General features: G+C 40.7%; 1 long non-coding RNA gene and 1 pseudogene across 1 annotated transcript; one reads left to right on the top strand and one right to left on the bottom strand.

Annotated features, from left to right (window-relative positions):
- Nucleotides 1–947: 947 nt before the first annotated feature.
- Nucleotides 948–47,105, top strand: LOC148110043 (uncharacterized). Its single transcript, XR_015724316.1, has 4 exons — nucleotides 948–1,296; nucleotides 11,574–11,720; nucleotides 45,889–46,071; nucleotides 46,526–47,105. It is a non-coding gene; the product is annotated as an uncharacterized LOC148110043 (long non-coding RNA).
- Nucleotides 27,299–32,872, bottom strand: LOC123791565 (large ribosomal subunit protein eL13 pseudogene; annotated as a pseudogene).
- Nucleotides 47,106–55,612: the final 8,507 nt, after the last annotated feature.

Here is a 55,612-nt window from a genome sequence, read left to right on the forward strand (position 1 = left end):
GGGCTGCGGCTCTGCAGCAAATTTCCCTTGTTTTCTTCTGAGAAGGTTTTCAGCTACCTATTAATTTTCCTCAGCCTCCTCTGGGTGATCTTGTTTGGGTTGGTTTCCTCTTGTGCAAGGCTGTGGGTCTCATCATTAACTCGTGGTCCACCTGCTTCTGGTCTTCATAGACTAGCTCCTCCCACTGAGGCGGGCCATGGGCGGTGAAGGAAATCCGTCTTTAAAGAGAGCCGAAGAAAAAATGAAATGAACGGATTTGAATTCAGCTCTTTAAAAGTAAGAGAACACAACGGTCTAGCGTTTGCTACTTAAATGCAGGGCTCTACATTATAAAGGTAGCCAGTACTGGACTGAATACCTCGGACAAATGATAAATGTCAGCACTGTATTTTGGCCAGTGGAAGGAAAGAGAAGGTAGAGGGAATGTTTATATAGGAAAATGAAGAACTTAGAAAAGAGGCAGATCCAACGTGAATGTTTTCCCAAGTCCTGAAGAACAAGTTCTGCATGGCAAGCCCATGTGTGGAGCTCTGGAATGCCACATGGCTGCAGAAAGAGCCCAGCTTTGTGACCTGTGAGCCTGGGTTCAGCTCCAGGGCTTCTGGGTGGTCATGAGCCAATGACTTAGCTACTTTCTGCCTCAGGTGCTTCATTTGGTTACAAACAAGCAGTAAAAATAACGTGCAGAGAGAATTTGGTACAGAGCAGGCACCAAATAAATGTTAAAACCCGCCTAGCTAGAGACCCCATTTCCTGCCTCCCTTGCAGCTAAGTGTGTCTCCGTGATTACGTTTTGCCTGTGAGGGGAAATGATTTGTGCCATCACTGCCTGGCTTGCTGACAAATTGATTCACACTGAACTTCCCGTTTCCTGTTCCTCTGGGGTGGAAACAGATTTGAAGGTAACCCCACTTTGAGCCGGCAGATGAGGACAATGGTCAGGCAAGAGAGTCAGCAGGGGAGGAGTCTGGGCTGATGAATGGTCAGAACAGCCCCATCAGCTGAGGTGGGTGGACTGTAATGACAGAGAGAGCAAAAGTTCCATCTCACTGTTAGAAAGGAGCTCTCATAGGGGCTTACTTTTACTTTAATGAACACAGAGGTATTTCAGACATTTTTTTGGTGGGATAGTCACCAGGTTCCAGACAGCTTCTGCAAACAGGCATTGAGGATGTCCAGAACTGCACTTGTGAGACACAAGCTCCTGGGAGACACAGGTATTGCCTCTTCTTGAAGATTCCCAGCCTTGGCCTGCAAGCTTTCATGAAAGCCACCCCCACAAGCCCTCCTCATCAGGTGAGTCAGTGCCAGCTCACTGTGCTGGGGTACTCATGGGGGCCGCTCCATCACAAAGATGTGAGTGGGAGAATCTGGTCTAGTCATTGGGGGTGGGTAAGTGGCCCTCTTCAGGGGTGCATATCTCTGTGGGATTCATGTTTAAGAGAGGAGCCAGAGTTGGGTGTCCCTTGAGACTTAGATTGCTTTGAAGGGAGCCTCACAACTCTTGCTGTCAAAATGATGCTGTGTAATAGTTGATGGTAGGCAGGATAGTGGCTCCCCCAAAATGATTGGGTCCTAATTCAAAGAACATGTGAGTATGTTAAGTTATAAGACAAAGGGAAGTCGGGACTGCAGATGAAATTAATGTAGCTAATGACCTGACCTTAGGGTGGAAGGATAACCCTGTGATATCCAGGTGAACCCAATGTAATCACGTGCATCCTTAAGAGTGGAAGACGATGTGGGACTAGACGACCAAGCGAGGTTGCGGCTCAAAAAGAACTTTTTTGTTCTGAGCTTCGAAGATGGAGGAAGGGGGCCATAAGCCAAGGAAGGTGAGGGGCCTCTCAGAGTTTGTTGGTGGCTGAATGTGTCCTCTCAAAATCATATATTCAATCGTAATGGCTGATGTGATGTAGTTAGGAGGTAAGCCTTTGGGAGGTTATTAGGTCATGAGGGTGGAGCCCTCATAAATGGGATTAGCACTTTCATAAAGGAGACTCCACAGATTTCCCTCAGCTCTTCCACCATGTGAGGGTTTGACAGGGAGTCAATGACCCAAAGAGAACCCTCGCCCAACCGTGTTGGTCCTCTGATGTTGGACTTTCAGCCTCCAGAGCTGTGAGAAATAAATTTCTGTGGTGTATAGTCTCTCCTGTCTGTGGGATTTTGTCAGAGCAGCCTGAGCAGACTAAGATAGAGCTGGAAGAGGCAAGGAAATAGATTCTCCCTACAGCTTCCAGAAGGAACACAGCTCTGCTGACACCTTAATTTTAGCCCAGTGAGTCTCATTTTGGACTTCTGACTCCCAGAACTATGAGATAATACATCTGTGTTGTTTTAAGCCACTACATTTGTGGTAATTTGTGGCAGTTGTCACTGAAGACAGATTCACTGCCCTAATAATGAACAGAGGTGCTTATCAATATTTGGGGACTTAGTTCTCGGACTTAGATAATTTTCCAATGGCCAGTGTGGGGGAGAGTTCAGAACAGAACCTCACGAACGGACAGGTAGTGACAGGTAGACACCTGAAGCAGTAGGCTCGAAGCTCTGTTCACTTGATGGCAAAGAAAGCTGTTTTCCTGACCCCCAACTTCTTATTTAGGCTTTCTGTTTGGTCTTTGTCTGCTTGAAAGGGAGTCATAAGCCTTTCGTAGAAAGGTGTGACCTTTACGTACACCCATTTATTAAACTGTGGTGGGTCGAGCAGCACTAAAATATCGTAGAAAACAAAAATCCGCATGATTTAGGATTAGTGCAGCAAGGGTCAATAAACCAAATAAAATTGAAATCGGTCAATTATTGCAATAATATGAAAACCAAAGGGATTTTCCCATGGTAGCTTAACCTTCAAACACAACCATTTAAGCATATTTGTGTCGTTTAAAATTATACATGGTGAAGTATGCAAAACTATAAAGCTACCAATTTGAATATCTAATTTGAATGTCCACATTATAGGGTAGAGTCTATTCCTAATTTAGGAGTGTACATTGTAACTATTTAAACGCAATGCCTGGTAATCTTAAATGCGAAAATAGATGTTGGAATCAAAGGACTGCTTCCATTAACCAAGGTTGTTATTAAGTTTTTAAACCTTAGGCTTTGAACTAATGAATCATCGAACTTTACATTGGAAACCAGGGATGTACTGTATGGTGACTAACATAATATAATAAAAAAACATAAAAAAAAAAACACCTTAGGCTTTGATAGAAGCATAAGAAATGGAAGAGCAGTGCTTGTTTTTCTAAGTTCCAGACCTTCTAGTAACTAGAAATTAACTAATACTGTTTAAGGAAGCACATGAGAGAAGTAAGAAGAGCTGATTCGTAATATCTTGGAAGTGAAGCTCAGAGTTTCAGTCAGAGATGTGTGTTCAAGAAAAATGCTAGTAGAAAACCAGCCCTGTCTCCCCAACATGTGCAGCAGCTTAATACAGAAAGCTATTTTTATTGTATAAAGTGAAACATAATTGTTTTGAGCATTTTCTTAGAGACTCTAACTAAAGAAAAATAGAGTACAATGTGCTGTGTTTAGTGACATAGACACATCTTTAGGTCTGCTTGGATTTGGAGTCTCTCCATCTCTGCACACGTGTCAGGGGACACAATAGAGAGAGAAATGACGAGTGTAGATTTTGAAGAGAGGGAATTTAGGGAATTAGAAATGACAATAGCTAATGTCAAAAGGTGCCGAGGAAACTGCCTGTACCAGTTAAAAACATACTGCCTTTTAGAGAACTAGAGAAAGTGAAAGCAGTAAGACCAGAAATCCTCCTATGTCAATTCTGTAATTGTTTTATTTAAAAGCCCATCTTCGAAACTTTCACAGTTCTCTCATGCTCTTTGTAATATTTATTGAGTTAAATCTCTTTGTTCATCTTGGGGAATGTGTACGCTTCCAGGTCACGGAGGCAATGATTCCCTCTCTGATGCTCTGAAGTCTGAAAAGCTAAACCTGCTTCCAGTGTTCATTTGATCTTTGTTACTCTACTTAATCTGGAGTTTATGGAGGGATCCGAAGTGCCACCGCCACCATCCCAAGGTTGTTTTAATTTTCCCTGGCAGATTTGACTGCATTTTTCCCTTACATCTGAGGCTGATGGTGCTATTGCATTGAACATTCTAGTTTTCGAGACAGAACTTATACAGTGGGAGACCCTCGATTACCTACTCCAACAATGTGTTTCTTCTGCATTCTATGTATAAAGGGGGGATAAAGAGAAATCTTCCCCAGAGTCAGTTAAGGTAGATGGAATAATTTAAATTTTATTTTATTTTTTAAAAAGATTTTATTTATGAGAGAGAGAGTGAGGGAGGGAGCAAGTGAGCTAGAGAAGGAGCAGGGGGAGGGGCAGAGAGAGAGGGAGAAGCGGACTCCCCACTGAGCAGGGAGCCTGAAATGGGGCTTGATCCTGGGACTCCAGGATCACCACCTGAGCCGAAGCCAGACGCTTAACTAACAGAGCCACCCAGGCGCCCCTCACTTTTAAAAGAATATCTTTGCAAATTTGGGTCCTCAAACTCATTTGGACCTCATTATTTTCACATCAGTAAATACAATTTTATTTTTAATTAATATTGAAATTTAGCAGTAGTTTGTTTTTCAGACTTATTCCCCCCCAGACAGCACATTTTCCAGATGGTGCCTCTGACCATTGTAATCACTGACACCAAGCTTTCTTGAACACTATCAGAGTGTATTCTGATTTCGTTCCTTCGCTATGGAAACTCCCGGTTTTGGTCTTCTGCTGCCTCCGATGTCTTCCAGGCTGACTGAGCGTCTCTACCTGGATATGACCATAGTATCCAAACTGAATTTGTTCAGAATCGAACTCCACTATCTTACTCCTTATCCCCAGCCCCCAAATCGGTTCCTCTTGCTGTTACTAATTTACATCACTCTCTACTCATTTAGCCATTCTGGAAGCCTGGGAGTCCTCCTCACATCCTCCACACAGTTACAAAGCCCAGTGGATTCCAACTGCTTACCTCCTGCTGCATTCCCTCTGCTCCTCCCTCAGCTTCTTTGCGGCTGTCCTAAAGGCAAGCCAGCAGCCGTGCCTGCCTTACTTTATTGGTCTGCTACTTCCCTAGTTTCAGCCCCTTCCATTCTCTCACCCACCTGCAGGTTGGACAGATCTATCGGAAATGCAAATCAAATCCCAGTACTCCTATTTCAAATTCCTCAGTGCCTCCTCATTGCTTGTCGGACTCTGCTCAAATTCCTTTATGGAGTAAATAAGGCTCTTTAGGATTTGATCTCCATTTATTTTTCCAGCTTAGTTTCCATTACTATTCCTGCCCCCATACATTGAGATGGTCACCCCTATGGTACTGCTAACAAGTCCCTGGAATTACCTGCCAATACACACCCCTGAGTCTTGGCAGTCACTAGTTCCTCTGCTTGGAATAAATGCTCCCTTCCCACCCTCCCCCTTGGAGATCTCCCCCTTTATGTCAACATTGGACTTAATTAATACATTGTATTCAAAGTATTTATTTTCTGTCTTCTCCACAGTTGACTATCTTTCAGAAGTTTTATCATTTTTGACTTTATCCCTCAAGTCTTTAATCTACTTGGAATTCATTTTTGTGTATTGTGTATCTAGAAGTTCAACTCCATTTTTTTCTGCGTATAGAGAAGCAGTTGTCTGGATGACACTTACTGAGACGTTTCCTCTCTGATCTACACTGTTACTGCTTCACAACTCCTATTTATATGTAAGTGTGTATCTGTAGATTCCATATTCCATTACTTTATTTTTCTTTCTTATGGTCTGGTTCCACACTACCTTAATTCACCTAACTTTATAATATTTTTTGATATCAGATAAGACAGGTCACTCATTCTGTTTTTTTTTTTAATTGAACATAATTAAGAATGTTTTACTAAAAAGGAAAAAAAAGATTTTATTTATTTATTTTAGAGAAAGCACACAAGCATGTGATTGGGGGAGGGGCCAGGGAGAGGGAGAGAGAGAATCTTAGGCAGACTCCCTGCTGAGTGCAGAGCCTGGGTCCAGGCTCCCTGTCATGAACTTCAGATCATGACCTGAGCTGAAACCAAGAGTCAGACGTTCAACCAACTGAGCCACCCAGGCCCCCTGACCCATCCGGTTTTTTGTCAGAAGATAGACTTGTTATTTTTAACCCTTGATCTTCCATGCAAAGTTTAGAATTGGCGTGTTGAGTTTCACCAAAAACCTTGGGAATTTGATTAGAATTGACTTTAGTCTACACATAAATTTGAGGAGAATTGGCACCTTTATAGTATTCAGTCATTCTGTCCATGAACACGGCATATCTGTCAACTCTTTTAGATCTTTTATGTTTTCCAATCAAGTTTTATAATTTTCTTCATAAGACTATTACAAACTTTAATTTATCATTAAGTCTGGGTTTTCTATATATATTATTGTATTATCTAAGAATCCTGATAGTTTTCTTGCTTCCTGTCAAATCCTTTTTATTTATTTATTTATTTATTTATTTATTTATTTAGTTAGTTAGTTAGTTATTTAATTTTTTTCTAAGACCTTTGATACAGCATTAAGCAGAAGTTGTCATAGTGGGAAGCTTTATCTTATTCTTCATCTACTGGCTTCTATCAAGATTTTCTCTTTGTCCTTGGTTTTGTGTAATTTGAATATAGCATGCCTAGATGGTTTGCAGTTGCTGCTGTTTTTGATATTTAAAAAAATCTTGCTGAGTGTTTTTAAGATTCTTGGGTCGGTGGTTTGGTATCTGTCTGTCATTAATATGGAAAGTGGTCGGCCATTGTCAGTTCAAATATTTCTTCTTCCTTCTCTTACTTCTTCTGATATTACAATTTTTAGTTTGTTATACCTTTTGAAGTTGTCCCACTGTGCTTGGATGATCTGTTCTGTTTCATTCTGTTTTCTCTTTGCATCTCAGTTTGAGAAGTTTCCACTGGCCTCTTTTCTCAAGTTTGCTCCTGCTTTTTCTAACTGTGTCAAGTCTACTGATCAGCTTATCAAGACCATCCATCATTTCTTTTACTGTGTCTGTAATTTGTTGAATTTCCTTTTTGTTCTTCCTTAAGGTTTCCGCCTCTTCACTTAACATTACCCATCTGAATTTGCGTATTGTCTACTCTTTCCATTAGAGCACTTGACATATTAATCGTAGTTACTTCAAATTCCCTGTTTGATAATTCCATTAGCTCTGCCCTGTCCGAATCTGGTTCTGATGACTGCTTTATCTCTTCAGAATGTTGCTTTTTTCCCCTGCCTTTTGGCATCCTTGTAATGTTTTCATTGTTGTAAGCAGAATCTATTGTATCATAGAACAGGAACTAATTTAGTAGGTCTTTAGTGTGTGGATTTATGCTACTCTCACTAAGAGTTGGCCCTTGTTTAATGTTTGTTGTAGTTACGGTTCTGGAGCCTTCACATTACTCCAGCATCCTTGTTTTTGTCTACTCTATCTGCTTTGGGGCTTCCCTATGTACTGCTTCTCAGAGAGAGCTTGTGTCTCCAAGCTCTTATGGCTAAAAGCCACTATTATTGTACTGTACTGTATTGTATTGTACTGATGTGGTGGTGGGGGAGAGGGAACATACTATAATTTTTTTTTTTAAAGTAATCTCTCCTCTCAACATGGGCTTTGAACTCATGACCCCGAGATCAAGAGTCACATGCTATACTGACTGAACCAGCCAGGCGCCCCAGTAAGCTTTATGTAATCTTCTGATGAACTCTCAGTCTTTTAGTGGGCCTGTGTTCAGGGGCTGTGGTCTTTATACTTACTTCTCTTTCTCCTCCAGTGTTGCTTTTTATTTTCCCTGCTCCCTACTCCCTTCCCCATAGGGAGTAGTATTTTGAGTCTATTTCTTGAAGCCTGTCCCTGTTCACTGTTGTTTTAATTTTTTCCCCTTGAGTGGGACAAGAAGGCTGCAGGGGGGCTGGAATGGGGAGGACTTCTTTCTCTTATCTGGGATAAGTTTTCAAAATTGTGCTAAGGCAAAGTCCTTTGCCTTGGAGAGTAGCCCTATTTAATGAAGATGTTTCTGAATATATTTCATAAGGATCCTCTTCCCCTCCCTCCCCTTGCCATAGCCACAGGGGAATCTTTCTCCAATTCTCAGATCCTCAAGTAAGACCTGTTGGTGTTCCTGTAGAGAAAGCCCATTAAAATCCAGGGGGACCATTCAAAGACTGTCCCCAGCAGAAACTCCCCTCGGAGTTTCTCATTCTCACTTAGTCCACACTTCTCTTCCACCGATTGTCAACATTACCATTTTATTGTTCCTATCGGTTTGTGGCTCCAGCAGCTTCTACCATATCTTTCTGGATGTGCCTCCCTGTAGGGATTGGGGTGGCATTTTGTCTTGCAACCTCTGTTATCTGATAGATCCAAGAAAAGGTTTTGATTTTCAGTTGGTCCAGCTTTTTCTTCTTGTAATGATGGAAGTAACAACTTCCAAGCTCCTTACTTCTTGAAGCTGAAACAAGTGTCAACTTTGTATTCTCGTTAGAAATTGAGTTGATGATAGTATATTTTCTATGGTGCAATTAAGTTTATTAATATTTTATTTGGGATTTTTGAGTCTGTGTGCATGAGTGCGATTGGCCTGTAATTTTCCTTTCTCTTACTGTCTTTATTTGCTTATAGTATCAGGGTTTTATAAAATCACGTAAAATGAATTGTCCCTTCTGGGCTGCTTTTTTTTATTCTCTGGAATTGTTTGTGTAAGATTGGAATTATTCCCTGAAAATTGTGTAGAAATTTTCTGTAAAATTTGTGTGGGCCTATTGTTTTCTTTGTGGGAAAAATTTAAACTCTACATCAATGTCCTTTATGGTTATGGGACAACTTGGTTTGTTAATACTTTTCGAGTACGTTTAGTTAAGTTACTGTTTTCTGGAAACTTGTTCATGTAGTCTAAGTTATCAAATTTATGGGCATAAAATTATTCATTACATTTTCCTATTAATGTACCTACTGTTTTCTCTTCTGGTGTCTTGGCCCAGTAGGAGGATGGTAATTGGGCTGGAGGTAATTTTCTTTAGGAAACTTCTCTGGTAATTCAATATGTGATTAGGTCACAGCTGAGTTTTAGAAAATGAGTAAAAATGAGTTTTTACATCCTGCCAGTCTCTGATCAGGGTCATCTGTTACCAACTCTAAGAGTTGTATCAGCCTCCAAATGTTTTCTGTCATTCTGTGGGATATGTTGGGCCTTAGCCTAGACTATGTGTGGGCCTATAGATTGAAAATGTCTTTAATAATTGGATCTTTTTGATATCTTAACATTTGATGAAGATCTCTGCAACCAATTTGGCTAGATTCTGCATGAGGCAGTCCAATTCAGAGGCTGCATTTAGACACAGCCTGTGAATCCAAAGTAACATGAGCAAAGTTCTAGTCACGCCATAGTTTGTGGCTGCCAAAGTGTGGACACGGAAGCAGTTATTTTAAAACTTGATAAGCAACACAGCATTTTGGAGGGCTGTAGAATAAAATGAATACTTCTAGTTGCCCAACTGGAAAAGCATTTGCATGATTATTTACATCCTTATCATTGAATGCCCTTTATCTGATCATAGGATGTATGTTTTGGGTAAGAGTTCTCTTTAAAAACATAATTTATATTTTAAGGTAATTTCTTCAAGCAAGATTTACGTTCTAGGGATTTTTCTATGTTTAGTATTTTATTCGGGTGGGATTTAGTAATCTTTTTGTTAAAAAATGAGGATATGTTTAATTTTTATCCCCTTTAAAATATAATCCATACACAAATACAGACTATCTATCTATCTACATCTATTTAGATACCTAGATGCCTTAATATAATATTCTTGTATTACATTTTTTGAGGGGGGGTATAATTTATACACAAGTTAAATTGGGAAGTTGGAAACTTCTTCAGTGTTCATGTAATGTTTAATTTAAATTATTTCCAACCACAGCCTAAGTCTCATGCTGCTATGGACAATCTGTGTTTCTTGGTATATGTTCCAACATTTTATTTAACAAAATAGAAATAGAAGAACAAATATAAAGGCACCAAATGTGAAGTATAGCTCGAAGGCTTTGACAGACATAACAGCAAAGCTACTTCATCTTTACAGCATTTGATTCAGTGACACTGTAACTCTGAAGATTTCATCTTTGAGCATTTAATTCTGTAATTTAAAGAACGACTCAATACGACGTAAAAAGGAGAAATGTCCAGTTCAATCCTCATGCACACAAATCGAAAAGCATGAAGTGACATCCACGCTAGCAAATTCAATCTTGATCTGATTCTGATTATTTCAGAAGAACTTCCTCTTGACGCTCCAACCAACTTCCTCATTTCATCGAATTCAAGAATATTAAGTCTAAGTCAGCTTGGATAAATAATTACTAACAATTAAAAAATATATGCTACTTTGATAAAATGTGGTATCTTGAGATCTTCAAGACCCACACTTATAAGCACAGCAAACCACATGAAGAGCTAACATTGCCCTCAAATTAGTGGATAAACCAGAGACCTTAAACATTAGAGAAAAAAAAGAACCTGTCAGATAATAAAAAAAACTTGAGCAAGGCAAATAGTTTATTTTACACTCTCTTTATGTAGATTCCTCAGAAAACAAAAGATAAATGCTAATGGTTTATTGGATGGTGCCATCTCAGGGAAGCAAGAGTGAAAGCAAGCAAGAAAAGCAGGTCCAGTGTGGTGCATTGTGGAACTCCAGAGAAGGAGACAGATAACAGTTGTTAGGTCATGGAGAATGTCTCCAGAGAGGCTAGATGGAAGAGTGGACTGGAGAGATACAGCCATTCGTCTGACAGCTCTTTCCCACCTGCTGTTATCTTATTGGTTTAAATCAAACTAGAATTAACTCCTGTGAACTTCAAGGACTGCTGGGAAAGCTGGGGTTCCTCCTTGTCCATTGGTGATGTGTATGGAGTTTCTGTTGGCTTTTTCTACCACGGAAGACCTATATCTTTGCTAAGGTAGCTCCTGGAAGAAAGCCAGAGAATCTGTTTTATCCTACTCAATTCTGGTGGCTGGACAGAGAAGGCAGGATTCGGGATGGTGCCTAAGTTGGCTTTGTTATTAGTACACCTGTGAAAAGAGTATGTGTGTTTGGATGTGCATTTGTGCAAGTGACAAATTTAAGGATATTCACAGGTATATCCAAGAAAGCTTAAGAGTAAATGTAAGAGTTGGAGGCAGACTGTCACCGTAGAAGAGCTTGTTACAGAGCATAAAGGAAGAACCCAAATCATGCCAAAGTTAAGAAGCCTTTAGATATTTCATTGGGAGCAAAGGTGATTTCAGTGTAAGGCCAAAGTTTCTGGGTGGCACTGTGTTGGCACAAACCTAGAAGGAGTGTAGCTGGCAGAGGGTGGTACTGAGGTCTTTGGGCGTACTTGGCCAGGAGGCTGACTTGTGGTGACAGTCTGAGAAGATGTGACCAAAGGAGAATGCACATAGGTATTGAGGCCGTCCCCACGTCTCTCCCCGTGGCCTCAGTGACAGCTGAATAGGCACACTCCCACCTAGTCTGTTTTCCACTCATTTCTGATGATTGGTTTCCTAACCAGGCATATATTCTTCTTCACCTTATCTGTGGAAATTGGAATCTTCTCGGCCGTAAAGAACTGGAAGAATTTCCGCAGGCCCATAGATCAAGAAAAACAAAGTCTCCATCAAAGCCAATACACAGAGGTGCCAGGAGAGAGGAAAATCAGGTATGGCAAATGATCAGTGTGGTACGATTAGAAAGGCAAACTGCCAACTGACCAAATCAAGATAGTCTCATTTTTTGTCTACCTGATTTCTGTCACGTAGACCTATTTTTTGCCAGGGATGTCATTTGGAATTACCGTTGTAAATGGAAGGACCCTTTGTATTCAGCACATTATTAATTTTAGGACGATTTTGGAAAATTTCTCTTATTTTATATCTGGCTGTCTGCTTTCCACTTTAAGAGGATGTGACCAACCAGGTGGATGATGAGACTAAGTTTAGTCATTGTATGAGCAAAGTAGCCTTCTTATGTGCCATTTTTGAATGATCTCTTTAGGGTTTCTTTCTATTTTTAGCATGTGTTAGATGATTTCTAGACCATCATTATTATGTAAAACTGCTTCCTAATTGTTCATCTATAACATGTTGAGGATCTATTTTATCCTACTCAATTATAGATCTGCTTATGGAAGATAATTTAGAATATAGTTTTGTTCCTGTGCTCACTGGTAAATTGAATGCGGTCTATCAAATAATTAAAAAAATGTAAATGAGACTTTTTCAATAAGAGTCAACGTTAAAATGTTTTAGTGCAAATTTTTTAGGGGTATTTATTTATATTGTTGCAAAAACACTTTATAAATTCAAGAAAAAGATTTTTGTGGTTGAGTATGGAGATGTTCTCATCAACTGCCTCCGTAACTGTGAGATGGAGGGTTTAGAAGTGCAACCTTGGGTCACGTGAATGAAGCACCATTTTCCAGGGGAAACATTTCGAGCATCCTGACATTACCAAATTACTGACATTTCCATTTTGAACTTCGGAGAATACTTTTGGATTAGGAAGGCAATTATTTGTGGAAATAACAGGAGTTCATAGGAGGCATGGTGAACTTGAAAAGTGCTCCCCTGTCCCTTTGCTCATTCAAACCTGTTCTGAGTAGATCTTCTCTGTCCTTTGGATGAAATATGGGTCAAGCCCATGATGTTCCCGTTTCCTCCCAGAAAATCAAAAGAGTTTTAGCCCCTTTAGTCATAAAACCAATTCTCTTTTCAAGTTCCATATCATAGGAAAAACTTTATACTTTATATCAGATTAAGGCTTCTCCCCTCCCCCAGCTTGGACCTGTTCTGGTTGAGGGTCTGCAGTGGCAGGCAGTTTTGGAGAACAACTTTTTCATCTTCTATTTCTTCTCTCTGTACCCACCCCACTTGGCTACCTTGTTCCTCCATGGTTATGAGGGGGATGGAAGAGAGGGAATATTCAGGAAATCCCTTGGTCTGATATTGGGGTTCTCTGTTCTTAGTGGTTGTTTGAAGCTGATTTTTTCTTGAAGGGGAACTTTTATGGATCTCTTTGAAATTCATCCCATTGGCCATACCTGAGTGAACTTCCTGTGACATAGGCAGTGAGTCTTCTGTCTACCAGCTGGCTATTTTTAATTTTTCCCTTAGCCTCAGGTTATGTAATAGTCCATCATCTTCATCCCTGGGAGAATCATATCACCTTTTCAAGCAGTCCTTTTGGACAATACTTAATATGGTTCAGCCTGATTCTTTCATCATGGCCAACGTCTGATTTGTGCAAAATGCTTACACATTCCTACATCTACTCCCATGTTTGTCATCCCAATTTCCTTTCAATAAAGCTTGCTTTCTTGGCTGCCATCGGCCACTTCAGCCAATTTCTCCCTTGTAGGCTTTTTTCCCCCCTGAGTGATTCAATGATCAGTTTATTGGGTCCCTAGACTCCAGGGGAGAATGACAATCTCCTCCCACCTGACTCGAGGTGAGGGGAAAGCAGCTTCTTTCCTTCCCCTGCTAAGGTAGTGGGAAGGAAATGCCGTAGCATCCAACACCGTCTCCAAAGACGTTTTCTTTAATGGCCTCTTAAATCTCAAACTTTTTCTACCTTCAGTGGGTGGGCTAAGGGTCACAAAATTGGCTTTAGCCAATGACCTTTTTTTTTGCACATCAAAATGTATACTGCTTACATGCATAAGTAATTCAACACTTCACTCTGGAAACTGGGACTATCTGTGATCAATGTTCTCTGATCCATACCAGAAACTACAATAGAAATGGTCCATTTTTAACATCCTAGTACATCAAGTAGACCCAGGCTAAGAAATTTATAGTCATATTCATATTTTCTTCTCATTATGTAAGGATTTAGTAAAAATCGTGTTAAGAAATATTAAAACACATTAACAGAACAAGAAACCAAGTAGGGTGCCCTAAGACTGTATTTGTATGTCTTACTTTATCAACAATTCAGGTTACATATTTAAAAATAATAACCCCAAATAAAAAATGGCTAAATAAAAAACTGGTTTTTAAAATTAGTTACATTTATTTTTGCATTAGCAAACATTTCTAAAACTCCAGTATGGACCAGACACAATGCAAGGGATAGAAACAGATAGGAGCGAGAGAGTGCTTATCATTGTGGGGGGGTAGGCGGGGATGCAGAGGCAGGAAGATGGAAGCCTGTGAGTATCTAGACTGAGAAGCGACTGTAGAATTCAATATGATTCCGGAAAACAGAAGAAAGATTGGGCTTAGACTTACATAGCCGGACTAACCGAATGATGATCTTTGAGAGGAAAAGCTAAAAGCAACAAATTAAAATGTTTCCTTGCCTTTTCTTAGAATGACCTACATAGGCGGGACCTAAGTGGAAAGCAGGTTGGAACTGATAGTGTGTTTTCCTTGGAAATAACTAAGGGTAGATTCTTAAGCCACTTGCAGCATAAAAATGACTCCATATAACTTTTTCTAAGTAATTTTTAGAATAAGAAAACTCACTTGAGTTCTAATTTAGAATTCCAAAAACTCTCTCCCTTTGCCCTGGCTGCAAAATTGGGACTGGTTATTGTTCATGGAAAGCTTGCATTCCTGAGGAGTTGGGTGAATTAGATATACCTTGGAACTAGTAACTAGTTATACCTCAACATTTGTATGAGCGAAGATGTCTTTCTGGGTCAGTCTGCCCTCAATTTTTAGTTGAGGGAAATGTAGCCCCCACTTGGAGAGAGCAGAACAGCCAAGGCTGGTGGAACTGTGGGGGTTGGCGTACATGGCGCCCTTGGGTACCACCATATACACTAGAAGTTTATTGTTCTTTCGTCTCCCTAAACACTCTGAGAATTTTTGAAGTGGATGTTTTTTTCTTTTTTCCACAAATGAACATATATAGGTTTTGTGTAAAGTTTCATAGGGCTTCTGGACCTCTTGAATCTTGAAGCCCACGTATGGACCTCCTTTTTCATACTACAAAAACAAAGCATTCAGTATGTGCTCATAAAAGAAAGCTTATATAACTTTGTCCAAGGGAAAAGTATAATTGAATTGCAAAGGATAAGATTTTAAATACATACGTATATATATAATATGTCTAAGCCCGACAAATAAAAGCATGGAAAAATTAGAATGGCTTCTAGAAAAAAGGATAGAGAGAAAAGATAGATCCACAGAAGTCAGCATATCAATTTAAAAAGGATGCTGTAGAGAAAAATTAATCTACTTATAAATGAAGGATATACAATGAATGGAATAACTGCTTTGAAAAATTTTGTATCTCTAACAAGAAAAATAAAGAATCAGAATTTAGTCACCTAGGAAGTACAGGAGACATTACAAGAATAGCCATTTCCTGTGGGTGAATAAGGAAAGAATTTTTAAAAACCATTAAGAACTCTAAATCGATAGATCTGAATAATGGATTATTAAAGGAATGGCCATTATTCTTACAGAACCACTAATTATTTTTGAAAATGAATTTTTGAGGCCAGATGATCAAGATGTATGCAAAATAATTATATTTTATGTTGATACATATGTACATACCAAAAAAATATGTCCATACCATTTTTATGTTCTCCAAGGGCCTCAGTTTTCATTTATTAGTGCTTCCTCCTAGAAAACCCTTCGAGATATAATTGTCATTGATACTGAAAATAGCTAGGCCCTGGCAGTATGGTACTGTGTACATTCTTACTTTATACTGTGTAGCCCTAATGGATATGGAAGGTGTTATGTGGCATTGGAAAGAGGCTCTTGAGGAGGTCACTGTCTAGCTCTGAATTTAAAGACATCAGACATATTCAGAAGCAACATTAAAATGTGATCACCTTGGATGAGAAACATAAACAAATGTACCTAGCATCTCTGGAAGATAATTTCACTTTATCAAAATACAGATATTTAGGGGCGCTTGGGCAGTTCAGTTGGTTAAGCATCTGCCTTTGACTCAGGTCATGATCCCAGAGTCCTGGGATCGAGCCCTGCATCAGGCTTCTTGCTCAGTCAGGAGCCTGTTTCTCCCTCTGCCCCTCCCCCTGCTAGTGCTTTTTCTCTCTTTCTCTCTCTCTCAAAAAAAAAAAAAAAAAAAAAAGAAAAGAAATACAGATATTTATTAAAAGATAAGTATAACATTGAAATGTTGGAGTAATTCTGGAAGAGGACATTTGACAGGCATTTCTATTATAAGTAATTCATCCCATTGGTGTGGATGGTTTTGGGATCTGGACATTTCAGGGAAATGTTTCCGCATGAAACAGTCACCTTGGGGGGGGTGGTGTGGTAGTAGTTTTTATTAAGCAAGACACTTAGGTGTGGCTAGATGGTACAGTCCGTGGGGAAGAAATATTGCCGAGAAGACAATGACAGGACTGATACTAAATGGGGATGAACTTGGGGGTAAATCTGATATCTATTAATATGTTGCTTATGAAGCGGAATGAACAAATGTGTTTCTAGTCTTGATGTGAACTAAAGATCTAGTCATCCTTCTGAAAATTCCTAAATACTAGAATTTGGTGTTTAAAGCAACATATCTTAGGATTTGTCAAGCAAGATGAGATGGATTATGAATATTTATCTCTAGTGCCAACTGTCCAAACTGAAACTAGAAACATCTGTCAAATGATTTTCATTCTACTTTTTAATGCTTTTTTCTTCTGTTTTAGTTTTTTCAAACACAGTATGACAGAATGTCAATAAGAAAATCCTCAATAAAACACCAAGAACACTGGACTTCTTGAGGTGGCTCTAGGTCTTGGAATAAACTATTTTTGGATTCAGATACTATGATTAGGGAGTTCCAGACAGTAATCTTTCTCTAAACATCCTCAACTATCTCCATAAAATTTTATGGTTGTGAAGTTTATCAAGTTGACCTTGAAATAAATATATTGACTCAGCAAATTATTACACCTGACAGTTCTTGGTAAATTGAAGTATTTCCTTTATTTAATCTTAAGCATAGCTGTCAAAAGAAAATAATGACTCTCAACACCTTGAAAAAAGATGTTTGATAATCATTTTATATTTAATATAAAATGCTTACCACTCCAGATAGCAATTGAACATGCTAGGGTTTTTTTTAATCTTGACATGTTAAGTAAACTTTTGTTGGATTTAAAAAAATGCAACGGTGTGATGAGACTGTTCCAAGCTTTTCTTGAGCTGAAACAGTCCTGACCCAAATATCGCTGAAATCAATCTAAATGATATTGAAAGACCCATGCAGTTTAAGTTGAAGTACTACTTGTCAAACATAAAAAGTGAAAAAAATCCAATATATCCTAACTGGCAAATAGGGTTTTTTTTGTTGTTGTTGTTGTTTCAAACTTTTGCTTTAGGGAAGTAGAGAATCAGAACAAACATGCACAAAATTCCAGGAAAAGCAAAAAGCAAAATGTAGTTCTTCAGAGGGAATACGAAAACCCGATTGCCCACTGTGTGCTGGTCACCTCCTCTCTTTTCCCCCTTGTGTTTCCAGCCAGTGACTGTCCTAACGGAGGCTTAAAAATACGGTAGACTTAAAGTTGTACAAAGAGTCAAAATATTAATAGAAGATCCTGCGAGTCAGTCTTGGACCCACTGGTGTGAAGTGGCAACTCGAGCTGCAGGCTAACTTGTTGCTGATTCTGACCCTTCAGTAATGAAAATGGGAACTTTTAAACCCTCTTGCAGTTAAGCATCTACATAGTTTCCAGCATATATGAATCCAATCTGTTCTGAGTGCCCCTCAAAGTAAAGAATGTTCTTTCCTTTATAACTATGAGTCTGTTTTTTTCTTTCTTAAGGAGAAGAGAAAGATTACTGAGCAAGGTTATTAAAAAAATGAAAATTCTTTTCATGGAGTTATTTTTGTACCTTAGGAGTAACAGGAGGTGGTTAATTCTGAACATTTATCTGAAACTTTACACCAGCTTTGCCCTGGGCAAGTTTGTAAATCTTCTTTCCTGCCATTGGGTCCGGCTGAGAAACTTCCATTTGCAGAATCATTTGTGCAGGATCTGGTCCTTGGGGTCACCCTGGAAACCGCATAGTCCCCTCCTTCCAAGCCACACTTGTGTTTTGCTAACGAGAGGGACAAAATGGAGGATCCCAATCTGATGCTGAGAAGGAAGAAGGAAAATGGGAGAAAAATTTGAAATCGAGTGAGCTGATTGTATACCCCTCCAAAAGGGCGTCTGTTAAAATGTGGGTGATCTAATCAGAAACGGAATAGTTGTTCACTATTCCAGAACTAGAATAATAGAATGTTGTGCCGTAGTGGTTTTGTGATGAGAGGTTAAATTGAGAAATGCAGGTGTGAAAGGTTCAGAGTAAACAGCAGATCCAGTTTAGGAATCCTAACTATCCTTGTTTTAAAGGAACTGTTGTCCGGGAATAGCACGAGTGTTTCAATCCAGGAAAGTATTGTGAAAGATGCCTGAAGAGAGAGTTCTCAATTTTGCATGCCACTCCCATGATATTTGTCCTCTTGCCTGATCTGTGTCTCTGTTTTCTTTCTCTTTTTCACTTGGCGAGTGAAGCAACAATTACCTGAAGGACAACATTTCGAAGTTTAAGGGAAAAATCTTAAAACGTATACAAAAATAAAATTATTTTCTCTTTCTTGATTATAATAGGGACAAAGAGGACATACATTTTGGTGCTGAGGGCAGTTTTTCCTTCCACTTTCATGTTTTGCCCTGTTAATACAAAATAGCACCCTTGGAGGACCTATTCCTAATTCAGAGTTCCGTTAATCACTGAGTGGGAGCCATTCTTTCAGTCTAAGGATGACAGACAGTTGGTATTCCTGATTTTACACAGAGAAGGACATCTTTTATAGACTCTAAAAGATCCCTTGCATCCAAAAGGAAAAAAAAAATAGAAGGAACTCTGAGAGTCTGTGAGCCTAGTCAAACAGCAGTCTAAAAATTTATGTCAGCATTAGAGTTTAAGGCATATGCAATCAGAATTAGAGCTGTTGGTCAAATGTTTATTTTCAAAGAGAATGACCTAAAATATTTGTATCTACCCAGATGTAGGCTCTGTTCTTTGCATTACCAGAAGGGCCAGCAGTCTTCTGTCACCAGGGTATTTGAAAACACTTGGGATCAGTTGTTAATGTTGAGTCATGTTTCAACATTACTGATATGGGCGGTAATGTTAATGATAACAAATTGAGTTTGAGAAGGTTGTATTTCAGTGACTTTTGTTCTGGTTGAAATGCCAGGAAGAGGTAACTGTCCCCCTCCCCCCGCCCCCCACATGAAATTGTGATTTAAACTTTGGAAGTGAAGGTGTGTTTATGTTTATGTGTGCAGGGGCAGAAATCGAGTCCCCACCCGATCTAATCACATCTTCCCATTCTCACCTCATCCCCTGCCTTTCAGTCTTGGCTAGTGGTAAGAGATGGTAAAAGAAAACTAGGACAAAAGAAGGATTTGGAAAGATGAGGGGAAAGGGGCAGCAGAGGCAACAGCAGGTTTGGGTGGACGGGAGAAGTCAGGGAAGGGAATGCAGACTGCCCTACCCTCACTACCTCTTTCTTACCACCCACCACCCCAGACAATACCAGTCAGATTGGACGAGTCAGGGAAACAACAACACAAAACCAAACCAAAACAACAACAACAACAACAAAAAACCCACAAAAAAACCCCCAAACCTTGGAAAGGTCACAGAATGCTGTGTGGCTTATGTGTATTAAGAATGACCTGAATTTTGGTTTCTATTCAAGTCAGAAAATCTCCTATAACCCACAATTCTTTACATAAAATTCCTTGGCAGTTGCCACTGCAAATCTTCTGGTCTTTTCCTGTCTCTGAGAAACAATACTATAAATGCAACTGCTGTCAATCATGGAAGCCTGCCTCAAGGTTATGCCAGGTCAGATCTGGAAACCCGAGGATCAGCGAGTGAGGTGTTGATGGCAGGGTGGGTGGCAAATGTGAATGGAAAGAGCTTGAAATTTACAAGCTGCTGTCACAGGAAGATTAGGGCAAAAAGAAGGCCTAAGTTTGAAAGAGCCAAATCAGAATGCAGGAAGATGAGGAAGTCGAGGACTAAAGGAAAACTGTGTCGTGGTTTTATTACAGAGAGCCTCAGCTAGAAGAGATTGAAATTTACAGCAGACACGGTCGTTCCTTATAACATGACCAAATAATATTCCATCTTCCCATAATTCCTCCTTTCTTGCATGCAATCTGCCCATTTCACGGACATCCTGTCGTTTCTCAGCATTGCCCAGGGTCTGCTCTGTCTCAGTGGTTCCTCACTCAGCTGTTTGGAATTAAATCTCCTGTTCATCAGAACAAATTACTATTATTAAAAAGGCCCGAAATACATACTTTGACAGGGAAAAATGAACTAGGATATAAACACAAGAAGAGAAAGGAGAAGTGAGGCAGTGACATCTCGCGGGCTTCCCGCTCTCTTTCCTCGGTCCTTCCACAGCCCTTCCTGACTCCCGAAGGACGGCTCGCAAGGCCAGCAAATCATCAGCTGCCAAAAATGCTCCTCTCACAACCTGTTTTTAAGTCGTCAGCGTATTCTGACAAATTAATGTTTGTACTGAACCCTCTTAATAAACTTTACCTGAGTAAGAGGATTCTTATGCTCTGTAATTTACAAATCCCAAGCTTTGACTCTTTTTTCAAATAGTGAAAAATATTTTTAGTAACTAAAAGAAGAGGTATTTATCATCTCTCTTTCTTCTCTAGGAAACAGCCATCAGGGTTATTCAATGGCAGTTGAGAATGGGTGTGTATAATTGATGCAGTTTGATACTTCTATTTTTAGTATAGAATACACCTCAACAAAATGTCTTAATGTTCAGTAACTTAATGGCAGAATTGTCAACCAGACTGTTCCCTATCCAGCTACTACAGTGCCTCTCTTTCAGAAAAGATTTGAAGGCATCAAAGATTCAATTTATATAACTAAACCTAATCAGCCATCCTTTGGGACTGAAACAGATAAAATAACATTGACAGTAGAATGGGAAAGTCTAAAATCTATATAAAACGTCATTGATAGTTTTTCTTTAGTCTCATATAAGTAACATTATGATCAATCTATTTGAAATATGCAACAGATTATTTCTCTCCTGTTACTGAAATTAAATGGGACTATGAAAATAGAAAGTCTAGAACTGATTGACGAATTTTTTTAAGTTTACTGAATGAGTATCAGTGGCCACAAAAGCTGCAAGGATCACACACTGAGGAACAGAAGTATTTCCTAAAGCCGAACATTCTCTTGAGTCGCCCCACAAATGTCACTCATGTAATAATAAAATGTTTTAAGTCTGTGGAACCCTGTGAATTCTGAGCATGAGGCATTTTTTTTTTTTTTTTTTTTTTTTACTGGAACAGAAGGAAATTATAGCCTGTTGTGATGGTTCCTGCAAAACAGTCTCACAGATCTTTCTTCTGAGTTCCCTTCCCTGGGCTTCTGTGACTACATATCCTGTGACTTTTCCAGCTGCCTTTCTGGCAGTGGCTTCTCAGCATCATTCCTGAGTTCCCGTCTCTCTCTGGCCTTCCATGATGGTGCTAGCTGTTTTCGGCTTTACATCTGTGTCCTGGGGCGTGTTCACCCCCAGCTTTGGTTTCTGTATGCAGACTGGGAATTCACACATCAGTGTCTCTAGTGCCGCTCTCACTCCTGACGGTGGGGGGTGAAGGCCTGCGGGACCATCCTGCCTGGTGCGCCCTGGGCCACCTAGAGTCAGTGTGCCGCTAACGGACCTCAGGGGCTTCGGGCCCCCCACTCGCTGGGTTTGTGTTGCCTCTCTTCACATGGCACTATCACTCGTCCTGTGGCCAAGGGACAGAGCAGACTCATCCCAATTCTGCCTTCCCTCTCCGTGCCTGCAGCCAATTCACTACCAGTTTCTCTCCGTCCTCTCTGTCTAACATCACTCCATTCCGCCTGCTCCCCCCATCACCATCACTCCTTATTTAGGCTGCTGTTAGCTTTCCCGTGGACTTGTGCAAAAATGTCCTAATGGATCTTCCTGCCTCAGGTCTTGAATCCCTTCAATCCATTTTTCAAACCACCCTTAGAGTGATTTTCTGAAAAGTGAATCTGGCCTTACCATTTCTCTGTTGAAACTCTTTAATGGCTCCCCAGTGCCTTCAGGTTAAGGCCAGTTTCCTTAATGGCCCTTCCTGATCTGACCCCTGACTGCATCTCCAGTCCCCTCTCTCCTCCTCTTACTACGTTTGTGCTCTTTGCTGAGCCTTGTGGAATTTCTAATTTCAACTCCTCAAATGGAACATGTTTTCTTACCCCCTCTGGGTTTTGCTCGTGTTACTCCCTTTTTTTTTTTTCTTCTGGAAGGCTCTTTTGTGTGGTTAGTTAAGAGCACAGGCTCTGAAATGAGACTGCCTGGATTGGAATCCTGGCTCCCCATTTCCCAGTCCTTCGCTTTCCTGGGCCTTGATGGTGAGGATGATGACAGGGGTGATGTTAGTGACGGTATCTCCTTTCAGGGGATTTTATGAAGACTAAATGAGTGGGAGCTAGAACCACGTGTGGGTTCTAGTGAACACTCAGTAAATATTAGTGATCTATTGCTTCTCACCTAATTAGATGTTTGTCTAAGAATCCTTGCCTGGGTCTCTTCCTCTGAGTAAGGACACTTTTTGTGTTTGCACAGTACCCTGCATACCCTTGTGGTGGCCGCTATCACCCACACTTTGGTAACTGCTTCTCTTTTCGCCTCTCTCCCCGATTGGTTATGTATTTCTTGAGGTCAGAATTTTGTTTTGCTCACCAAGCCTCTAAAACAGCGTCTGGCTGGTAATACGTGCTCGAGAGGCAACTCGATTTCCACACAGAAAATCTTTGCTTTTCAAGAACTAAGATTTCAGTAAAAAGAGGAGATTCAACATCCGTATTTTGCATGTTCGATCATGGCAAGGTATTTTAAGGAAGTATTTATATTTGACTGGGATGTCAAGTTGAACTAAGGAGATGTATAGCTGGTTGGATTTCTCTCCTGTAAACAAACAAACAAAAAAACCAATAAGGAGATAATTATAAATCACTTCCCTAGTAAAATCAAAGTCTGCCTCAGGTTATTGCTGCGTGACGAGTACCATCAAGGGTTTCCACTCCTCCAAAGGTCTTAATAGACAAGAGAAATGGAAAGAGAAAAAGATAATGCTCTTCTTAAAATGTGAGAGTGCTGTAAAGACCCCGGGCTCGGTAAGGGGAAAGGAGTGGGTTAGGAGGAACCAGGAAAAGCCTCTCCAATATAAATCAGATTCCCCTTCTTGTTCCCTCTTGCTTTCTCAAGACCACTGTGCGCTCTGTCATCCTCTCAGTCTTTATTTCTGTTTCCATTTGTCTTCCTGCGCTTGCTGCTGCTACTCCTCCTACTGACATCTGTCTTCAAAGCTATTGGTTGGAAGGTGGTAGATGCAAGATCATTTCTACTGTGGATCTACTCTAAATCTGTAAGATAAAAATGTTCCTGAAAATGACATATTTAATTCCTTACTTTTTTTTTTTCCCCTATCTGGATCCGAGTCAGGAAGAGCATGTCTAGAAACAAGTAACACTAGTTTTGTATGGAACTGAACAACGTTTTTTTCAATGGAAGAGATAATACCAAGAGAAATTTTTGCCATGAATGGAGGGGCAAAAAGAGGAGACATTTTTAACTTATAATTCATATTCCCTTTGTTTATCACCTTCTAAAAAATTTGGTTGCATGGACCTCATAATCAGTAGGACCTCTGTTTTATGGGAGGGGAAAACGTATCAAAATTGGTTAGTAGAAATAATGTAAGCGACTAGTAAATTTGGGGAAAGTGAACAGGTAAGCTGAGACTAGTGGAGAAACACAAAACAAAGAAGAAAAGACAACAAATGTCTGTCCTCTTGTGACTACAGTTGGAAGCAAGCCAAGTGACCAAGGAGAGAGTCAAGATCTTGGTGAAGCATTAACTGTCCCTGCATCACTTCTAGTTACAGATCTTCTTCGACTTACAATGGGGTTATGACCCAATAAACCCATCATAAATGGAAAATATTGTGTCAAGAATGCGTTTAATACACCGAACCTACCAACATTAATCTACCGAACATCATAGCTTAGCCTTGCTTACTTTAATGTACTCAGAACACTTCTGTTAGCCTACAGTTGGGCAAAATCATCAAAAATAATTTTATAAGAAATTACTGAATATTCAATGTAATTTATTGAACACCGTACTGAAAGTGAAAAACAGAATGGCTGTGTGGGTACAGAATGCTTGTACATATATTGGTTGTTAACCCTTGCGATCCTGTGGTTTAATGGGAGCTGCGGCTCACTGCTGCTGCCCAGCATCAGGGGAGGGACTCACGCTGCAGATCGCTAGCCTGAGAAAACAGCAAAATTCAAAGGGTAACTTCTACTGAATGAGTATTGCTTTTATGCCATGTAAAGTCAAAAATTCGTAAGTCGAACCATAGTAAGTCAAGGACCATCTCTACTTTAGAATGTTTCCTCACAACTGTTCTCTTTTACTTTTTCATTTTTTAAAATTTCAAGTATAAAGAAAAGCAGAAAGGATAGTATAATGAACATCTATATTTAAGCAGTTAGGGTCCTGGCAAGAAAGGTATGGCGTGCTCAAACAGGAGAATTTGAGGAGAGTTTAAGAAAGGGACTGTTGGGGCGCCTGGGTGGCACAGCGGTTGAGCGTCTGCCTTCGGCTCAGGGCGTGATCCCGGCGTTGTGGGATCGAGCCCCACATCAGGCTCCTCCGCTATGAGCCTTCTTCTTCCTCTCCCACTCCCCCTGCTTGTGTTCCCTCTCTCGCTGGCTGTCTCTATCTCTGTCAAATAAATAAATAAATAAAATCTTTAAAAAAAAAAAAAAAGAAAGAAAGGGACTGTTTATGAAGGAGAGGGCAGGGTTTGGGGACCCACCAAGGGATGGTATAGGCTTGGGAAGCAACTAATAACGGGGTTTATCTTCACAGGCCTGAAGACACAAGAGCAAGCACCAGTTATTTAAACCTAGAGAGGCTGCCTATGAGGAGTGGCAGGGAGGGAGCTGGGGTCATACAGGTTCCATCTTCTCTTTCCTCCAACTCTTGTGCAGATGTGTCTCTTGGCCAAACCCAACAGGAAGTCAGAGGTCACGGGAGTCCACTAATGTGGTTCACAAAGGTCAGCCTCCTAGGGAATATGGTAGGGTGGAGAAGAGTGAAGGATATATACACAGGACAGAGAGACGATATTCAGCACAGTATGTGTAAGGGAAAGAGCTCCTATCTAGAGGTGGAGAAACATAGGGTGTAGCTTGTTTTTCAAGCTTTAGGTTGCAATCCATTAGTCAGTTGTAAAAACAGTTTAGCAGATGGTCACCAGCATTTTAAAAGAAAAACAGAGTAGAAAATATTAGGGTGAATTTGATGCAGCAAGGGTGTGTGTTTGTGTCCATGCCCCGGGCCTAAGTCCACACTGGCTGGACATATATTTCTTACTGTTGGTCATAGTAAAAAGAATATTTAGGGGCGCCTGGGTGGCACAGTGGTTAAGCGTCTGCCTTCGGCTCAGGGCGTGATCCTGGCGTTCTGGGATCGAGTCCCACATCAGGCTCCTCCGCTATGAGCCTGCTTCTTCCTCTCCTACTCCCCCTGCTTGTGTTCCCTCTCTCGCTGGCCGTCTCTATCTCTGTCAAATAAATAAAATCTTAAAAAAAAAAAAAAAGGATATTTAGCCTGATTCAGAAAGGGCAAAGGACTGGAAGAGGCATTTTTCCAAAGAAGATATACAAATGGCAAACAAGCACAAGCAAAGATGCCCAACATCATTAATTATTAGGGGACTGCAAATCTAGCACCCGTTAGAATAGTTACTGTAAAACAAACAAACAAACCCAAAACAAAAACCAAACAAACAGAAAAGAATGATCAGTAAGGATGTGGAAAAATTGGCGGTGCTTGTGCTCTATTGGTGGGAACGTAAAATGGTGTCACCACTATGGAAAACATATGGTGGTTCCTCAAAAACTCAAACACAGAATTTCCATAAGATCTAGATATTCCGGTTCTGAGTAGATAGCCAAAGGAATTGAAAGCAGGATCTTGATGAGATAGTTGTGCACCCATATTCATAGCAGTGTTCTTCACGATAGCCAAGAGGTGGAGACAACCCAGGTGTCCACTGACTGATAAATGAGTACACGAAATGCGGTATGTACATAGAGTGGAATATTATTCAGCCATAAAAAGAAAGAAATGCTTAGGATGGCTTGTGCTGGCCGCCGTGCCGTATTCTTGCTGGAGATGAACTGTAGCACCGAAGCCCATCCTTCCTTGTCAGTCTTGACCCAAAGATGTCACCATTCCTAGTTACTTGTCACCACATAATTGGTGTGGATTGGAAAGTTTTCCTGAAACGGGGCAGAACTGCTTGGTTGTCTTTTCCATGTAACTTAAGCATAGTAATATAAATAAAGTAATAGTTGGGAAAAAAAGTATCTCAGAATGTGACTGTATTTGGAGATAGGGCCTTTAAAGAGATAATTAAGTTAAAATGAAACCCTTAGAGTAGCCCCAATCCGAACTGACTAGTATCCTTATGAGGAAATTTGGACACAGAAAGATTTCAGAGATGTGTGCACATAGAACAGAGACCATGTGAGGAAGAAAGTGACCAGAAGGTGTTCATCTGCAAGCCAAGAAGAGAGACCTCAGGAGAAGTAAAATCTGCCGACACCTTGACCTTGGACTCCCCAACTTCCACAGCTGTGATAAAATATTTCTAGTGTGGCAGCCCTCCGGTCTGGGCTATTTGTTATGGCAGCCCTAGAAAACTAATACAGATGGTAAATTTTATGTTATGTGTATTTTTATCACAATTAAAAAAAGGTGGAAAACAGTGGTCTAGCTAGCTTCATCGTGGAAGCAATCTGGAAAGAAGTTTGTGAAGCAATAAAGGGTGAGATCACAAAGAAAATAATTTGTATTCTGTGTAAAGAGATTTGACTGGGACGGTGTGTTGAGATACATGTTGAGAACTGTAGGCCTGTTCTCTAAGTTTGAATGAGGTTAGGATAGGTATAAACTAAACGTTGGTGGGCTTTACTTGCTTTGTTTAATATAACCATTTCTTGGAAGGAAGCTCTTGGAGGAAGCACTTCGGGTTCTTGAAACTTCCCCAGTAGTACAAGTATCAAACAATCATGACAGTTATTAAATTTAATACGAAACTTTTCTGTGCTTAGCGTAGTGGTGGAAGGATATTGATTATACAAGTTAAATATTATTATTCCCATTTTTTAAAAATTTCAAGTTGCCAGTGGCACTTTATGTCTTTTCGGCATGCTGTTCTGCAGTTTTCTTGGGCTTTTGGCCCAGATGCCAAAGAGCCTGACACTGGCACGGGTCATGCAAAGACTGGCAACACCTTGAAGTTCTCTTCTGTAACAACTCTGGCTTTCTCATTCTTATAGACATTCGGTCTGGGCATGACCAGTCCTGTCAGCTGGGTAGCCAATTTGAGTTCTTTAGCAGAGATGTCTCCCTTCTTGGGGGCTGAGGGCTTCCTGGGAAAGAGGATAAGCTTAGAGCAGTACTCCTACAGGTGTGGCATGTTGGTTTGTGGGGACTCCTTGGACTGGTTCTGCCTTCTTGGATTCACTGAGATCCCCATGGTCCATGCCACGTTCTTGTGAATGCCAGCCCCCTATAGGTCTAACAAGCAGAAGCCCTTGCCAGCTGGCACTTTGGTGTGATGCCTCATTGTGGGGCACCTCACTATGGGCCTGGTGGGTCCACTCGGCAGTGAGGCGTGCTTGGGTTTGCCAGGCCTTGTGTCCGTGGATCTTCTGCGCCAGCTGGTTGAACCATGTGGCCACGTGCTGCTGCCACTTCTCATGGAAATGGGGTTTCAGGATCATGCCATTCGAGCTGGGCACCTTGGCTGCTGCCTATAGGCCTCCTCTACAGGAGAACGGCCAACGGAAGACAACTGGTGCTGCCAAGCATCCTGAGATGGTCTATTTCCATTTTACCGATGAGGAAATTAAGGATCAAAGATGTTAAGTTGTTTACGTACCTATACCTCATAACACACATAATTCACATGTAACGGTATTTGAAGAAGGGAAGAACACGTATAGCTTTAAGCTGTAGCTGGTGCAGTATCTGAGAGAGACATCTTACAGGAAACAATCGTGTGGTAAAGGCCTTTTAAGTAATAGGAAGAAAATATTTTCTGTACCACACATATTGGAAGTCTTTCTATTCCTGTGGGAAGTCTGGAGATCCATAAAACCTTTTGAAACTTGCTTGTGGTTAGGCTTTTGGGTTTGTTCACAGCAATCTTTCAAATCAACTTTATTGAAGTATAATTGACATAGGATAAATGCATGCATTTTATGTGAAGAGTTCATTGACTTTTGACAAATATATACACCGATAAGCCATTACCAAAATCAAGACAAAGAACTTCTCCATCACTCCCCAAGTTTCCCAAAGTCCCTTGTCAGTTAGCCTCCCTGCTGCACACTCCTGTCTCCCCCTCCCCCCATTCCTCTACCCCTACCATCCCTGCTCCAGGAAAGTACGGATTTGTTTTCTATTACTATAAATGAGATTTTTCCCCACTCTGGAATTTCATGTAAATGAAATTTTACACTATCTAGGTTTTGTTTGTTTGTCTTCTTTGTCCTGGCTTCTCTCAGTCAGCAAAATGTTTTTGAGATTCATTCATGATGTCTACGTATCAATACTTTATTCCTTTTATTCTTTTATATCTGGGTAGTGTTTCATTGTATGAATATACCACAATTGGTTTAGCCATTTACCTACTGAAGGACATGTGAGTTTTTTCTTCCGGTGTTTGGCTATCATGAATAAAGCAGCTGTGAACACTCAAGTACAATTGTTTGCATAGGCATATGCTTTCGTCTCTCCCGGCCAATTACCTAAGAGACGTATTGCTGAGTTGTAGGTGCGTGTTTAACCTTTAAAGAACCTGTCAGACTGTTTTCCAAGGATGTACCACTTCTCATGCCCATCAGTAACGCCCAAGCGTTCCAGTTGCTCCACATTCTCACTAGCACCTGGTATTGTTGGTTTGTTAACTATTAGCCATTCTGGTGGGAATGGAGTAGTTTCTCATTGTGGTTTTAATTTGCATTTCTCTGATGACTAAAGATGTCAAAAACATTTTCATATGCTTGTTGGCCATTTGTTTGTCTTCTTTTGTGAAGTGTCTATCTACATTTTTTGTCCACTTTTAATTGGGTTATTTGTCTAGTTGTTGAGTTGTCGGAATTATCTGCATGCTCTGGCTCCAAGTACTTTGTTGGATGTGTGTTTTGTAAATGTTTTTCTCCGACCCTGTGGCTTGCTTTCCCATTTTCTCAGTGGTGTCTTCTGAAGAGTTTTATATTTTGATGAAGTCTAGTTTATTAACTTTTTTCTTTTATGGTTACTGATTTTTGTGTCCATTGGAGAAATTATTGCCTGTCTCAAAGTCACGAACTTTCCTTCTCTCTCAGAAATTTTGAAGCAAGTGTTTTGTAATAGACATTTACTCTGGAGCAGGGTTATGTTAACGTAAAAATTAATAAATAGCAAAAGTAATAATCAGATATAGAATCAGCTCATGGTTATAGGCTGAAGGTAGTGATTTAAGCAATTTTAGTATTGGAGAGAGAAATGACCAAAATTAGTCTATTACCTTTGCAAAATGAAACTCCTAGCTGGTCATTGCATGGTGTGGGCCATTATGGGAACTGAACTTGTGAAGGTTGCACATGTGCATGGCAGAGAACTAAATGAAAATAGAGGCAAACCAGAACTAGAATCGAGGCAGATATGGCACCGATCTGACCAAGGGTTCTGCTATTAGGGGAGTGGTTAAGGACTGTTACAAGCAGGTGTATATTATTCATAAGTATATTATTCATAATATATGTGTGTGTGTGTGTGTGTATTTAAGTTAACTTTAGTAAATTGTATATACTTTATTTCAAAACATCATTTTTTTCCTAATGAAAATTCTTCAATAATTTATCTGCTCAAAGCTTGATATAGAGATACCTGAATTGAGAATACCAACCAACATTCTAACACATAAGCAAAAGCCCTTTACAGAGGCATATGAGGTCTTTATTTGCTTCTAACATGGAACTTAGAATAGATACCTTTAAAGGCAGAGAGAAAATCATGGTATTTCTTTGCCACCTAGGGTTCCGATGAGGTGAATAAAAGAAGAACCACTTGTCCATTTGAGAGCTAAACTTGAATTGAACATTTCTTTACCTTCTGAAATGTTCAGTTAAGTGCTTTTACACTTCAATTTTCCAGCCTGGGCCAAGACCAGAAATGCCAAAATGATATGAGAAAGGCTGTTCTTACTGTTTTTCTGGCTGGGATTGGAAGAGAAAGTGCCAGCAATCTTGTAAGAAAGCCTGTTCTCGAAAGATCTGCAACCCAGTTTGCAGAATCAAGGGGTTTGGATAGTTCAGATGAGTTTGGCTGAGTGTCCTGGTGTGTTCATCCGAATAACACCCTGCAGAAAGCATTTTGTCTTATCAAAGTCAACCACAGAATACTTTGTGTACTTCTTCAGACATCTTAACCATCATGTGTGCCCATCCAGATAAACCGCTAAAGGCTAGCTGAACACTGCCAAATTGAAATGTTTGAGTATGATCCCTACAACTAGGATTCAGATTTCAACTCGAAATAATGAAAATAGTAATCACAGCGATAATTTTATAAAATGTTTATAGAATTGGCTCCAAAGTGCATCAGAGTCTTTAAACTACAGAAGGCATTAGAGATAACTTAGCCTAACCTCTCATTTTACACTTTAGAAACTTAAAGTTCAGAGAGATGAGGTTATTTGCCCAAAATCATGTAGCAAGTTAGAGGCAGCGTCCAGCCTGGAAAATAGGATCCTTTCTTTCTTATAATGCATCGTGAAGTAGGCTGAGTGATTTGTTCTTTATCATACACGAGCCCCAAAAGAGAAAAACTACCTGTAAAGTTATTATGTGATCATAGTATGGCAAGAAGAAAGGAAATTCATTAGAGATACTGGGATGGGAGATTATTATTTCGGTGTGCAGGGCTGGAGTGCCAAACGATATATTCAGATCCATTAAAACCCCTCATTGATATGCTGGTTTTAGTATATGTTAATTATTTAGCAACATTATATGCTAGAAGACGTTCTTTCTAAAAAATCTTTTTGTTTTGAAAGCATCTTGCTAGGAGGGTAGTTAATGCCTTGAGAGCCTGAGTTGGGGATTCTCGTTCACACGTATCTCTTTGAGACACAGTGGTGGAAGCAATCATTCCTCATGACCATCCCACATGGACTGTGGGAAGGACAAGGCAGCCTGGCTGAAGACCGAAGGGCGTGGAAGCAGACGCCGTGGGTCGGTGGGTGGGTCCACAGGGAGAATCAGGGTCTCTGGTCCTGAGTAAAAACCGTGGCCCAACGGGCAACAAGCAACCCGAGCTGCAGGCCACTTTGCCCGTTCATTGGCTGCTTCCACGAAACAGTGCAAAGGTTGTTCCAGAATTGTTTCTCTTCCTGAAAACCGTTGAAGCCTGCTCATTCCCAAATCTACAAAGCATTGGATATCTCCTGGTTGTTAAAATTCTTATTCTTTCCTTATAGAACACACATTTCTTTTCTTCTCCCCGATGCCTGCAGCAACAGTTGTTCTATTATTATTATTATTATTATTATTATTATTATTATTATTATATTTTTTTAACAGGCTCTGCTTTGCTGGTTGATTTGATTAAAGAAAGTGTTTGAAATATACATAGAATTTATAAATAATATTATTAACTTAATTTCCTCATTGGTAAAAATTGGGCTCGGTCTCTATAACCTCTAGGTCCCTTCCATCTCTAGCATGTTAGGATTCTATGCGTCTGGGCCCTGTGTTACACACCTTCTGTTTCTCAGCCAGGCAGCCAACCAGCCACTCTGCACCCCATGTATTTGTATAACACATAGTATGGGAACCTGACAGGAACGAAGATAAACACATTTCCAACGTGACTACACCATGGCACTTCAACAATAGGAGAAGTATTTCTGTGGGCACAGCACACGCACTACAGAGTCTCTATAATATGAAACACTTTAAAGTGATGGTAGAATCTGTGCTGAGACAGACATGAAGAACTTTGGCGACCTCGACCCCATCAGCACCATATATTCCTTACTACCAGGTGAAATACCTACCAGCTGGAGGGATAGAAAGAAAGCTGTGCTGTTCACCAGAGCTGACAAGTTGTTCTTAAAGCATTTAAATATAAGTCTAATCCCTCGTGACCGTGGGTTTGGATAGCGTAGACCCAATGACTTTTTCATAATACAACAGAAAGATATATTATTCATAAGACGATAGTAGGACAGTTGATTTTACTCATTTTATTTACTATCATTGGTTTTATTTAGCAGATGTCACCGTGTGAGCGATTTCTATTAATGGGAGTATTGAACAGTTGGAAACGGGGCTTTCAAGTGAAACACCTGGTTCAGAAATGATATATGTACTTCCTATGTGGTGACAAACCTAATCCAAAACACATATTTTTCATAAAATCTTGCCTAATTCTCTACTTTTTAAATAGCTCTCCATTTTAGAGTTTAAAAAACACACAAAACAGTTCTCAAGCACTAGGTCTTACTATGAAACACAGTATTCGTATTTTAGAAGCGTATGAGCCCAGGTATATGAGGAATTTTCAATAGCTAGCCTCACAGAGGCGTAGTTTGGTGCTTGCCGCAGGCTGGGGGAGGAAGAAACGGCGAGGTGTTGGTCCAAGGGACAAAATTTAGTTGTGAGATGAGTAAGTCCCGGCGATCTACTGTACGGCATCGTGCACAGAGTTAACAGTACTTTCTGTAGGTGTAAAAGCTTCCTGCGAGAGTCGATCTTATGTTATTTGTTCTTCTCACACACACGTACACACACATACACACAATGAAGAGGGCAGGAGGAAACTTCTGGAAGTGATGGAGAAGGTTAGGGCATGGGTTGTGGCAATGGCTTAATGTACACTTACCTTCAGACTGATCATGGTAAATACATTAAGCATGCAGAACTTTTTGTATGGAAAGAAAGGAAGGGACGGAGGGACGGGGTCGGGGTGGGGGGACAGAGGGACAGAGGGAGAAAGAGAAACCCATGAGACTAGAGAGGAGCAAGCTCTCTGTTGGATCAACAAGGCCAAGGCTCCTCAATAATCCCGAGTGTTGGCAAAATAGGATCCGTGTGTCAGAGGCAGCAAGAGAGGTCGCTATCCGGGGAACCCAGATGGTTGCCTCCAGCAAGTTTCCAGGCAAATGTGAAGCAGGCTTCTGATTCGTCATCCTCTTGCCTCCCTTTCTTTACCCTTTCTCTCTGCAAGGCCCACCCTGTCCTCTCTCCTCTGGCTGCTGGACTGTCTGCCCATTGCTACCTTCATACAGTCCTTCCCTTTCTACTTCCCTTCTCTTTCCTCCAGTTGGAAACACCCATCCTTCAGCAGATACAGGTTATTCTTGAACAGATTACCAGATGAAATAATGCCGCCGAGCTTCAAGATACTTGTGGGAAATGTACCCTGTATTTGAATTTTACTAACCTTAAACAAATACAAAATTAATGTGGGAATGTTTGCAAGTAGGAAAAGATTTTCTGGTGTTTTTCCCTACTCCCATATATATATATATATAATTTTTTTTTTTTTAAGTTTGAGAGAGAGTGAGAGAGCGAGAGCGAGAGCATGAGCAGGGGTAGGAGCGGAGGGAGAAGCAGGCTCCCCACTGAGCAGGGAGCCTGATGTAGAGCTTGATCTCAGGACCCTGAGATCATGACCTTGAGCCGAAGGCTGACACTTAACTGACTGAGCCACCCAGGGACCCCTCTAATAAATTTTTAAAAATAGTGCTTAAAAGGAATTTTTTTTTTTAAGATTATTTATTTATTTGACAGAGAGAGACAGCCAGCAAGAGAGGGAACACAAGCAGGGGGAGTGGGAGAGGAAGAAGCTAGGAGCCTGACGTGGGGCTCGATCACAGAGCACCGGGATCACGCCTGAGCCTAAGGCAGACGCTTAAGGACTGCGCCACCCAGGCGCCCCGGAATTATTTTTCTTCTAAAACTTTACAGGCCTACAAACTTCTAGTGAGGATAAAGACTTGTGCCTTCAGATGCCAGGAATTGACCAAATCAGATAAATAAGAATACCCTCCTTTTTCTTAATCGTAGCTGTATTTTAATATTTATTTTTAAAAACAGAAATGGATTTGCATAGTTTAAGAATTTAACAAGAGTGAAAATGAACACAAAGTTTTCCTCTCCTCAATCCCCCATCTGGTAATTTCCACCCCTATACCAGAGATAACCTCTGTTATTAGCTTCTTGTGTAGACTTTCAGATATTTAAAAAATGTTTATACAAGTGAATGTTAACACCGATTCCTTTCCCGGCTTAAAAAAAAAAGGAACATACTATGCACACTTTGGTATTTTCCCCCTCACTTAATGTATCTTACGTATCTTTACATACTGGTACTATGGAACATCCCCATTCTTTGAAAAAATTTTTTTTTATTATGGTTGAACGGTATCCCAATATTTGGATGCACCATGATTTATTGAAACAGTTCTCTATTGACAAACTTTTAGATTGTTCCAATCTTCTGCTATTAAAAGAACTGCTGCAGTAAATAACCCTGCACATTCATGATTTTGCCCATGTGTGAATATATCTGTAGAATAAACTCCTAGAATTGGAACTGCTGAGTCAAAGAGTACATGCATTTGTAATTTCAATAAATATTGCCAAATTGCCTTCCAGAATGATTATACCTATTTACACTCCCACCAGCAATGAATCACTGCTCCCATTTCTCTGTATCTTGCCAACCCTAAGGGTTGTCAAATTTTTGGATTTTTACCAACCTGATAGTGAAATATGGTATCTTGATGTAGTTTTAATTTGCATTTTTTCTATGTGGGAGTGATTTGAGCATCGTTTCATATGTTCATGAGTCATTTGTATTTCCTTTTCTGTGAACTATTACTCACTTTTCTAATAGGGTTTTTTTCTTCTTTTAATTCTATGGTTTCTTTCTAGATGAAAGTCTAGCTCCTTGTAAGTATACTCAACTGCAGATGCCTTTCCCTAGTTTGCTGTTTGTCTTTTTACTTAAGAGTTGTTTTAAAGGTTGAATAATGTGGATAATTGCATTAATACTTCATGTCATTTTGTCTGCACCCAAGCTTTGGATGAAGATAGATAGGTAGATAAATAAATAGATTGTGTGTGTATATGCAGATTTTCTAAATGGCCCTCTCTTTTTCTTGGAGTATGAATACGTGAGACTCATGTATTAACCCTTCCTATAGGCAGAGGAGTGCAAGCCTATTACCCAAAAGAGGTTCAAGGAGTTTATTGAGTTTATTTATTTACATGCAAATAAACAAATACAATAGTGGGGAGCCTGGCTGGCTCAGCTGGTTAAGTGTCTGACTCCTGGTTTCAGCTCAGTTCATGATCTCATGGGTCGTGGGATAGAGCTGCCGCCTCTCGTGGGGCTCCGTGTTGAGGAGGGAGTCTGCTTGAGATTCTCTCCCTCCGCCCCTCCCCCCTCAAATAAATGCAAAAATCTTTAAAAAAAAAAAAAAGCAATACAATAGAGTAAGAGATGTAAATATAAACAGGTAAATAAAGAATGAGGCCACAGCGGGAGCAATGGGTAGTTAGCTGTGAGCACCGTGATTTGGGAGTAGGGAGGGAGGACTGAGTGACTGTAAGGTTACCATCATTAAGTTAATCGTTAAACCACTGCATCAACAGACTTCCGCGCAGAAAAGAGACTCTGCTCTGGGTGTTGTAAGCAGAAAGGCATTCAATACAAGGGATTATGAATTTACAAAAGCCCTGGGAGAGACTGGAGTGATGCGCTCAAGGAGCTGCTCTGACCTCAGGTTTCTGGTCCTCCCATCGCCACTGCAATTGTTAGAGGAGTGGGGGCACGCTGGCTCCTGGGGCTTCTGCTCCAGCTGCCTCTCTCCCAAGACACTGATGGGCAGCGAGGAGCATGTGGACCCCGGTCCCCGCCAGCACGGGTGACTGTCAGAGCTTGCCTGTCAAGTGCAACTGCCACAGGAAAATAGCCTCTCCTGTGTTTCAGATTTGTCACAGCTACATCCTGGCCAAATCCAGAATGGACCTGGAACTCCAGCTGCAAGGGAGCCTGGGAAGTGTAGTTTTATTCTTTTCAGCACTTGTAATTCAGGGCATGTGGTGATGGGTGCCAATAATTAATATAGTTTTAGTCACCTTGGTATGTATTTATCAGATTATCAAGTGTAAAGCAGATGACTAAAGACTGGGTACATTAAATTGATATATTTTGTCTGGGTCTGGAAGAAGCCTAAGGGTCTTCTAGAAAGTAGGATTTTTAAGGAGCTCACCTGGCAGGAAACCTGGTAGTCAGGAGCAGAAAGATAAAGATTGAGGACATGGGGCTTTAACGCATGGATAGGACTGGGAGAATTATCAAAGGAGTGGTGGGGAGGGCTGAGGAAAGATAAATTGGTTTTCATTATTATGTAGGCCTATCCCCAATGATGATAGGAATGGCAATAAAAAAACCCAGTATGATTTAATAGATAACGTGTGTGAAAACCTGTGGTAAGCCGTAAGGCCTTGACGATAAGCAGTACTGGAGGTACGTATTATTCTCATTTATACGCAAGAAAACAGGTTTTAAAAAGTTAGCCATCTGCCCAAGTTCACTTTACTGTGTATTAGAACTTGAACTGAACCTTCCTTCCTTCCCCTTCTCCCTTCTCCCTCCCGCCCTCCTATTCTCCATCCATCCGTCTTCCCTGTAACTTACTGAGCATTTACTATCTGCTGGGGTCTTTGCTTAGATGGTCAAGACAAAATCCTTTCCCTCAAGGAGGCAGTAGCCTTCTATCCAGCCTACCCGATGTTCATTTGGCATTTTCTTCATAGTATATTTGCCTCCCAGAATTCTGTTAGTAGCACTGGATTCTGTTAGGAAGCTCGCCGCTTTTATCCCACCTAGAGAACGCACATATGCAAACCAGACATAGCCCCGTTCTAACACCAGGGCGATAGAATCTCAACTCGAACCTTTGGAACTCGTGGTGGCGGCGAGCACGGCTTCCTTGCGGCCGTGTGGGTCGTATGGATTTTGTATAGAATGGCCTACGTGTGTCAGCGTTGTAGGATTTGACTCCTGGGAAAAAATAAAAGGGAAGACTAAAACTAGCTACAAAATACCTCAGGATATTAGAGTGAAGCTCACCGCATAAAAGACACATGACATTTGCCTGTGAATAGATTGGCTGAGCATTTTGGTTCTTATGCTGGTTTTGAGCTGCCAGTGACTCTTGTGGCAACCATCCAAGTTTTCAGGACACTATCACATTTTTAAGTTTTCCTAATGAATTATAATAACATTTCTGTAGTTTACATCAAATTGTGTTGAATGGCATTTTTAGCAAATTGTGTCACTTTGTGAATTTCCAAATTTTACAAAATTTCTGTGCCAAAAAATAATCAGTGAAAATGATTTTGTGTGAAACTTTTTGAAAGCCAAGTTTAGCTGATTTTGCTAAACAGCACAAGCAAACAATTTATTCAGTCTTTCTCCAAGTCCTTTTTCTGTGCCTTGTTCTTTGCTTCCAGGCCCCCCTCCCTCCTCCCTTTCTAAGCTTCTTTCACTCTGTTTACTGGCCTTTGTTTCTGCTCCTAGTTTGTCTTTCTCGAACATTATCTGCCCTCTCCACACCCCTCCACCCTGAGCTATACCAAGCCTTGGGCTATGGTTTTGGGTTGAGGGTCACGGAGGTCATGGATTTTGCACTGAAAGGAAGAAAGGAAAAAGGGGGGAAAAGGAATGATCACTTTTGCTCTCTCTTCTGCCCTTGGTGCCGAGAAATTCAGTTGAGATTAGTATCCTGGCCAGCATTATTACTGTGGGGTTGAGACAAACACAGTGCTCCCCACAAGAGAGGCCGTGATAATGTTGCTAAGAATAAAAGAACATATTTCTATATGCCTGGACTTGTGTTTTGAGATCCTTGCATGTGGGTGTTTAGGCTACCATCCTAGGTTTGTGAGCCTGTCCTTCTGAACTGCCCTGTTTCCCAAAGGAAAAACAGTGAAGAGGAGTGGAGACAGCATGCATTTTGCAATCAGGGTTCCTGGGACAGAATCCTGGCTCACCAGCCACTTAATCCTCCCAGTGTCAGTATTCTTTGTTACCAAATAAAGAAACTAGCTACCGATATAGCTCTTACAGTATTGCTAACAATGCGGTTAGCATTAATTGAATAATTACTATATGCCAGACATTCTGTTAAATACTTACATGCCTTGTTTCAAACTCTTTTACAACACTAGGCAGTAGCAATTATTACCCCCATTGTGTGGATGGGGAGACTGAGGTTAGAAAATTTAAATTACTTACCCTAGGCCACTCAGCTATGAAGTGGAGTTGGGTTTTGAACCCAGGTCTGATTCCAATTCCCATTCTTGAAGCATATCCTGGGTAGAAATAATGATTAAATAACGCCACCCAGAGTATCAGACATATAGGGAGGGGGTCATTCTTTTGTTTTGTTTTGAATCATTTTGTTTAAGGCTAGAAATTCCAGGAGGCATAAAGTTAGCTCCAGTTCCTATGCTGCTTTTTCAAGAACGTTCTCTCCTGTCTCCTTTATGTGGGCACACACCAGACCAAAAGATGGTGACTGAGCCCATGACCCAAATCGTGGGGGATACCAAGTCACCACCAGCCCTATGTCTTTGACCATGTATACAGTTTGGTAAACCATCTAGAAAATACGCGACACACTAACATTACGGCACTGCCTGGTGTCAGATCAGAGATGGTAGGAGGGTGTTGTGCCCAGCAGGAACGGGAAAGGGAGATGGCAAGGAGACCAGAAACATCCCGCTGCCAATAACTCTTAGTGGTATTCCTAATGGAAGCCACAGAAGCTTACAGTGACTATTGCACCAAAGCCACATAATTATAGGACAGCACTATATTCCGGCCTCTTGTGGCTTCCATGTGTGTTTCTGTGATCCTAGGTTGTGTCTCGCCGTGTGTTAATTTCTACCTGCTGAATACAATTTGGTTTGTAGTAAGTGATGCTTTCAAGAAGTTTCTCAGCAACTCATTTCCGGGTGGGATTCTCTTCCAAACCACGTGAAGCCAGAGGATCTGCACAAACATCTGATTGGCATGTTCTGCTTCAGGAGAACAATGAGTCTGCTGTGAAAAAGATCAAGTCCCTAAACTAACTATGGCGAGTGCTTAGGTATGTCTGTGAATTTGGGGTTCTGTGAATTTACTGACACCTTTTCGGCGATGCTGAAAGATCACAGTTTGTCAAATCACATTGTTATTGCTGAGGTTTCAGGAGGTCTTTGATTATTTCATGACCTTTTCCCTAAATAGCACCTATTACTTTGATACAAGAATTTTTGAAGTGCTTTGCAATCTTTCGCTATTCCCCGGGGCCTGGGTCAACATTCCTATCGTCTCTATTTCAAGATGAAACACAGAGAGTTTAAGTGATTTTCCCATGGGCTCCCAGCAAGTCAGCATCTGTGCTGGACACAAACTTCTTAAGCTTCTGGCTTTAGATGGGCTCACTGAGCCACATAGTTCCCCCAGCAATTATTTATACACATTATGCCTCTGACCTGGATATGCTGGCGCTTATTTCCCATTTGCATAACAGGGAATATATCAGGCCTCCAAGAAGGACTGTTTCCTCAACGCAGGTAGCCGAGTTCTAATGTGCACCTTGCTTTATGGACTCAGGGAGGGTCAGGGAGGAGGATGACCCCGGCCAGCGCGCACGAGCCTGCGGCGCGTGTTCTGGGTAGAGCTTGGTCGGAATGAGGTCGCGTGGTGATCGGTCACGACCTCATGGAGAGAGATGAGGGAGGGATGCTCATTCCTACTTGGGCTTTTCTAAATGTGAAATACGGTTTCATTGTGGAGTGCTGGACTCTCTTCCTGCCTGTTAGGCAACTGGAGACAGGTCTTCACGAAATACTGTGGGTAATGAACTTATGTTCGGGTACCACAATGAACATGGGGTGTGGGTGAGGACAGAAATGTTTTACTTTTACGTTTGCCTCTTGCACTCCGAGTGACAGATCATGTTTTAGAAAGTCTGCATGGAGAATTTAATACCATAGTTTGGTAAGCATTTTCTGTTTAAATGACTTCTATTAATAGTTTCTTTGTTAGAAAACTATCTTGTCCCATTATAAGTTTATTCAATAACTTTAGGAAATACAGATAACAGAGAGAAGAAAACAAAATCACCCTGAGTCCCACTACTCAGGGGTAACGTATATTAACATTTTGGTGTGTTTTCATTTTCCTTAAAAATGGGCTTACTGTCTCTCTCTCTTTTTTTTCAGACAAAGATTTTGTGTTACAATTTGTGATAATCCATTACCTCTTTTATACACACAAACACATAGGATTATACTGTGCACACTGCCTTATAAACCTGCCTTTTACACTTCAATTCAGTATATTTTGAAGACCTTCTCTGGTCATTAAACAGTCTTCCCCAACATCATTCCTGATGGTTGGATAGCATTTCATTGTATGGATGTATCATTGTTTATTTAACTGATTCCTCGTTGCTAGACATTTATGCTGTTTCCAAGTTTTCTCTGTTATAAACAGGCAGTGATGAAGATGTAAATCTCATTTATAATGGCATCAGATCATGTGCTTTATTTGTATCTTCTAGACTACCTGAAACATCAGGTCGCTAAGCAGTATCAATGCTGTGTGAATCTTTTCCTGGGAGAAGCCGGTCTGGGAGAGCTGCTTTGAGGCCAGCCAGGGCTAAAGTGAGAATACGCAAAGCGCTCATTCTTGTCCACTAGAAGTGGAGATAAATCCAGTAAGCTAAGAGCCATATGTGGAAGGAGATATACTTCTCATACAGAAGACTAGATAATGGAAGAATGGCACTTAATTAAGATACTGAACACAACAGTTAAAAAGTGTTAAAAAGTAAGGAACTCGTTTGTCTAAACTTCAAGCGTGCGGAAGTTGTTGCCCGAGGACATGAGTACACTGGTCCGGTCATCCGCGCGAGCCTTTCCGAGTCATGTTTCTAAAGTAAACAGCAAACAGAAAAACTCCAAATTCTCAACATAAGAACAACAATGACAAAAACCCACCCCAAACCTACCTCTGGTTTATTTCGTTTGGTCCTCCATTAGCTGGATCTGATTCTGCCTTTTCAAATTCAGCAAATACCACTAAATGCTTTTGGAAAGACCGAGTTGCCTCATGTGATTTTTTTTTCCATGTATAGTCTCTTTTGCTAAAGAAATGTGCCTCCTCTGTTTGTATCTTTCACTATCAGCTAAAACAAAATTTTGTGGGAATGAAAAGGAGACCATTCAAATTCTATCAATTCTTACCTCAGCTACCCACCCCCTTGCAACACCCCAGCTATTTTTTTTGGGGGGGGGGCACATACATCATCTATGACTTGCAAGCCAGCACTGATGATTACTTGACTGGCAGACGTGAAGATCTAGGCCTAAGGGGCATGTGATCTGAGCAAATTGCAGCAGTTCTATAGACAGAAGTAATCAAAAACATGCATTTTGACTATTCAGACATTTATGGTCTGTGTCTTGCATCCCAGGACTCAGCGTGGCGTACTGATGTCAGGCTTCTCCCTAGATAGTTTGGATGGCTCTGTGAACAAGGTCAGAGAATAATATGTGATGTTTCCCTTCTCCGTGGGGCGACCATTGTCTCCAGTTGGTCCCGTGCTCAGCGAGTCATTAATTAAACCCGCAATCTCTCTAAGTGACCTGTTGCAATGTGGGGGTTTATTCTCAACTTAGTCTGCTTCACTGCGTAATATCTGGCCAGTGTGCCTGGCTTGTCGTTTTTCAAAATCTCCCTCATTCTTCCTCACACCACGAGGATTCATTTTTGAGATAGAGAGCAAAAGGCTAGGTTAAGAAAAACACAGCCACCTCCAGAGTGCAAAACTGCAATAAACCCATCACCTCTAACAACGGCAGAGCATGAAAAGATAAAAAACAGCCTGCCAAGAATGTAGTAACCACCCATTCACTTTTAAATGCTCTCCACACTTCAATGCACAGACCTAATTACTTTTCTGCATTCCCAAATCCACTTTGCCCATACTGCAATCAGAAACCTGGCGTTAAAATATTTTAGACTTGGAGGATCAAGACTAATTATGGGCCTTAGCTGCACCTTTTCGTTTCTCCCCCCCTCCCCCTCCTTCTCTTCTTTGGGTTACTTTAAAGCACGCTCCACTGGAAGAAAGGCTGCCCAGTCCCAGTTGGGGGTGAAGCCGAGAGAGAATAAAACAAAGAACAACTCAACTCAATTCAGTAAGCTTCAATGAGGCTGGTATATTTAATGTGAGCCCAGGGTTAGCCCACAGAATTGTGGCAGAATGCAATATTCTCGACAAAAAAAGATGTGTTTAAGGTCGACTAAGGCCCCATAAGGCTGTTGTTGGTGTTTAAGCAGTCCACTGAGGTATTTAGCACCGAGGGTTTCTAAACATTCCAGCTGAGAATTAAACTACAGCTTTTACAGTAGCCGCTGAAAGGTTTGGGGGGCTGGGAGCGTCCCCTCCCCCTTGTATTGAAAGGTCAACAAACAGTAGGAAAGATCATGTCATAACAAAGATGAAGCCACCTATTATCGGGTCTAGTGACAGCTAATAGCACTATCAGAGGGACTAATCCAAGGTATTAAATAGTGTAATTGTTAAAATAATATCATGGTTATTAGAACACCCAAGCACGAGACGGTTTTCATTTTACATAACATGAAAGTGCTGCAGGTGAGCCGAGCCTTTGCGTGACAGGCACTTGTTATAAATATGTAAATATTAGAAAATTGCTTCAGTACTGCGATTTTTCTGCAGCCTACAGAATGCATTTTTAATACGCAGATGTTATGTTTTGTGGCATTTGCTAAACTACTTTTGGGTAATTTTGCCGAGTTACACTCTTAAAAAGCTTTCATTCACGCAAAACAATTTGCTGTGCGAGTTGGTGCTAATGTTTTACTTCAATGAGGCATTTTTAGTTTCACGGATTTAATAAGACAAATACTACCACGAGAAAAGCATAGTTTGAGTCTCAGAGATGAATTTGTGAAATGGCTAAGGGAGGCCGAATGCTTAGAGAGGGAATTTTACGGAAACTGCAGCTCCGAGTTTGAACTCTGGTAAGTTTTACGAGCGTGGGGTCTGGGCACAGGTATCTTTGGCTTCCACGGTTCTGAGAATACTAGAAGGAAACGTGCTTGCCTTGGGGGGTACGCGTGTCACAAACACAAAAGAACCCTTAACGCCCAAACATACCAAGCTACTGAAGCGCTTCCCTCTTCCTTTTAGTTCCCAGTAGTCAAGAATCCAAACTACATTTTTTTTTAATGATTTTTTATTATATTATGTTAGTCACCATACAGTACATCCCCGGTTTCCGATGTAAGGCTCGATGACTCATTAGTTGTGTATAACACCCAGTGCACCATGCAATATGTGCCCTCCTTACTACCCATCACCGGTCTATCCCAATCTCCCACCCCCCTCCCCTCTGAAGCCCTCAGTTTGTTTCTCAGAGTCCATAGTCTCTCATGTTTCATTCCCCCTTCTGATTACCCCCCCTTTCTTTATCCCTTTCTTCCCCTACTGATCTTCCTAGTTCTTATGTTCCATAGATGAGAGAAATCATATGATAGTTGTCTTTCTCTGCTTGACTTATTTCACTTAGCATTATCTCCTCCAGTAGGAAAGTAAGGGAGAGGAACAAAAGTAGATGGGATGAAGGGAAAACAAATAGCAAACTGGTAAATCTCAATCCAAACATATAAATAATTATATTAAATGTAAACAGATGAAACACTCCAATTAAAAAATGGAAATTGCCAGAATGGGTAAAAAATTAAAACTCATCTATATGTTCTCCATATCTTTTAATACGTGTAACAGACAGTTTGAAAATAAAAGCATGGAAAAAGAGAAAAAAAAAAAAAAAAGAATCAAACCACAGGTTGTCCTGGGGAGAGGGTTTAAAACAATACGATGTTTCAGAAGGTCAGAGTTTGCAGGGCGCTTAAAACCTAATACAAAGGGCACGGACACGGGCTCACAACCACCAATTAACCCTCCTTGTTAGATAGGTAATTTATTCCACTCAGAGGCATCAAATATCAGAGAAATCCTGGGCCAAAACAGTAATTATCTGCAGGGAATTCAAAGGCTTTGAAAGCCAATAATTCCAAAGAAATAAAAACAGAGTCCTTTTCACTGTATAGACTTCATCTTAAAACCTGTAATAAGAGCCAGGCCCTGGCTGTGAACCTCTACACTTCAAGGAGAAAAAAAGAGGCCGAAGAAGGTGAAGGCAATATTCATGGGGCTTTTCTGCATAGAACTATCTGGGAGTGGAGGTCAGAGACCAGTCTTTCTGGGCACTGTCTATAGCACTCACGGTACCCAGCCAACGTGGGAAGGAAGGGCTGGGTTGGCCAGAAGTGGGACTGGAGAAAAATCTTAAATTACCAAGCTAAAGAAGATGATAAGAAAACTCTATTTAAGAAGTCCAGCAGTTTAATTTGAATTTTTTGAAGCTCGAGTGCCATAAAATAATCTTTCCTAAGATAAAAAAAAAATAATCACAGAATTTCTCAAATTTCATGGCAAACTCTTCTTAAGAAAAGCTTTTATTGTTAACAATCTCATCTTCTTTGAGCTACATCCATGTTTTGTAATGTGTCGTCTTGGTCATCTAGAACCAGTGGGACTGGTCATTGAAGGTTTGACAGTGAAGTTCTCCCTTAATTGTACGCTCATGTATTTTCTACCTTTTCCATGCCTTTTCTTTTTTTTTGCTAAAAAAAAAAAAACCAAGTTCAAATCTGTAATAAATTACCTACGTTGTAGCTACGTATCCCATGCACGAGTGTACTAGCATTTGGTGTCTCTACGCTTTTGCACACATGGCTTCTTTAATAGGCTGTAGGGGGGCCTTGACTTTTACACATTTACTACCAATTTCATAGAAATTCATGGGGGTAACACCTACTTTTCACTTAACAAGGTCAAGGCACAAATCCACATGCCTAATTTAAAAGATTTCTTTTTTTGTTCATCATTATAAATCCATACCAGATGTGAGGGGACGAGGGACGCCGTTCCCTGTAGTCCAGTCGCTCTGACTACCTCTGACGATTCTGCTCTGGACTTCAGAGAACAGGTTTTCATTTTCTATAGCAAACTTTTCCAATGAAGTAGAGTTTTCCAAGATTCTGTTTTTGTCCTGAGTTGGGTTAATGTTAGACTTGGACACTGCTGCGGTCTATGACAATCTAAGATACCGAATCTGGTCACTTTGCAGACTGAATAAGGTTCTTGGGTGATGTTTGAGGACTGTTGACAAGATGTATGTATAAGTAATCATGTAGCCCAGCTGTCATCCAACAGTGGCTTAGCGAATACCTCCTGGTATGTCGTCCAAGGGAGTTGGACTAGATCTCTTTGCTGCCCTCCTCCAGTGTTGAAGGTTTGGGGATACTATCATTTGTCCGATTTAGATCAAGACATTTTATTATTCTTAAAAGAGCACTTTACTTTCTGCCTTTAGGTATGCAAGAAAAATTTTAAATTACATTTATTTTGGTAATTAAAGATAAAATTGCCTGTATCTGAGCTGGCAGGAACATTGAAATTCTTACACAGCCAATGCTAAAGTGCCATTTTTAGCATTTCAAATTTCTTAGCACATTTAAATTCTCTCATGTGTTCCTTTTTCAGGGGTTTCAACAGGGAAATAGAGGCTACTCCTCTCAAAAAAATGCAAAGCAAATACATAGATAATGAGAAGGCCTCTCACATCCCACCTGCCGCCCAGAAGTCACATGTTCTGTAGTGTCACCTAAGAAAAGGAAGAACAAGAGATACACCAACCGGAACTCCTCTTGGTGACACATGAATACGGTAGAAGATCTCAGTGCTCATTTAGGCTACTTAGTCCAGTGACTCACTCTCTACACTCTTCTTTGTGCTGATAACTCTTACATCGATATTTTCATCCTGACTGCTGACCAGAGCTTTCGTCCTACCGGACGAGTTTGCACACCACCTTGGTCTTGGGGTGTCTCGAACTTAAGAGTTCAGCTCACTGTGGTTTTCCAGCGTCTCCTGTTGGTGGTGTTTATTTCCCTCCAAACTGAGGGCTTTGCCTGTGTTTTTTCCAGACCTGGGCTCCTCTCTTCTTCCCCAACTCAGGGCTCCTGGGATTATCAATAGAATGCCCATTGTTGAAGTGCTCCGCTTCAAAGCCCTGAGGGTATTTCTCACTTGTTGCTCTCCTTCAGGCTTCGCAATTATTAGGTTCTTAACGTTTTGCCTTTAGGGTTAATGCTGTGATGTCTTTTCCCTTCTATGGTAGCCCGCAGACCATCGCAGGCACACATCCTGAAGAGGCCGCGGTCTTCAGCAGCTTGCCTGGCCACCGCCTCCTCCCGTTCTCTAATCCTGCTGCTAAACGCGTTTGTAACACACCCACGTCCCTGCAGAAAAGCCCTCAGAGGCTCCTGAGCTCCCAACTTCAGGCCTCAGCCTTGCTTTCGGAGAGACTCCGTCCGTTGTAAGTAGGGAATCATCGTCGTCGCTGCTCCTGGCTCGGCTCGGGCTCCCTGCCGCTCCTTCTGGCTCAGTGTCCTTGCTTCTCCTCAACTGTCCACTGCAGCCCTTTCTCTTCTAATTTACCTCTCCCAAGTCTAACCACTTCTCAGCCTCTTCCCATGACATTTTTTTTGCTTGTTTTTATCCACTGCGATCCCCTTTCCTTTGAACTACCAGATCACATCTTATCTTTAGACTGGATGATTATCTTGGCAGCTCTGGCAGAATGGGAAGAACCTTGGATGGGAGTCACATAAACCTGGTTCCAAAACAGGTTTCAACAATGTCTCAACTTTGGTCATTTTACCTCTCCGAGTCTTTACAGCCTTTTTGAAAACATAAAATGGGGCTATTAATGAACAGTATGGACAATGATAGCAAATATGAAATACCAGCATGTCCTCAGATCCTAAGTGGTACTTGAATTGGAGTCTTTAAAATTGTTTTTAACTTTATGTCTGTCTGTCTTCTTACTTTGGTTTGGGTACTGTGCTTTACATCCCTTTCTCCTCCCAAAAGCCATGGACATTGTTATGTAAAAAATTGGGGCCAATAAATAAATCTGGAATAAAACTTCCATTTCAGAAACTTGGCCTAGAGTTTTCCAACAAGGCAAGATAAAACTAGTCACATCTCAGACTTTGAAAATACTAAGAGTCGAAACAAATTACTACTACCTAACAGTTAAATCTTATATAGAGAAATCTTAGCCACACTGAAGTCCTTTGACAAATGTTATAATTTTATAGCAACTCTTTGACTCTGACATAAATATAAGATATCATTTACTACATAGTTTATCCCATTTTTTTATAAACTAAATATATCAGTTGTAAAGAAATAAAGCTTTGAAGATACCCTAACCTACCTCCTATCATATGTATAATATTTATACAGGCAGGTATTGTTCTAGCACTTTGCAAATATTCATTCACTTCACATTCACTACCCCCCATGAGGCAGGCAGTGTTATTATGGCTATTTTACTGATGAGGAAACTAATCCACTGAGGGGCTGAGCAACATGCCCAAAGTTAACACAGCTAGGAAGGTTAGAGGTGGATTAGAAGCCAGGCAGGCGTTAGCCCCAGAGTCCCATACTTCTTTCATTGGATGGCAAAAGTCTAGGATATAATAAATATCAGTCATGGCGGTCATACTGGGCTCTGTGCCTTGACCTGTTGGGTTGAAAGTGGGGCTGTCACACTCTCAGAGGAGAGAAACTTCACAGGCCTGTGGGGTGGGAGAAAAAATTTTTCTCTTACGGCAGGGTAGAGTTTATTCCTTTTATATACAGTGAGTATTTTGCTTTGCCTCAGAGATTGAGAAAGCAGAATTGACATCGCTGAGTCATTCTTTTAGTCACCACCAAGAATCTCAAAATGCGTGTAAATGCAGTGTCACAACATAATTGCCTCAGATAACACATCTCAAATTGTGAGTGAGATAATAGCGAATTATATTGAATTGGCCAGTTGACTTAATTATATTTTGCCAGTACTGAACTGTACTTTCCTGAATTGTAGTTTTAGATTTGAGACAGTTCAGCAATTCCCGACAAAAGAACTTCAAACGGCCAACGTGTTCAAATAGCCTGTTTTTCTAGCTTTACCGTGTTTCGAGGGATGTCAACAACCATAGCATTGATGTCATCTGATTGAGGACGAAGGTCAGATTCTATACCCTTTTTATGTTGGAGTGTTTCTATTGGCTCTTTGGCACAATAATATGGGTATCGTGATTTATCAGGCATGCGCTCAGAGAACTCATGACGACTTCTGATGTTGTTACTGTGGGGTGTGTTTCTTACCTGAGAACTGTTGGTCTGGGGCTCTCATGGAGAAGGAAGGGCCTTCTCATTTCCTATGAGTCTTTCAAGTCACATTTATGTATCCTGAATGGACCTTGTTCGATGGGCCATTTTTGTATACAAATAATTTTATAAGAAAATAGAAATAATTTAATTGTGAGAGGGATTTTAAGCCCCTGAGTCCTGTTTTACAAATGTAGACTCAAATGAGGTTTGAAAAGTCACTCCGTTACATTTGTTACAACTCACATATATATGTTTTTGTAGATTTTCAGTTGAGGCCCGCACTGTCACCTTCCTTCCTTAGTATGGAAGCGGATGCTGGCACCCTCCCATTTTGTATGTGAAAATGCCTGTGCTTTCATTAACCGAAGAGAAGATACTGTGTAAATCTGCAAGTAGAGCGGCTGTTAATAATCAACATAGCAGAGGATATGGTTATCACTCCACAAACTCAGATGTACAAGAGATAACACATTTTTAGAATTGCTTTGAGCCAACTACGATCCATCCCCAAGCCTTCTTGTGCACCTTTTCGAGGAGGTTCAGTTTGAGGATTCTCTTTCCTTCCTGTCCCCAGGGTCTTCAACAGCAGTACTTCGTACTCTCTGCCCATCATTGGCCACCGGGGCAATTACTTTTAAGGACACCCATTCTCTGAGTCTGGATGTACATTTCTGGTCAGGAAGGTTTGCTTCTTTGCTTTCGGGCTGGGAATCTTTACCATGGCCAGGAGCCCTTGTACTTACCTTCTAGTCCTACGAGCTGTACAGAGCCCTCCCTCCCTGATCAGCCTGGGGCTCACCATCTCCTGCTCACACGACCATCGAACAGTGCATGGATCCCACTCCTCACAGGAGCTCTGCAGGCTCTGATCTCCTCCCAGGATGGGGGGAAGCTTCCCTTTGCCTTCCTCCCCCAAACCCCTGCCCTCGCTCTCCTTTCCCCCCAGGACACCTGCCACAACATCTTCAATGACAGCAATTGTCTTTTACAGCTTATGTTTTCTGCTGTGTCGCGGATCATCCCAGAAACAAGAGAGCCCCAGATGGAGCCCTTGGCTAGAAATGGCAGGAGAGAGGGGTAAGGAAAAACGAAGGGCAAATAAAACCAAAATCATTTCTCTGTTAATTATCCTACTGCTTTGCCATTTGAATAAATAAATGCTCTTACGCTGGGCTTACCTGTACATATGATAGATCATAAAATCCCACATAATCCCATGAGGGCACGTTTATTATCTTCATTTTACAGATGAAGAGTTGTCCATTTTCCCTTCTAGGCCAGTCATGAGGCCAGTAAGGAGTAGGGCCAGCATTTCAATTCAGGCCTGTCAGACTCCAAAGCCAATACTCTCTTTAAAAATATGCCACAGATGTGAGTTCTTTTTCAGTTCTTCTCTTTATGAAGAAAATACCTCCATCCCTAGAATACTGCTGCCATATTAAGAATGCAAAATGAGGGGTGTCTGAGTGGCTCAGTTGGTTAAGCGTCTGCTTTCAGCTCAGGTCATGATCTCAGGGTCCTGGGATCGAGCCTCACGTTGGGCTCCCTGCTCAGTGGAGAGTCTGCTTCTCCCTCTCCCTCTGCCTGCTGCTCCCCTTCCTTGTGCTCTCTCTCTCTCTCTCTGTGTCAATGAATAAATAAAATTAAAAAAAAATAATGCAATCTGAATTAGATGGTTTCTTTCGCTTGGGCTTCTGTGAGCTTTCTGCCCACCTGAGAGGCTTGCTCTTGACTTCTCCAGGGCAGTTTTTCCCAAAGGCATGCCTCATGAAGGTGGGTGCGGTGTTTCAGTTTGGTGTAGGTCGGTGGTAGATGTTAGCATGTATCTGGAGGCCACAAATTGCTGGGCGTCATCCCTGGAGTCCCTGATTCAGTGAGTTGGGGTGGCACCTACGAATTTGCATTTTATCAAGTTCTCAGGAGATGTGGATACCCCTGGTGGAGGAGACACACTTGGGAGCCAGTGTTCCAGGTCGTAATGGCATCTCTAATTTAATCTGAGTGAAGAGGAAGAGAAGATGATTCTTCTCATGCCTCAGTTAATCAGGGGATTTATCTCAGCTCAATATTGATAACTGCTGTCAAGGTTTAACATAATTGCTTTGTGTGTGTGTGTGTGTGTATGTGTGTTTTAATTTAAAAAAAATTTAAAGAATTTGAGTATATTTGGTACAGGATGTTACATTAGTTAAACATTACCCAGTTTTAATTTTTTTCTTAGATTGTTTAATTATACCTAGACTGGACTGTCCTTCAAGGACAAGAAACTGAAACACAACAAGTTGAAGGAGCATAAACGTGCTGATGGTTGTGCTTTGTGTGCCTCTGGTCAAGTTCTGGTATAGGAACCAAAATGCATACAATAGTTCAAAAATTAATGTTAAAAAGAGAAAATACAGCTTTCCAGTCAACTTTTCATTTACAGCAGAGGACCCAAGTATAGTTTAATTTTTATCTACATTTTAATATACTTAAAGAAAGCATGCTACTTTTAAATTGTGTCAGACAAGAATATCATGATTTTATTACATAAATTGGATTTAATTAAATAACATGAACTTCTTATTGAATGTAAAAACCCAAAATTCTTTATGTAAGTCTTTAACGTATGAAATGAACTGCATAGCACACTATTTAATAACGTAACCTAAAACAAAAATACAATACTTTTATTATATGGGCTAAAAATTATTTGACTTGTCTCCAGGGGTGTCGAAGAGATTGAATAATCCTAGGAAAGGCATTCAGGACTCAGAAAAGGAAGGGGAATCTTGCTCTAAGGGAGTGGACTCCTTTTCACCCATTTGTGTGTGTGTGTGTGTGTGTGTATGTTACTATTCCTGTTTTCTCTTTCCTTTGGCTGGTGGGATACACATCCGTACCCTGGAAAGCCTGGTGGGCACAGGGCACATCCACTGAATTCTGAACTGGAGCACCATCTTCATTAGGCTCTTGGGAGGGCACTCTCTTTCTAGTGCCTTCTCTTTGAGTCAGGGCTTCACACCCAGAGGTTGGAGACCTTACTATGGGCGTGGGGAAGGTCGTTTAGAAGCCTACAGCTGGGCTTGTCCATAGGACTTTTGTGAGGGAATAAGAGGAATCCTCCCAAGATCACGATATTGTCCTAATCTCTGTTCCTAGTCTAAGCTTAAAACTTGCTCACTCCTAATACACACTGTGTTCTGGTTGCCACTCTGCTCATTTTTCTTTGGTAACTTCTTGCCTCTCTTCTGACCAGGAATGACCATCTTAGGTGTTTTGTCTTCCAAATTCTCCTTCCTTTATGAGAATGAATATTCTACTCTTGGTTAAATTCTGCTGGGATTGAAACCTCTTTGTTTAATGTGCATTTCTGCCACTGGATTGTGAGTTCTTGGATAATCATCCTTGTGACTCCTGTTTCTAAAACAGTCAATGTTGCACTTTTAAAGAAATAGAGTGCCTTCGGCTCTATTATTTCATTTAATCTCCACAGAACTTCTGTGAGGGTGACATTTGGCTTGTACTGAAAACAAAGAGACTAGAAGAAATCTCAAGATATGTAGAAAAGTAGCATTAAACAGCATTGCAGAACGAATAGCAAACCATGGCATCAAGCCAAAGCAATTTGGCAAGCAAATTGTAGGTAACAGAACAGACTTTGAAAAATAGTTGTTGGGGGACGCCGGGGTGGCTCAGTTGGTTAAGCGTCTGCCTTCGGCTCCCGTCATGATCCCAGGGTCCTGGAATCGAGTTCTGAGTCAGGCTCCTTGCTTGGCTCTCTGACAAATAAATAAATAAAATCTTAAAAAAAAGAAGAAAAATAGTTGTTGGTATAATCTGAGGAGAGGTCAGATTGAAGTTCTAACCCCAGGATGTCAGAATGTGACTGTATTTAGAGAGAGATAGGGTGTGTAAAGAGGTAATTAAAGTAAGATGAGGTTACATGGGTGGGCTCTAACCCCATCTGACTGGTGTCCTTATAAGAAGAGGAGATTAGAACACAGATTTAATTTATAGACATTACTCTAACCACCATCTTGACTAATACTTATTCTACAATGAGAGAGGAAACGGTATTCTTTTTATTTAGGATTCTTTCAGTTAAGCTCATAACTCGACTTTGACTTTGATTAATTTGAGGAACTATCTTGAATGCCTGTGGAGTAATTAAGTTGATTGCTCGGGATGGCTTATGGAATCGTCCTTGTTGGTCTGAGCATATAAATTATGCTACAGAACCATTTCCAAAATTAAATTGAGGTTTTGATAAGACACATAAACTCTTTGAAGCTAAAGTTTCAGTATGGCAGTAATTCTCTTGGGGCTTACCATGTTGATTTTCTTATCTTTGCAGTCAAATGATTTCTCCTAATCCAACTTAAACTACCTAGCTAACTAACTACCTAAAACAAAAATCTCTGAATTCGTTATTACCTTTTTTTTGTCGGACTTACTCTTAGATTGGGCATAGTAGGGTATATAATCCATGTGACACCTAGTTTATTTTCGTATGTCTTTAGGCTTTTTAAAGACTTTGTTATTCTCTATTTTTCTGGGAACACTGAGATTGGTCCTGAAAATTGGGGGTTTCGACAAGGAAATTGGATGGAGTGTATGTTCTTTGTGGGAAAAATTTTTTTTTTTTAAAGATTTTATTTATTTATTCGACAGAGATAGAGACAGCCAGCGAGAGAAGGAACACAAGCAGGGGGAGTGGGAGAGGCAGAAGCAGGCTCATAGCGGAGGAGCCTGATGTGGGGCTCGATCCCACAATGCCGGGATCAGGCCTGAGCCGAAGGCAGATGCTTAACCGCTGTGCCACCCAGGTGCCCCTGTGGGAAAAATTTTTAACAACACATTTCCAAAATGAGACATTCTGTTGTAGCAGATTGAAGATGGCCACAAAACCTTAAATATTTTTCCTATTAAGAAATGGGTCTGTGTCTCCTAGTCTTACATCTGGTGAGCTCTGTGACTGCGTTGAGCAGCGGAACACAATGGAAGTTGTGGGTCTATGTGGGTCTACGTCTGCCAGTTTCTGGGTCTATGCCTTAAGAGCCTAGAAAGGTCTACTTCTTGTCTCTCGGAACACTCACTCTTGGAGCCCTGATCTCCTGTGTGAGAGCTGTGACTACCCTGATGCTGCCCTGATGTGAGGAAGCCCAAGCTAGCCACATAGAGGGGCAGCAGGGGGAGAGACCAATGTTGGCCAGTCTCTGGCTATTTCAGCTATCCCGTTCCAGGCTCCAGGTATGTGAATAAAGAATCCAGACCAGCTCAACCTCTAGCTGAGGATCACCAGTATGACTCCAGTTGACACCCTGGAGAATGGCCCAACTTGAGTCCAGTTCTGATCATGACCCACAAAATAATGAAAAAATAACATAATAAGTAAATTTTAGGAGTAGTTCATTATATAGCAATAAGCAACTGGAACTTTAATCTTAAAGACTTACATAAGGATGACATAAACTTCTTGAAAAATGCTTATTTATAATCATGTAAAGTTAATTTCTGGCAAAATCTAAAACCTTCTAACTTGACTGACTTGGACAAATTTAATCTTCTGTTCGAGTATTTTTAACTATTCACAAAAAATGTATCTGAATGCTTTTATCAAGAATAAATGTTGAATTTTTAAAAAAAGATTTTATTTTTTTAGAGCAATTTTTGGATCACAGCAAAATTGAGAGTAAGGTACAGAGATTTTTCACATACTCCCCACCCCCACACAAGCATAGCCTTCCCCATCATCAACATACCCTACCATGGTGGTACATTTGTTACGATTGTTGAACCTATGTTGACAGATCATAACCACACCTAGTCCATAGTTTACATTTGGGTTCACTCTTAGTGTTGTACATTCTATGGGTTTGGACAGATGTATAAGGATATGTAACCACCATGATGGTATCACATAGAGTATTTTCACTGCCTTAAAAATCGTCTGTTCTCCACGTATTTATCCTAACCTTCCCCAAACCCTGGCAACCACTGATCTTTTTACTATCTTCATAGTTTCGCATTTTTTAGAATGTCCTATGATTAGAACCCTACAATAGGTAGCCTTTCAGATTGGCTTCCTTCACTTAGTAATATGCATGTAAGTTTCCCCCATAACTTTCATGGCTTGATAACTCGTATATTTTTAGTGCTGACTAGTATTCCATTGTCTGGATCTACCACAATTTATTCATCCATTTTCCTACTGAAAGACATCTTGGTCGCTTCTAAGTTTTGGCAATTGTGAATAAAGTCACTGTAAACATATCTGTACGCAGATTTTTGGGTGAATAGAAGTTTTCACCTCCTTTGGCTAAATAACAAGAGGGGCAATGTATGGTAAAGACACATTTGGTTGGTTAAGAACCTGCCAAACTGTCTTCTAAAGTGGCTCTACCATTCTGCATTCCAACCAGCAATGAGAGTTTGCGTTGCTGCACGTCTTTGACAACATTTGGTCTTGTCAGCGGTCTGGATCTGGGCCATCAGAATAGGTGTGTAGTGGTCGCTCATTGTTTTAATTTGCATTTTCCTGACGACATGTGATATAAAGTGTAGTAGTTTTTAAAATGTATTCTTTGTTCTCTTTTAAAAAAATTAAGTGGGTTTCAAAGATTGTATTTTATTTTTCAGTAAAATGAAATATAATAGTGCTAGAAATACAGATCTCTATTTTGTAACTTGTTTGAATAAAAACTGCATACAGTGTAATATAGGATAAGCAGGAAAATGGGGATAATAATGAAATGTGGCTTCTTTTACTGATTGTGCTTTGACTTTGAAGGGTATTATTCATCTGCTATTTATATGATCATTTTATAAAGTTAAAATATCCAGATGTATAGAGAAAACAATTCTCTTTAGATGTCTTGGAACAGAAACATAACATATTAAAGATCAATTGATGTCTTATGTTTCTATCAATGGTGTAAATTAAGATGTAGTTGATAGTATAATTGAGACCTCACAAAATACTGATAGCATTTTCATTTAAAATTGGGATTTCCTTATATTCTCCATTTGATAAATTATTCTTATGCATAGAGGA

Source organism: Ursus americanus, chromosome 5 (assembly GCF_024610735.1).
Source record: "Ursus americanus isolate L20-20 chromosome 5, mUrsAme1.1.p, whole genome shotgun sequence".
NCBI classification, from domain to species: Eukaryota; Metazoa; Chordata; class Mammalia; order Carnivora; family Ursidae; genus Ursus; species Ursus americanus.